This window comes from Lepisosteus platostomus, chromosome 6 (assembly GCF_059453375.1).
Source record: "Lepisosteus platostomus isolate fLepPlt1 chromosome 6, fLepPlt1.hap1, whole genome shotgun sequence".
Classification (NCBI taxonomy): domain Eukaryota; kingdom Metazoa; phylum Chordata; class Actinopteri; order Semionotiformes; family Lepisosteidae; genus Lepisosteus; species Lepisosteus platostomus.
Window position 1 is genome coordinate 27936390 of NC_142616.1, and position 60948 is coordinate 27997337.

General features: G+C 38.7%; 4 protein-coding genes across 6 annotated transcripts; 1 reads left to right on the plus strand and 3 right to left on the minus strand.

The window, feature by feature from the left end:
* Positions 1-17836: 17836 nt before the first annotated feature.
* Positions 17837-27901, minus strand: acadsb (acyl-CoA dehydrogenase short/branched chain). The gene is made up of 11 exons (XM_088635165.1): positions 27793-27901; positions 27048-27207; positions 26520-26620; positions 25515-25721; positions 24980-25150; positions 24204-24329; positions 23519-23611; positions 23315-23404; positions 22813-22950; positions 21917-22016; positions 17837-19695 (listed from the first exon to the last, which is right to left on the minus strand). Exons 1-11 carry the CDS (start codon positions 27844-27846, stop codon positions 19619-19621), a joined length of 1317 nt encoding a protein of 438 aa, XP_088491291.1. The 5' UTR covers positions 27847-27901; the 3' UTR covers positions 17837-19618.
* A 2790-nt stretch (positions 27902-30691) lies between these two features.
* Positions 30692-38852, plus strand: ikzf5 (IKAROS family zinc finger 5). Of its 3 annotated transcripts, none has more exons than XM_088635166.1 (4): positions 30692-30966; positions 31987-32165; positions 33459-33641; positions 33970-38852. In XM_088635166.1, the coding sequence occupies exons 2-4, from the start codon at positions 32033-32035 to the stop codon at positions 34908-34910; spliced, it is 1257 nt and encodes a 418-aa protein (XP_088491292.1). In that variant the 5' UTR covers positions 30692-30966; positions 31987-32032; the 3' UTR covers positions 34911-38852. The 3 variants fall into 3 exon arrangements, with proteins under 3 accessions (XP_088491292.1, XP_088491293.1, XP_088491295.1); XM_088635167.1 differs by having other exon boundaries at positions 33462-33641; XM_088635169.1 differs by lacking the exon at positions 31987-32165.
* Positions 38853-38896: 44 nt separating this feature from the next.
* On the minus strand, positions 38897-43140 carry pstk (phosphoseryl-tRNA kinase). The gene is made up of 6 exons (XM_088635170.1): positions 42470-43140; positions 41783-42080; positions 41244-41445; positions 40886-40961; positions 40059-40152; positions 38897-39460 (listed from the first exon to the last, which is right to left on the minus strand). Exons 1-6 carry the CDS (start codon positions 42686-42688, stop codon positions 39237-39239), a joined length of 1113 nt encoding a protein of 370 aa, XP_088491296.1. The 5' UTR covers positions 42689-43140; the 3' UTR covers positions 38897-39236.
* A 2552-nt stretch (positions 43141-45692) lies between these two features.
* Positions 45693-60610, minus strand: adam9b (ADAM metallopeptidase domain 9b; the record flags this gene model as incomplete). Its single annotated transcript, XM_088638177.1, has 22 exons — positions 45693-46201; positions 46327-46370; positions 46799-46877; positions 47284-47422; positions 48069-48174; positions 48777-48857; positions 49881-50061; positions 50356-50461; positions 51222-51417; positions 51540-51629; positions 52237-52408; positions 53363-53496; positions 53800-53890; positions 54905-55074; positions 55726-55797; positions 55897-55959; positions 56198-56417; positions 56768-56844; positions 57468-57546; positions 57666-57742; positions 57885-57994; positions 60577-60610. Coding segments are annotated over 22 exons (2442 nt in total), but the record flags the coding sequence as incomplete, so codon positions are not given.
* Positions 60611-60948: the final 338 nt, after the last annotated feature.

Below are 60948 nucleotides of genomic sequence, written 5' to 3' on the forward strand. Positions count from 1 at the left end.
ATTATTATTATTATTATTATTATTATTATTATTATTATTATTGCCCTTTATTTGTTAATCTATTAATGTCAGATTATTATCATAGTTCAATCAATTCTTATTTACTTTTGAATATCACAAAATGTTAGAATTTTTATGAGCATTCTTTGAGACGAAACGATCTCAGAATAAAAGCAATGTATAGTAACTTGAAAGAAAACTGTTTTGTGATTTGATGTATTTATCCACACATCTACAGTGACATTCGGAACTTTGAAAATGCAATGGAAGCATCTCGAGCTCTGTAGAGACCTCCAGAGGTTTCCTCTTTTCTTGGAGTATAAGAGGAGGTAATACATTGAAAAGTAGTAGCAGCACCAACATTGTCAAGTACTGACAGCTCTCAAAGACTGTAGGTAGTCACTGACCTACACAAGTTGAGGTAAGCCTATAAAAGAATCCACAAAAAACTGACTACCACTTTTCACTGTAGAGTGTAGCATTAAGACATTTAAGGAGAGGATACACAATAATGTTGCCACCATGGCAACCGCAAATCCAAAGACAACAGTAGGAGTTCTCCTATACACGCAGGCATCTTTGGGATACAAAGTGTCAAAAACTACCATTTGAAATCCCTTGCACAATTGTGGCATTCATAGCTGCGTTGCAAGGAAGAGCCCTTTTCTGTGAGCAAACCACAAAAAGAGGCAACTCAACCTTGCCAGATATCATTTGAATGACAAATTAAATAATGTCTTATGGTTAAAATTGAGCTTTTTGGACATGCTCATAGGCATTGATTGGCAGAAGAAAGCTCATGTTAAGAAAACACTCATGACCACTGTTAAATATTGCCAGGGGTCTATTATGTTTCTAGAGGTTCTGGAGTCCTTGTCAAGACATCAGTTCACTACAGTTCACTAATGGAAGCCAAATGGTCAGCAGGATTTAGAGCAACTCTACATGGAGGAATGTTCATATATTTCCCCTCTGAAGTGCCAGAACCTCATAAGTCAGTACGGGTGTCTAGTCAGTGTAATCCCTGCCAGAGGAGGATTTACAAAATACTGTCACGCCCGACATCCCTCCCTAGAGGGCGCTCCACTGCTCCCATTATTGTCCTTGTGATTAAGCTCCCCAGGTGTACCCTTTTAGTGTTATTATTTAAAGACCAGCTCCTCCAGTCCTCGGGGCTCATCATTAGGGTAGGATGTCGCGAGGTCCGCCTAGTACCAGGAAACCCTACGTCCATCTCCTGAGGGCATAGGCCTCATCCCTGACACCTCCCGCTTCCTGAGCCCGGGGTCTGGAGGATCTCGCCCCGTCACCCTTGGACCTCCATGTTTCGTTTGTCCGTGTGCTCCCCCTCCCGGGGATTTTAACTTTGTCGCGTCCCAGGATGGATTTCTAGTTGATGGACTCTTGGACTGTGCTTTGACCTCCCCTTGGACCCGTTTGGATTTGGATGCCGTTTTGTCTTCCCCTGTACACTGTCTCACAGATTGTCACTATTATTTTGTGCACTATTAAACCCCTGTGTGTTTCCTTTTACCACGCCTCCTGTTTTCTCCAGCTCTTACCGCATCGCATAGGGTCTTCTATAAGATCTGACATGGATTCCAGTCCGTGTCCTTGACAATACTATCTGTGGTGATAAAAATAAATGTTACCATTCTCTGTTTTCTGGACTTAATTAATTAGGACAAATGTGACTTTGCTTTTCAATGTTATTACATTTACTGTATGAGAGTTCTAGATTTTCTGCATCCAGTCTGTAAATCCTTTATTTGATATTTATTGTTCCTATTTCATCAGGAGAATGAATGTATTTTGAGGGTACGATAGACCCTTACTGCTGTAAAAAACTTAGGGTAATCACAGTTTTACCAAACAAACATATTATTATCAAACCTTCAATTTTATAGTACACAGACTTAATATAAGTAATTAATATTTATTAATTAATTATCAGATGTAAAAGACAACAAATAGTCAATTTTATAAAGCACTAAGAGAGTGCCATTGTAACAGCTTTGGTAGTTGTATCTGAAACTTTTATCTGACCATCAGGAAATCTCCTCTTCTCTTAATGGGTTCTTTAGTTTGCATGCTGTAAAGAGAACCATTAAAACCTCAAAGGTTACCAATTCCCCCCTTAAAATTTAAAACTTTAATGATAGCATTTCACTTGTAAAAGGCATCCAAATAACCTTTCCTTAACCTAAGTGCTCTAATTGTAATGGTCTAGGTATTGATTAAAAAAAGACAGGGGAGTCTGAAACACAATGTGATTATAAACATGGATGTTTCTCATCTGCATTCATAAGGTATGGGTAGAGTGAGAAAGCTTGGTGACATTGGGGGGACTACAGAATGTAATTAAAACTGCAAATATCCTACTAACTGAAGGGTGAGGTCAGTGGTACTAACATCACTATTGTATTGCATACAATAGGTAACACTTTTACTACTTTACATGGAGCAAAGGGTGACATCACAGAGTATATTGCAATGAACAGCTCCAAATTAGACACGTTTCTTCATACTTGTGTTCCTGTGTACTTGTTTACAAAGTTAAAAGTAAAAGATCTACAAATAAAAAATCTAGGTGTATTTGACCATTTGTCCCACCTAACACATTCAGCTGCTAGTAGCTAAGTAATCAGAGAATTTAATACAGCCGTCCCTGAAAAGAAGCCAGGGTACTACCTTTGTGTAAAAAACTGCATTCTGTTTTGTTTTGAATGCACTTCCTTTCAGTTTCTTTTTGTGTTCTCTGGTTCATGTTTCAGTGTTGATTCCAAAGATGCCTGTTAGGTTAACATTATCAATGCCTTTGAGGTTTCTGAACACTTGAATCAGATCATGTCTTCTATGTTAAAGACCACAAAAGATTCAGTTTTTTAACCTGTTACGGTAGGGCATTCCTTTAAGCCAGGACTGTATCTGGTCCCTCTTTGCTGGACTAATTCCAGAGCAACCTTTTAATGACTTTAAAATAATTTTTAATGACTTTAAAGTAACCAAAAGTACAGATACATTAAATTAGGTAATGCAAGTGTATCATGCAATTCTAACATAACATGTTTTCATTTTAATTCTATAGTTTAAATTGCAAATGATAACATTCTGCCTGCTATTTCTTTGTCCATTTTGTCAAAAGATGAAAATGATATGTCAGGTATTTTTCATTAGGAGCTTTTTCAAGCTTACATTTGTAGGGTATATTTCTGATACCTGCTTTTAACACTCTGGCTTTGTCTATAGTGGATGCCATCTTCCAAGTGTGTGCTCTTACTTGGATTTTATAGAACTCCTTTTGAATTTCCTTTGCAGATTCTAAGGTGTTTTTAACCCTTCTATTTTACTGCCATCTGCTATGTATCTACAGGTAGTAGTTTACACATCATATAGAACATACGTTAAGAAGGGAAACTCTCCTAATACAGAATACATTATTCATATTTTAAAATGGAATTTATTAAAAGACTTCTAAAGATATAAATACACCATATTGTATGCTTTGAGTGTGACCATCACTAGTGTTAGGTGTTCAAGGGGGAACTGGTTCAACAAGAATCCCACTTCCATACAGATCTTCTAGTTTACTTCTAATTATTGTTTTCATGACCTTACACATAACAAAAATATGACATCTTGGTACAGAATTGCTTCACTCAGATGTGTCACACTTCTTTAACAGTAGTTGTTAACAGATATATAAGTGGTAGAACACTATCGGTTCCTGAGGATTTGTTTATATTAAATGATTCTAATACCACTCTATGTATTCTACTTCTGCCCTTTCTGTGCCAATACTATTTAATTCAGAACTTTGCTCATTCTGAGTGTTGTCATTTTTTCATTGGTAAATATGCAAATCAAATATTAATTTAACATACTAACCATTCCTTATCCTCATCTATTATTGTTTTCAGGGCACTTCATCTTTTAACGTTCTTTTGTTGCTACATTACTGAAAATAATGTTTATTTCTCTTTCTAATATTCCATTTGACCTTAGTTTGTATTTCTTGTACTCAAATTCTTTAACTGGATGCTGTTAGTTTTTAATTATTTTATTAAGTGCTTTTTTTGTCCTTTATTTTTTCTTAACTGATTTAATAAACCATTAAGGTCTGTGTTTTCTAAATTTAGATGAACCTTCTTTTGGGATTATTGTGTTGTATGCTTTAGTCATAACATCCTTGAACTGTTGACATGCATTCTCTGCTAATTCCATATCTTTCCGAGACAATTTTCTCTGCTAATTCTATATCTGTCCTAGACAATTTCACTTCTCATTAAATCCCTTACACACTCTCATTCCTTCATAGTCTGCTATCTGGAAAGTGTGAACTTTTTGGACTCTTCTTGTACTATCTCATAATATACTTCAAAACACACCATATCAGGATCACAGTTCCCTAATTGTTCTTTCACATGTTTTCCTTACTATATCCTGATTGCTTTAAAATTACACCAGGTGCTGTGACAAACTGAGTAAGGAAGTAATCATTATCCATGTCTCATTTCACTTCCTGCTTCTGACATCCCTTATGGTTTTTCCCAATCCATTTGGTGAAAATTAAAATCTCCCATGATAACTGCTTCTGTCTTGACTCAGATATGCCTGATTTTATTATATCAGACTGACGCACGTTCTTTAACATTCCAACTGCAAAACCGTCTGTATTTTACTGTTGCAGTTTTTACACAATTTGTTAATTGACTGAATTACAAGAAGATTATTACCGTACATTTACCTTTTTTGACCAAACAGACTGGAACAAAGTGAGTAAGTAGAGGAAGTTTGGCAATTGAAAAAAAAACATTTGCTCATACTGACTTTTTTAGAGGCAATGAGTCACATTCAAATAGCAGAGTCTCAAAATGGGCACTTTCTTATAATGCATTCTTGAATATGGTGGCAATTGATGGTTTCAGCACATTTATTGCAAGTTTCATGTTACAGCATCTGAGGCTGCAGCAGGCACATGTCATAATGAGGCCACCACAATAGTTAGTGTGTTCCACCGCTTCCCACTGCGGCTGCTACCGGTAGTTAAGTTTTAAAATAAAATGCCAAGGGGAATATTTATTTATTGAAGTTCTGCAGGAGCAACCAGAACATACATTGATTGCTCTCAGTTCTCAAAAGCTGGTCAGAGCTTGTTGTTTTCCTGGGAGTATGATTTCAAAAGTAGAGAATTAAGAAGAAATGTTACACTGTACTTTCAAGTTTTCAACGTTTGATGTCGGTCAATCACCAACCCCTTTATCTTGGGAGGGTTCACAAAAGCAAGTGACATTCTGTTCAGAATATATCAATTAAGTATGTGTTGCTTTCTGATATAAAATTAATCCTAGATAATTAATTTGTATTAATAATTAAACTAGACATTAGACTATTGCTTCTGCAAATGCATTTTGAAATATAATTTATTTTCACAACTACATTATCCAGTTAAATCAGGAGACTGACAGCACAGAAATACCCTCACTGCTGATTATCAAAATGTGTGGTTATATACTCTTCACTGGTGTGTATATTAAGCTTTCAGAAATGCATTCCAGAAAAGAAGGTTCATTATTCCTGGTCTACAGGGAACAGGAGTAAGTAATGCAAAGCCCCTGAATGTTACACAGAGAAACGTCAAGAGACACCCAACACAGAATGCTGGTGCTAAGTCCTGAAATAATTATTGCCTCCTCCAGTGATTATCAGTTCCACACTGGCAAAGGCTCAGACTGCCCACGGAGAGCCCTTTAATTAGAACGAGTTAAAACCCTGGCCTCTGCATGCATCTGCTGGCCCCCAGGCTGCTGGCACTCCGCGAGCTCTCTCACTCTGCTTCTGAGCAGGTTTATATTGATACTGAGCTGGGCACAATCTGAATCATACCTGCCTCCCTGTGTCATTACAAAGTGTAATCTGGTCCAGGAAACAGAAAGGTTCTTATCAGTGTCAGCCTGAAATATAGATATGGGCTAGGTTACAAATGGCCGAATGTGCAGGCAAGAGAACAGGCTATCAATAAAGCAATTTCTAGTGTCATAACAGCTACGCTTTTTGCAAAGCCACCTTTCAAAAACTTTTCCCTCTGCAAAGCGCTGCAGCCCAACCATTAGGGCCTGCCTTGTGAATTTAATGGATTCCGTACAAATAATATTCCACTATAATGGAAAAGGTTGAAGTCAGTGAAGACAGATGAAGTCATAAACACGTATAATTGAGAATCAAAGACCGATAAATTTTAAACTGCTATTCATTTTCTCTTTTTAGATGATGATCTATGTCGCTGGGGCGCCTGGAAAATGGAAGAGATTACAGGGGGAAAATTATAACAATAAATTTTCTAAACATACACCTTGATTATGCTTCGATTTTTTGGGAAGGCTAGGATTGCTGAAAGCTTGCAGGCTAAATGGCACCATAAAATAGGCTCCTTGCTCTTTTGCCTCTGGAGCACGGCATGCCTGGAGGTGTGATTTTCTCTCTCTAAATGGAGGAAATGAATTGTGTAATTTATTGCAAACTCGAGCACAGTGAGATTAGATCAGCATATCCCATCAAAGGAACAACAATCAATCAGCTTCTAGTTAACAGCTTGAAACGCATAAACCAGGGCTCCTAATGGCTTTCCAATTTAATAGATTGATAGACTTATCCATTCCTAAGGGATGAATTAAGAAAATTGGCTACTTTCACACATGCAGTGGCACTTTTGACAGGGGTTTTTTTATTTTATTTTTTTTTAATACAGAGACATGGGTAAAGTTCTGACGATCCTTTAAAAGCTTGCCACTTAGAGATTTGTTATTCAGATGGGCAAGTAAGTGTGTCAAATGTGTGGAATGGGTTCATTTAAATGACCTTATTATTCAGGGGCTTTTAGAACCAGGAAATCAGGGATATTTAAACCCAGTGGAATAACAATATATAAATGTGAACTAGCTGACTTATTCAACTGACTGTTATGGAAAGACCCTGGGCTGTCTACTGTACTGTCTTTACTCAAAGGGTGCAAAATAGCTTCATTAACATGTTTTACATGTATTGTTATTAATTAAATTATTTAAATGGGAAGTAGCTTTCCCTGAAAGAAAACAAATCCTTTTAATTTGACAAAAAATAATCATAATATTATTATAATATCTATATATGTCTCTCTTGAACAGCTGCATGATAATCTTCTCTTTAAGAGCTACTACTGTACATATTGGGTGTGTAGCCTCTCAACATTCAGAACCCTCATATCAGGTCACAGATGATAAAAATTGTGCAAGTGAGACAACCAGAGTACTGCCTTATTAAAGTTGGGTTATATCTAGGCTGATGCTGTCCTAGGGTTGAGATGAAGGTGAGTGTTAGTGCCAGAATTAGCTTAACGTACTAGGTGTCTCTGAAGCAATTTCTGCTTATACTGTATATGCTGGGATCTACTCGGAGTGAATTTCTTTGCATTCCAGAAAGTATACACCCAAACTAATATGGACAGGAGCTGAATCAGGCCAGCTCAGAGGATCAAGTGCTGAGGGCTAAGTGTGTTCTGCCTTCACCTGAAATGTAGCAGTGCATGGTGCAGAGCTGACAGAACATGCTCATTGAAGAAACAGAACACTTGTTCTTGCTTTCCTCCGTTCCACTTCAAATACACACCAAAAGCATAACATTTTAGTTATTTAATGACAAACACTTACAAGTGCACACACTCATACAGTATGTGCATTTGTAGTGATGACCTTCAGACTTCAGATTCAAGACCAGCTGATTCAAACCCATTGTAAGTAGTCATGTGTATAGAATTCTATTCAAACTGAATAATACTGAATGTTTAAAAAATGTATTTGCAGCAAATATCAATAATTTCCTTATTAGTAGTAACACATCGCCAGGACTAGTAAGATATTTCTGGGCCCTGTTGTAACAATAGACTCTGGTATGCAAACTGGAGAGGGAGGGTTTGACTTTGTTTGTTGGCAGCTCCTCCAACCCACTGAATAACACACTGAAATGTTTTTGCAGCTCTTTGTGTGACAAATGCTATTTGTTTGGTCCTTCTTCCACTGCCTGGAAACATACGTTACAGCTCTTCTACAGTATTCGTGGTTTCAACCACACACTCGCTGTTGGAGACAGGTGTCAGTTGCAGGGCATTCTTCCAGAAACTGTCAAAACTGCTTAAGGATGAGACTATCTGGAAAACGAAACACATTCTAGCAGCTGTGTCTGCTGCGCAGTCAAGATCTTTCCTGAAGCTTGATTTTATAGGTTTAAGGTAACCAATTTCCAAATCATTAAGGTATAAAACAATTACAATACCACAGTTCTGTAGTGATTCTTTTTTATTATGAGCAGCAAACAACAACAACACAACTTTCACATCACTAATAATCTTTACGCTTTGCTTTATTTATGATCCCCTCTTCCCCACAACAGGGCTGCTCTACTGAATTTAAAATCTTATTTGCAAGGAAGTCCTAAGGGCAGCAAGCAAATTAACTATCAGCCATTTTATGGTCATAAATTACAGTTACACTCAGTAGGCCTACAAATCAAACTGTTACAAAACATGGGCTACTCTCCCAGTATTGTCAATAGCGAACAAGATTAGGAATTTCATGAAACTCATATCTTTTACAATTTGTACACAGCCATAGCATGATTTTGAAATCGTGTGGTTTGGAAATTTAATAAATCCAGAATTTATTTTATTTATGCAAAAGGATATTTTCCCCAGAGAGATTCCAAATGCTTCTTTTGCAGTATGTAATAGAGACCTGCACAGTCTTTGAGTCATTTCCATTTTTCTTCTGCAAATGTGATTGAACACAGCCATACTTTCTTCAGTTTCCAGTACAGCATCAATTTTATCTTGATTCATTAATTAGGATGGATAAAGGTCTGGGAAAAATAAACCTGAATGACTAAAAGAACAGACCAAAAGGTGTCCACTGCATCCTATGAGATATTACCCCAATCATAAAATATCCTTAGGTTTTGAAAGCAAAGTGAAACCCTGGCATCCGTTTTGTCCTTTGATGCCTTTCACCCCACCCGCCATGAAAAAAAAATTATCCAACCTGTCCTATTAACGAGTCAAAATGAAGCATTGATTATTTGTAAAAAGACAAGTGCTTAACAAATCAAGGGCCCAGGAAACTGATGAGGAAACGCTCACCTGCACAAACACGAAAATGCAAACGATTATTAACCAATTGATTTTGTGGTCTAAATTTCAAAAAGACCTTGACTTGACTGCCTGCATCCAAACTGCTCCCTCCATCTCTGAGCTCATGCATTGTATTTATTTCCATGCCTGGAATGAAACTTTTCCTACAGCCTGTTATATATTTTGCTTTCTATTTCACTTTAATAGCGAAAAAATCGGTTACATATTTTTTTACAGCTCCCAATCCTATTACTATGCTGTTGTCCTTTGATTATTTATGGAAAACTATTTCATGCTTACTTACATTTGCCACTTATTTTCCCTGTGCGACCCATAGCAGGTTCAGTCTATTTCAAAAAGCCTTAAAGCCAATTCTTTATACGTCTGCAGGTCGCCCTTTGCAATTGAGCCTGGATTGAAATACAGGTTGGGGATGCTTGCAGAGGAAGGTGTGTGCAGGGGGGCATGGGGGGAGTGTCAGTGAGCGACTCTACTTTGGAATAGGGATGAAAACTCTTCAGATTTATTATCAGATGTCAAAATAGACTGCGCCTGGTGTTAACTAATGACAAATGCATGGCTAGAAAGCATCAATAAAATAACATTAGTGTCTGCCAACACGCTGTGTGACGTGTGATGGAAAAGACCTGCGCCATGTGTTTTTTTCATAATTCGCTTTTCTTTTCAGGAGGTATTTGTGCATTTATAAAAAAAGGCTGCTCTGTGTCAAAATATTTTTAAAATTATCGAACGGATAAAAGATAAAAAAGGCTTCCATTAAAAGCCTCGCACCCTGAGATTTCCAAGGTTTTGAAATGGAATTCCACGCATAAAGGATGTTTTCTCATTAGCTGGTCTTTTAAACCATTGGTAGTGTGATACTGTAGTATACCCACACACATCCTGCAACAAATATCTGTACTGGCCAACACAGCTATAGAGCTATATTTTCAAAGAAAAGTACTCTCTTTTCTGCAACAGGAGGATTTCCATTGTCCAGCATAGAGTAGCAAAGGAAAGACTTGCATGTATTTGTAAACATCATTTGTGACACCAGAAGGCTCCACGGCTGAAACGTTGTGTTTTCTTTCTTCTCTTTTCAGCAGGGAATAAACCCCTTACATGTATTTGTAAATATGTGTATTGCTGTGTCTATATTGTATGTGGGCCTTGCTGTTCTAATTTAGACTACTTGGATTTCTGAGAGCCTGTGCTGTAAAGAAAAGCATATTTTTACTTAAATGGCTGACTTAGAAATGTATTGCAGTTGGCCATCCAGCACCAGGCTGAGGAAAAGGAACCTTGAGGGAATCTGTGACAGGTACAGAGCTTTGGTAGCTTAAACGATACATTCTTCAGCAAGTGAGCGTTCACTGCAAGCAACACAAGATCTATCACAGCTTTAAATCACAGTTTATTTAATCTCAGCTCAATAGGAAATAAAATGTTAGGTTGTGGGTAATTACCATTCAATGACAGTAAAGTATGTCTGAATAACCACCAGGAGCTGTATCTATTCAGAAGAATCCATTTTAAGGTAATATTCAGAATTTTTCATTTGAAAACTTTCCTAAGCAGTTTGACGCAGTCCTTCTGTGGCCTTTAATATGACGCATGTATTAAAACCAGATATTTAAGTCAGAACAAAAATGTTTCAAAATAATCCCATATAAAAAGGGCAAGTGAACACCAGTTAAAAGCACAGAAATATAAAACATTATGATTAGATAATATCATTATAGGACTCTCGACATCATAACCCATGCTTAGACTACATGTAACTATCTACCTGTATACCCATGTGCCCTGACGTATCTGTCTTTCCACTTGTCGAAAAAAGATTTTTTTTCAAAATGAGATTAAGATTACTCTTTCATGAAATTTCTCCCAGTATTTTATATAGTGACCCTAATAAAGTCCAGGCCAGTCCAACATGTTTGTCACTGTCACAGGTGAAAATGTAATTAATGACACAGGGAGCTGGACAGCACAGTACATTTGCCTTTAAATACCTCTCCAGCTGGCTGAGTTTGTAAGAACCCAGCTGGACAAAGCTAGCACCGATCAATAGGGTCAGAGTTCAGTCATCCTTCCCATCATCGCTACTGCTCCCATCATCTCCCGGCTAACGATGCCTGCAGGAGGAGTGTACCCACTCCACGGCGATGGACTGCTTCACCTCACTAAAAGGAATCATCAGCCATGTGTCTAGTGTGACGCCCTATAAACTACTACCAGCAGTCAACTTTATAGAAGAAGCAAAAATATATAAAAAGAACTACTCTTCTCTCCAGCAGCCTTACACTGGCATTCAGCAAAGAGGTTGGGGAACTGGGGTATAAGGTTTGTGTTGAAGCTTCAACAGCAAGAACTGAAATGTTAACATTTCTCGTGCATGCATACTCAAGCTTGGACGGAAATAATATTTCTATTATTCTATTATTATTATTTATATAAAATGTTATACTATCATTCCATATACACATGCAGACTGTACACATGGGTTTTGTAGGACTCAAAACGGGATCCCATACATGGGATAAAACATTTTTAAGACTAGACATTGCTGTGAATTATGGGGTATGCTAATATAATTTATTTCTGACCGTTTTACAATGCTAGAAAGTCAAACTGTCTAAAGAAACTTTTAATTCTGTTTTGTAGGTCAAAGTACAGTAATACAATGCTGACATGTCCAAGTAAAGGCTGAACAACTGTCTGTGGTTGCTTACATGTTTTTAAATAATTGTGACAGTTTGAAGCAGTGAGGGGTATGGCATATTCATATATCCAAGTATGAATAAAATTCATTATATATCAATATAATTCATACTTTATATAGATTGTATATTTTCCTAGTCAATAAGTGTTATGGAATCTTTTCTGTTCACAAACTAAGAATTTAGGTAGAAATGAATGCATATCAAGATGTGGTGAATATTAATGTATAAATATGTTTCACGAAAAAAGTAGATTTGCTCAGCAATACAAAAATGCAACAAAAAAGGTATTCACCAAAAGAAACAGAGCTGAGATACAGTAGACACTCTCCCCAGGGGGTTGCCAGGCTACGGCTGTAGTACAATTTACCGCTCCAGATTCACAGTTGTGACCAAAACTGCTTTAATAGAGGCTTTAATCAATAAGACCTAGAGAAAGAATGATGCTTGATGCAGCAAAGCACAAAGCACTGTACAAGTTGCAAATACTATAAGAATAAACTGTACTGCATTCATAAACATGCGACCAATCAACACAAAAATAAAGCAAGCAATCTTTATAGCTGATCATTACCTGCAAAATCTGCTTATACTAGACTATACTTCTCATACTAGACTACGCTGTAATTTAAAAGAAATTGTAAGTCAGTTTTTAAAGTTCTGTTCTTCTATTCTTAGAATACAGTATAAGCCCTTTGGGTTCCACATTATCCATTATAGGTGGATGTGAGAAACAAAGCTCTGTTATACACATTTGCCAAAACAGGGAGCTACATGGCAGGCATTGTTGGCTTCAGTAGGTGATAATTCACTGGCAAAGACAGAACAGAGGCAATTCTCATACACTTGACAAAACTACTTCCTCTGAATCTTATGTGCCCAGTAATTATTATTTTAGTCACAAAAAATACAAAAATCAATTAGAAAATTCAACATGTAGCCACAATTACAGTAGAAAATTGAATACTGGGAATGTTCAATACGGCTATCACATCACACCCTGGTACTTAGTGGTCAGAATTGGAAATCCCCCCCCCAAAAAAAAGTATGAGGAAGAAGCAACAATATGATGTTCGAGACTGACTGTGCTCTCAGTGTTCACACAGTGTGATCACAAATGGACACCCTGCCCAGCGCAGCTAAGAATGTTCAAGAATGTGGCTGAGCTTTCTCTAAATTATCCTCCCAGGGACAGACCAATCCATTAAAACATTCTGGACTGTGAGTGAAAAGCTCGTAATAGGGCAACTGTGCGTTCAGAGATATCATTCAAGAGAATGAACTATAGCTACTGGGTGACAAGCTAGAAAAATGCTCCCACTTTTCAACCTGTACAAATGGCGTTTGGTCACAATAACTCACAACCGGACACTTCATTCCAAGCTGAGTGCAACTGGTCCAGTCAAAAGCTATTATCCCATCTTCTTTATTTGTAGCCCATGGTTTTGGGATTCAGAGTCTCAGATAAATACTGGTAAAATGCCACTTCAATCAAAAATATTGCCCGATCCTTCTAATATCTGACTGAGACCGGATGGTAGCCTGTTTCAGATGAAATAAACCTTTTAAAGGCATGTGACCACACTGTTGTACATTATTTTACTGTACGAGCACCTGGGAGACATCCATAGGCATCATGACTTTGAAAACAAAAGCAATGATTCATTATTTCTCTACAGTCAATAACTATTTTGCACTGAGCCCCACTACTAATCCACTTTCACCAAAATGACACCAATTATTTTTAAAATATAAAATAATCAAAGGCATGCACTAAGAAAGTAAGTGGAGAGAGTATAAATATGTCTTAAATGTTCCACAAGTTATTTCTTATTGCATAAAGATGACATGACAAGTAACAGACATTTAATGCACATATATTACAAAGATGATCATGTAGATTTACACAACCAAGCCTGTGCTTATATAACAAATTAAAAACACAAGTTAAATGCAACCTTATTTTACTTCAAATACAAGAATTTACCAGTGCTTACTTATACTGGTAACCGAACAGAGATGTTAAGACAATTTGGCAAAAAAAATCGGACCTCACAAGTGTTGGCACGTAATCTTTATCATTTCTGAAAAAGAAATCACACCTCTCCTGATGCATGTGTTGACTTTATTTGAAAAAAAAACAAACATTTTAAGTACTGTATATTTTGGGGGGTAAATGGGGTCTCAATCTCTGCTAATACATCCACAGCTGCACAGTTCATTAACATCACGCCGGGCAATCTGTTAACAACTGTACCTTAGAAAGTTGAGCAAGGACAGAGATGGTACACTACCAAAGATGGGTTGGGGGTGAGATATTTATTTTTCTAAAAAAAGATCACATTGTAGATAGCTTTTCAAGACCTGTGTCCAGAGATCCTTAATCCTTCTTTGTCGATATATGTCTGGCAGGTCAGTCCATTGAGTAAGCACATCATTCATGAGATGGAAGTTTGTCTTTTAAAGCTAGATAGTGGGTGAAAAAATTGCTTTGGTTTACGCAGGAAATTAATCAAGGGAATGGGTTTTGTGGAGCATATAGCAAATCTAATTTGTCTTTTGTGCAAATGTAGCTTGCTCCAATTCTTAGTAATTGTGGACAACATGCTCTTTTGTGAAAAGCCACTTGTTCCGTGCATAATTAGAGATCTCATGGCTGTGTTAAAAAGAAGGGGGAGGAGAGAGGGGGACTGCTTGTCAATGTAAAGTGTGATCTAGATAATAGTATTTTCATCAAAGGTAGCAATTACATTCATTAGGCTGAGCCTGGCATGGTAGCAAGGAAATTAAGTGGTAAGGGAATGAAAAGCTTAGTATGTTCTTTCTCTTTTTAATCTCCCCCCATTTTCTTTTTCAAATGCCTCATGTGGAGATAGAAACTTGAAGAATAAATAGTCTCAGAGAAAGAAAAAAATGCTGCCAAAGTCCTCCTTAACCTTTCTTGAGTAATGATCTAGCTGCGGTGGTTCTGAAGACAGTTACTATAGCTGCACTTTTCAAAAATTAAAAGCCTTTCTTTAGGGCTAATTTCCTATGCAGCTTTTAAATGAGCCCAACATATGACTCAAGTCTTGAAAGAGCTTCGGGGCTTCTCAGAATTAATTCCTAGTTCTTTTCAGATGTAAATTAATTGTTTTGTATTCTATAAAACTGCAAACAGCACATAAATCAACCAGTTTAGAGGAGACACAAGCCTTTTAATTCACACCCTTTAAATTTGAATTAGTCTAAGTGGATAACTCTGTGACTTCCTGGTAAGCAGGTGTAAACTGGGGGGCTGCATATTCAGGGCATCATGAGATAATAAAAATGAAAAGCTACACCAAGCACAGCAGGGCTACTGCCCATGTGAAATGGGTTAGAACCTGCTGGAAAAATCATTTACCTTAATTAAATGATCTTAATCCAAAACAATACCTGTATTCAATCTAAACACCAAAGTGCATGCAGCAATTAACAAAAGTACCACTCCGCAGGTACATAAATATACATGCATGTATGTCTAGCACCAGACAGCTATATTCTCCCTGTCTAACATAGCACCTTACGTTTTGTTTCACAAAACAGGTGGAAAACCTTTACAGAGAAGCACATTTAGAAATCTTTTTGAACGTGGTATTGTTTGCGAAACTGAAGTGCACATTTACTGTCCCATTTCTCTTTATTCTGTACAGTGCTCGACACTCAGGATGCTATATTAAAATTCATTTGTGTAGTAATGGATGTGGATGGTATTGTTCACAAAAATTGCCCATTGGAATAAATGGACTTCTTTGAGCGCTTCTTAGTAATAACCAGACATGGCAGTAATAATGGTGGTAGTGATGGTAATAATAATAATAATAATAATAATAATAATAATAATAATAATAATAATAGTACACGTTCTTTCTGCATTTTGCACTAGGTTGTCAAGCAGTATCAGGAACAAAGGGAAGAGAGAGTTCATTACAAAACAATATTTAAATTTGAGCAGATTAAGTCATTACAATTTAATTTTCCAATATTTCGAAGTGCTGTGCCCCATGTATTACTGGTGGTTAATGTCAAACAGGCTATCATTGTAACCTGTTTCGATACCCATTAATATCAGTTGCCCTTTTACGCCTGCATATTATGGAGATGTGTGCGACTAATTATGTTAACATACGTGAGATCCTGTCTAATCACCCTCTCTGTGAGTTATTTGAACATTTCTGTGATCCTAAACGTGTAATTAAATGGGTCAAAAGGTAGACATTCCTGTCACTTCTTCTCAGAAAGCTCTGGTAATTAATCATAGATGTTATTTTCACTCCATTTTTAAAATATAGTAATGTAAAGTGTACACCTAAGACAGCTTTTAAATGCAACTTACTGAGGCTGTACGGCTTAAGAAGTTATCATTTAATAACAGATAAAATAATGAACAGATCCCTAATTAATCCCTTTTGAATGATAAATTATTGTCACTGCAAGTAAATTATTTAAACTGAGTTCCCTCAATCTGAAACCTGAGCATAATTAAATTGCAATAAAATAACATTAGTGGTGACAGGCCATTAGAAGGTGTTGTAATTGACTGTCCTCTTGGTAGCAGTGGGCCTGTGAGAGGGAAGCCGGCTGTTAGGTCTATTCTCAGTCTGAACCTCAGGGATTTTCATTAAAAATAAACAGGTTTAGGCTTCCTTCAGTGGTTAGAAAGCATCCACCCCATCATGTCCTCAACCTCTTTTCCCATAACTCTTTGAAATTTACAGCATTGATACTTCTTCATGTCCAAAAACACTATGTATATCTTCAAAGACAAAATAAATTTTCAGGGAATGTCTTTCACAAAAAGCATTTAGACAATGCAAAACAATGTAATATTATTTACATACATAACAGCGTTATTAACATACAGTATTTATTAGAGTAATGCATAACAATAAGGGGGAACAGTGGTTACCATTGCTGGCTTGTAGCACTGGGGCCCTGAGTTAAATTCCTGGGGTGCTGCGTGGAGTTTGTATGATCTCCCCATGTTCTTGTGGGATTCCTCCAGGTGCTCCAGTTTCCAAAACCGTTACCATAGTCCAAAAACATACTGGTAGTTTAATTAATTAACCCTTGTGTGAGGAAAAGTGTTTATGAATGACATGTACTGGACTGAAGTCCTGCTCAAGTTGTATCTGCCCTTGCATACATTGCTTGGCTGGATAGGCTCTGGGTGCCCTGCGATCCTAAATTGGATAAAGTAATTAGAAAAGGGACAGATTGAAGTATAACAACCACTTTAAACAGAAAATGGAATTAACGGTTATTGTAAGAACCTATGATCACACACTCAGACGCCTATGCATCTGTTTAAATCCTTGGATGTAAAGGCCCTCTTACGGGGTTTCTAAACTGCTGGAATTTATTCTTCAGAAAATCGCTTTGCCTGCATGGTTAATTTTCAATTAAATGATATGCAACAAAATCACATTGATTCAGATTTTCGACTCAGATCGCCGCGTGAAAGACTACAGTATTTTGCTTTGTGAGGGTCACAGTCCGACAATTGCTCCTTTCACAGGCAAGTGAGCAACACCAGTGGAAACAAAGAGCAGGTTTTAACTGGCCGTCGCTGCCATCTAGTGGCTGAAGATGAAATAGCATTTTGGTGAAATACAAGTGTGGAACAAGGAGCGTAATCAGCTGTAGAAAAGAATGTGTAAATACAGCCTTTATGAAAAGGTATAGCTACAAAACGTGTAATATTAGAATATTATAAACTTGTTATATTATTCATCTAGTATTTTAACGTTTACAGTTGTGTAATGTACAAAAAGAAGTTTTTTCAATAATTTGACCTCTATGTCAACTCTTCCTTCAGAATTTTCCCGTCACCCTCTATCCCCATCATAGAGGTCCTCTGAAAATCCATGGGTTATAAAAAAATATGAAACCTATAAACATTAAAAGCTAATTCAGAGAAAAACCGTGCACAGGTGAGTTGTTCTTTTAGCTTTTATTAAACCATACATCCAATGGTTTGTTTAACAAACTGAAATCATGATGTATATCTTCTTGTTACATTCATTTACTGAAAATAAGAACAAAACAAAGAATTGTTCCCAATTTCTATTTTCAGTTATGCAACTCTATATTACAGGAGAATTATACATTATTTCATTCTAACGCTCTTCAAGTGATATTTAATATGATTCAGTGTTGAAAAGACTGCTATCACAATTGTGCTTACAATCATATGACAGGTGTTCAAAATCTGACTGCATCTGAACTCCTGATTCCCGTGTAGAGCTGACCTATATGTATTACAGAGCGCTGGTCCTATTAAAGGTATTAAAAAGTTTTTAGATCATACTCCATTGACAAAATGTCATTTCTGCCACATCTCGTTATATCTAGTCTAAATGTATTTTCTGTTGTTTTTAACGGATCCTTGCAGCCAGAGGAAGCCTACTGCAGGAATGGACCTGCCTTCAAGAGGGCCTTTGGGATTGTGGCAACAGTGAGTGCACACATCTTGGACAGGATGAGGATTCTTCATCTAGATACAGACTGGGTGAGGACTACTCAAGCGTCGGAGCAAAGAGAACCACCAGGCTGGCTCCAAGCATCCGGAAACGAGCGTACAACAGCCCCCGAGACCAGCCGTTTAAATCTCGAATCGTTACGATATCTGCTCTCCCTCACTTTCAGCATACAAATGCCACAAAATAAACCTTGCAGTGGCCTTGACACTTGAGTGATAGAGCTTAACATAACCTGGAGAAAAAAAAAATGTATCTACGCATTGCTACTTCAGCAGACAATGTACATGATTACTTAAGTCCAATTACATCTTTTGAAATTTTTGAAGACTTCAAAATAGTTTGCTTGAGCTTTAGGTGCAGTTAGGCACAATTAAGGAAGTGATTTCATAGACAAGCAATGCGTAAGAAGTGTGAAATATTTTGAAAATCAAGAACATAATCTTTACTGTCCACCGAGTCTATAGTTCTTCAGTGATCAGTTTAGCATGTGCTCTGTTAGAGTACTGTTCCACAAAACTGACCTGGAGGCACCATTAGCAGCACAAGAAGATATCTACACTCACAAAGGAAATGTTACACTTGGGACTGGTACTGGCACTGAGTGAACATAAGTTATATTTAACCTAAACAAAAGACAGAGTATAAGGGGTTCGGGACAATGCAGTTCAATTATTACCTCACTTTGCTCTTCTGTAACTTCAGTACTGTTCTGAGCAGTCTCTATGGTTGTGTAACAGATAGATATAAAGTATTATGCGAGAAACATTTTAGCAACTCCTATCACAAAGACAGACTTATTTTTGTTACCTTCTTAAAAAATGATTGGCAGATAACTTTTTTTGGTTAGATTTAGGGCATTTTTTCCCCCACTAAAAAGCAACAAGCCATACAGAAGGCATGTAAAGAGTGACAGCTCACAAAGAGGAAATGGATATAGGCATAGACACCTGCACCTACAGAACACACATTCATTACCATGAAATAATAATCAGTTACAATGAAACAGTTTATTTTACTTACATAATGCAAGCGGCCCATGGATTCTATGTAGTGATCTCTTGTGGACAACCAGAATAACTGTATGTCCCGACAAAAAAGTTACTACTTCTTCTATGAAAGTAATAAAATCAGCTACAGCTTATCTTCCTCACTCAAACCTCAGTTTGCCTATTTGCCCTGGATCAGTGTGTGAAATCTAGTTTTGAGCAGTGGTTGCTAAAGCCGGGCCCCGTCAGCGTTCAGGCGTCGAACTCTTTATCAATGAACTTGGCCATGGTCGTCAGCTGTATGTTTGTGGTCCCTTCATATATGGAACCTAGGAGTAAACATATAGAAATAAATATGTGCAGTCCTGATGCTGGGTACAACAAAGCTAAAAGTCACCATATTACCACCTGTGGTGTATTTATCCTGCTTTTTTGGTTTCTATGATACAGAAAGAAACTTACAACTGAACAATGCTGACGTATATTCAGAATGTCTTTTTTTCTAATATTATACCTAAAACCTAATAGTTATATTCGGTATACTAGAAAACGTTGCAGCTCAATTGTGGGCAAAGTAAAAGTCTGGAAAAGTAGCTATGCTTTAATTTGTAAAAAATTCAGCTATTACCTTAAACTGAAATTTGTATGTAAAAACCAATTAGCGCAATTCATAAAAACACTGTAGCTTCTTTACTGTAAATATACATCTAAACAACAATCACTGCACTTAACCAAAAAAGCTGCATTTCTTAACTTTTTTGCTGGAAATTTAACAATCAACTGATACTTCACTTTTTGCTATCAGATAAATCTGTGCCTCCACCTGGCACTTTCATGTCAATTGGTTCTGATTTACACATGTAGTCTAAATGCAAGAAACAGGAAATGGGGTGTAACTTAATTTTCCTAGCTAATGTTTTTTCCCCGATTTTATTTTTCAGATGAGTGATCTTATTATCTTATATATCATCATCATCTCTAGATGAGTCAGGCAGATTAATTAGCTACAAATAAGTACCAAATGGGATGGATGAGCTTAAAGGCCTCCTCTCATTTATAAATGTTCTTATGTTCTTTCAATGAGTTGTTATAAATTAGTAGAACAACAACAACATGTTGTATCTCAGTGATCTGATAAAAAAGCAACTCCTGAATAAATCCTTAGCAGTGACATACAGATATACAGGAAGATGTCAGGCGAGCAGGCCACAGATCCTTTACAGCTGACAGAGCTGCATTTTGCAGTACTGCACTTTAGGGAATTGTGGAAGAAGCTGAACACTACGCAATATCACAAATTAAGCAGGACACTAAGTATACTCCTTAATTTTTCCAGAATGCAGCACACTTCAGAGACACCATCTCTGTACTATGTTGTGATCTTTCAAAGTGAAAATGAGTGTTCTAAAGGTCCAATACAGATGATTGTTGAAAATACTAAATATTGCACCCAGTGGCAATATATCCCCTGTGAAGCAAGACAAAGATGCTTGTTTAGGCTGTGTTGCACGTTTGCCAATATAGAATATGCAGAACAACCTCTAGACAGCACTGAATTGCTGCCTTCAAACAGACACACAACACTTATAAGGCAGAAGGAAATGGTAGCTTCTTTCACTTGTGATTAAACAAATATATATGATCAGTTTTGCGCTAGAGCTACTGAGCTACTGGAGCTGCCTCAACAGGCAAGTTATAACAGAACTAGTCGAGGTCAACTCTAGTGAGAATGTAGACAAAGAAGAAAAACATCCTGGCTCTACCTCTGAAATGTTCTTTTTGTCTGTGACGTGGCACGGAATTAACTTTTACTTGTCCAAGTATATGCCTTTTGAAGTATTTTCAAAATTTCTGTTAGAATTTTTACAAAGTTGACGTCTTATCTGAGAAACACATGTATGGCACTTCACCATACTCGAGAGGAGAAAACTAAGACATGCCCAGAGTGCAACTCAATCCCCAGGGGCTGCGAGGCATACAGAGCCACCCTGGAGCTGTCGAAAGGGAAAGCGCCATTCTATCCTGACAGCCCCTGAGAGAGATGGACAGGCTTTTACTGCAGCTGATTTGACGGTATTCAATGAGTCTTGAGAACATCCAGCAGCACAAAGAGCTGACAGATCGAGTTACAGGCTTCCTTTGGAACTACAGGCCACCTCTTTTTGTTAATTCATACTGACAAGAGCTGGCCACAATGCCTTTTTTAATGCCCCCGGAGTGTTCGCTATTAAGATATTCTCCAAGCCTGACTCAAAAATGTATCTCGTAGCACAGATCAGTGTTTGGAGTAGTTAACACAATACAAGCTTGCATCCTTCACCTAAGAAACAGGCCATTTCTGATAACAGCTTTTTCACCCGTCTTGCTTAAGAACTTCTTTTTGCCTAAAACCATGGGTAGGATGTTCTTTTTGAGACTGCAGTAGACCGCAGTTCATTTATCCGAGAAAAACTGTAAGCAGTAAAAGATATTGTGAAAGGCAGATAAAAGAGTTCAAACAATGGAGTGAGCACATGACATTGCACACGGAATGAGAAGAAACAAACTCACCTATTTTGCAGTCTCTGTAGTATTTCTCTATTGGGTAATCCTTAGTGAACCCAACCCCTCCCATCCATTCAATACATTTTGATGTTGTTAGGGCCGCAACCTTACAGCAATCACGTGTCGGTGAAATAAAAATAAGCAGATGCAAGTCAGAATTGTGTATAGCAGGAGTTCCCAGTACTAGTGCTGGGAACCCATGCACCCACTGGTATCTGTTCCACCTGAGCACTCAATTAAATAACTGAACCCTTAATAGACCTAATTATGGGTTCAATTTGCACCATTTTCAGTAACTAAACATGTTGGATGTTTCCTTTCAACCACTGATTTTTTAAGTAATTTAAAATGTCCAACTTCCACAATTATTTTTTTAGATCAATTCATAAATTAAGAACTTAGATGGAATGAAAACCAACTACTGTGCCGGTCCCCAGGACCAAGACTGGGAACCCAGTTAATTACCAGTAAGCAACGTGGTTTGAATTCCCTCTTGTTCTTTCACAGCATACATTGTGCAAAGAACTTCAGTGTTCTTAATACTTTATGTTTTCTTAGAAAGTCCATGCAAGGATTTATTTTACAAAATTATATTCTGTTTCCAATATGTAATTGTTAGCCAAAATTGCAGTCATACCGTCTGGTTTAAAACAGTTCATAAAATATATCTGACCACTTAGAAGCCTCTTGCTTGACAAATAACAGAAATTTAACCTAAAAGGCCCAGAATGAACTACAGACAGCTTATTCCTTAATGTGATACACCAGTATTTTGATTTCTAAGAATGACACTAGATAATTCCTGTTTTATGACATTTACAGACTGATTATTTGGCTGGTGCCAAATGTAATGGTTATTATTAGGTTGTACTTTGTCAATGATTACCAGCTGAAATCCTTACCTCTGCACAGTAGTATTTGGCCATGCAGGCCTCTTTGATGAAGGGCCTCCCTGCCTCTTTCAATCGAGTTGCATTGTAGGTGAGCAGCCTGGAAGCCTCTATCTGAGTTGCCACATGTGCTATTTGATGTTGCATGCCCTGTAAATGAAAAAACAGCAGTTCGCAATAAGCCCTACAAAACCACTGTAGAGCACTGCTGAACATGCAGACTACCCACTAACAACTACTAACTAGCATGAGCTCAAGAAAAGTTACTCTGTATTTTCCAAATTCTTACAACAGTTCCAGTTTTCTGAGACAAATTAATATAATTGATATTCATTTTGTGAACATTACAAGAAGGCTGAATGCTGAATTAGGTCAAACTGGAAAATTCAAAAGCTATACACTGAAACTATATTGTACAATTTTCCAAAAAAATACAACACGCTCAGTGGCTGAATTAATACTAACACCACTACTCTGTTAACCTCCCTAGACTCTTTCAAGTAGCGATCTTTACCTGAAAGTCAAAAATCCGCTTCCCAAACTGAACCCTCTGCCTTGTATAGGGAATAGTGTTGTCAAAACAGCCCTGAGCCAATCCCAGCATCTGTGGAGCACAAACATATAATGTATGCTTACACACCTACATATATAAGTTCTTACTGTAAAGTGGAACAACCCAGCATTAAAATATAAAACATTCTGCGTCCCACCATCGGACCTGTGCTGCGATTCCAATTCTGCCCTCGTTCAGCATTCCAATGGCGTATTTGTATCCATGGCCAAACTTTCCCAAAATATTCTTCTCCGGAACCTAAGATATTACAAAAAAAACAAGAGAAGATTAAAATGTCTGGCAGGACATGTTTTCTCCACTTCCAAGTTTCTGATTTCACAAGGTATGATAGATGTTTATGTTCCACTGTATACAGAAACAAGTTAGGAATTACTATCTTATAGAGGTTTACAGGTTTGAAACAAAAATAACAGAAAACTTTTAAAACATTCAAGATTGAATGGTATTATAGATATTGAAATTGTCCAAAAAGACTAAATAAGTATTCTGCTTTAAACAGTTTACTGGAGTGTTGCTTGTTTTCCTTAAGAGTTTCCATCCATTCAAAGATGACCTTGAAATGGAAGCAAAGCAAGTAATACAGTATAAACTGATTACAAGAGTTACAAATCATTGACTATAAAATATTTAACAAGCTACTTAAAAAATAAGAGGTGGTATCTTAAAGAATATGATACATCTAAACACTAGAAAAGAAATCTGGGGAAAAAACATGAATTTATTCAGGTCTCCTATGTTTGAGGTACACTACATCAAGGGGGCAAAATGAAAATCTCCCAGATAAAGCTCTCTCTATTACAAATGGTTGGTCTGTGAAGGGTTGGTCTACCTTGACGTTGTCAAAGGTCAGAGGACAGGTGCTGGAGGCACGCAGGCCCAGCTTGTTCTCCTTCTTCCCGATGTGCAGTCCCTCTGTGTCTCTGTCCACAATGAAGCAGGTAATGCCCTTGTAGGCCTTCACAGGTGGGGACCAGGGGAAACGAAAGAAAAACAATTACAATGAACAACCACCAGCAGAATGGACACTAAGTCAGGACACCAATACATATGGAAATGCTGGAACTCATCAGTTAATACATAAAACTGGAACTTATGACATCTATGTAGGTTTTTGGATAATATTGGACAATGTGGATTGTGCCCTAAACGTGAACGTGTTCTAAAAAAAAAAGAAAATGCCAGTCAGCCTATCAGGTGCATTTGCTATTTAGTAGCTTACTGATCCCAAGATCTCATCCAGGTATTTCTTGAAGGAAGCCAAGGTATTGGCTCCAAACTCATATGGAAGGCTTATTTCATGTTCCCACAACCCTTTGAGTTTAGCAGTACATCTTATTCTTCATTTTAAATGCACTTCCACAAACTGAATCCACTAGATTCAATGAAAAGACTTATATTATACTAACAGAATGCAAAGTACATTACAATCTGTTACAACAGATTGATAGATCAGACTACAAATGTCCAAACTGTCCTCTACAAGCGGTGCTGCAAGGGTGCATAATATTGTCAAGTAATTAGTTAAGCAATTAAAAAATAGAGATTGAAAGCTGATGGGGGGGTGGGGGGGTGGAGAGATGGTCCTTCTCTCATCATATCACTCACAGCTGAAGGCTCTGCATTGGCCATCACCAGGAACACCCCAGCCTGCTCCGCATTGCTGATCCACATCTTAGAACCGTTGATGACGTAATAATCCTTGTGCTTCTCAGCCCGTGTTTTCAATGAGAAAGCATCACTGCCAGCCTCTGCCTCTGACAGGCAGAAACTACCAATCTCCAGGAGCAAACACAGAAGAAAAACAATATTTTGATAAGATGAATAAAAAATAATCAAAAGACAGAGGCCCAATTATTCTGATGATGATTATTTTGTAGCGGTTTTCATTAGAACATACTAAGAGAAACCTAAAGAAAACAGCAGCCTTTTCGGCAAGCTGAACTTTGTCTACAGGTACTTAATGTTCAAGTGTCACAGATACCTCTGTGAGGATATGGCTCAATTGAATTATAAAATAATTTTAGTATTTACAGCAATACAAACTATAAGCTAAGAAGAGAACTTTGCTTGTTCCAGTGTGATTGACATTGCTGTGGGTGGGTCTTTGTGCTCTTGTGGTAGCAGGGGAGCAAGCTCTCACCATGTTGTTGGCTAGTCGGGTGAGGTACACCTCCTTCTGCTCCTCCGTGCCCAGTTTGATCAACAGTGTGTTGATCAGAGTGTTTTGTATGTCGCACAGCACTGCCACCGATGGGTCCACCTTTGCCAGCTCCTCAATCACCAAGATGGAGGAAAAGAAAGATGAGCCGGTTCCTCCATACTGGGAGTCAATCTCGATGCCCATCAGCTGAAATGGGGGGGAGAACGTACAGGAGAAGTTAGCACCACTTTACAGAACCTGAAAGCCGTAGCTGCTACCGGTTCTGCAGGTATTTCTGAATCAATTACTTCATTTAATATTTATTATATTAAACCAGCCTTTTTTATAATCACTTTAGTATGCTCTAGTATGGATATGGTTATAGTGTTTCCAACTAATATTCTTTGAGGTACTCAAGAATGCATCACATAAGCTTTAGTGCTAAGCAGGAGTGAATCCAGCCTCCTTTGCTTGTAATCAGCATCAATGCAGCTATGCCAGGACCATGTATTTCTGTTATGTGGAGCTCAAGACACTTGGCCACTTCCACTTCATGTGACAATTAGGTAGGCACATTATATGAGAACAAAAATTAAAAGAATTGTTGAGTCTTTACACTTTGTTACTGCCTGTAACTGACATTATCTCTTGACATATCTGGCCTTGATAAGGGAATGTAAACGGCAGTGTTTATGTATTTTACCGTTTTGCTTATCAAATTCAACCTTCAAGTAGCCAAGGTGAGTCTGACTGAAACCTGCTTCAGAAAAAGTTTAACTTACTGGTAATGAAGCCTTCCTTCATTCCTTCCTTCTTTCATTTATAGAAATGGGAGTGTATATTATAGTTTATATTTATTTAGATTTGACCTGAAAATTGTACCTGGTGTTACCCCTGATCAGTCATGTAGCTTGTTGTTTCACTTGTTGAGTTTGGGCTGGCCCTGTTATTTCAGTATGAAGCTCTTGTGAGTTGTAGGTGCTTAAGGATTAAAAGAATGCAAACCCCTTGCTCAAACAGGCCGTTTATTACAGTCGCATCCATGGTGGAATTCTCATCCATCTTCGATACTAATGGGGCAATGCGTTCTTGGGCAAACTTCTTGACTGTTCAGAAAAAAAACAAATGAAGACAAAAATAAAGAGGAAACATGAATCTTAAAAGTAATAATGTGATACCAAGAGCAAGATTTGGTTATGGTAAAGGTGCAAAGTAACCAAAGAAATCTTTTCAAGCAATGTTTTGGGTTGTATCTGTTTAATTAGCTTATTGGATTTGCAGAGAACACAAAAGAATATTGCATGGTACCACATACAATAACAAACAAATGTGAACAATCATCATGTTATGTCACACTTAGTACATAAACAAGCTATAAATCCAGCATTGTTTCGTTTGTTTCTTTTATTTTTATGTGGTAACTAGGTATGGAATCTAAAGATCTGCACACAGTGTGAACACCTCCCAGGGAAACACAAATGATCACATTTTCATTTGATGTTCTGTACAAGTCATCACCCAAACCAACCTAACCTGCTTCCTTCATCATGTTCTCCTCTTCGGTGAAGGTCTGGAGAGGAAGGTGCAGTACCCCGCTCACCCCTGCTCTCTCGGCCGCTGCCTCTGACATAATGCATCGTGCTGCTCCGTACCGCGGACCCCACTTGGAAAGGTGAGCAATGCTTCTTCCAAGCTGCCGGTGACAACATCACAACAGGAGAGTGGCATTCGGTTCACATGGAGTGCGCCGGTCGGTGCGCTGAAAGACTGATGGCTTTTTAGAGCGTATTAAAAGCAACAACCTTACGCTTCATTATGAGATATTAATGTAGTGCCACCAGGAGATAAAGTACAGTCTTCAATCAGAAATGTCTCGACAATATGCACTGTAACTACACAGTTTTATCTTCAAGGGTTCAATAGATTACTATAAGTAATCACACGCAAAATTAACGAATCATGAATACGTACAGTACTCCAACCACCGAGTTTAGTCAGCACGGAATATGAATCAAGAGTACGGTGAGACACACTATTATTAACTAAGTGTAAGAGTAAAATTCACGTATTTACATAATCAGTAGCTACACGCTTTATAGTACGAAACCAGAGTCATGTTTACAACAATTAACATTCCGATACCAATACCGTACAGGAATAAACGTCTAATTGGGACACGTCTACCTACTCAATGTTTTAAAGCATGCAATCAAAAATGACTTGCGTCGGTTATAAAACTACATTAAATGCTCAGGTGTCCCAGCTCAATTACACTCACCTTCCCCACACTCCTCAAGCAGGTGGCAGCCATTTTGAATCCGTTTGTATACATGCTGGAAAAATCGCGAGAACAGACGAATACTGCCTGCGCTCGCGTGAAGAATCCGCTGTTAGCGATGATTAGCAAAACTTCAGTGAACTTGGAGGTCGGTTTGAATTGATCCACGAAGGACATCAAAGTTTCAGCACAAGAGATCTTATCAATGTCAAACCACAAAATTGCAGACAGACGGACGCCCTTACAGAAAGCAATTTATAATAATATAATAAAGACTTAGAATGAAGTATGTTTCTTGTATAAGACATAAGCACAGTACAAATATTTTTTCCTTGAGTAAGATGGATAAAATACCATCAGTTCCTGGGGATTTATTAATCCTGAGTGCTTCTAGGACCCAAACACCTCTCCCTCCTCCATGCTTATACTATGCAGATTTTTTTTTTTGCTGCTTTAGTCCTGTTGTTAAACTTCTTAGTTAACACCTGAGTAAATACTCTTAGTACATCATCCATTTTCTTTCATTGTCCAGAAGCATTTATTTCCCAGAGTTTTTTTAATTCATCCTAGATGGTTCTTTTAGTGTTGTAGTTGTGAAATATTTTTTTTATTATTATTTTAAAGCTTATATTGCAATATTTCTTTCAATTTTTGTCTTGGCCTTTCTAATCTCACTTTTTACCTATCCTGTTACCTTTACTCTTTTTCTTTGACCTAGAAATTGTTGTGTTTTTAATAATTTTACAAATTGCTCTCTTTTCCCTTATATTTTTCCTAAATGATTTGTTGAACCCTATGGAATAATGTTTAGATTTGATTTACACACTTCTGGGATACTTGTAGAAACTCTATAAACCATGGTCATCCATTTTCTCATTAGTTACATACAGTATCTATAATCTATTCTAAAAAAGCTTTTTTTTTGGGGGGGGGGGTATGAGTTCTTGTACAAGGATTCTATTCTACCTACCACAAACCGTGTCTAAGCCCTTGAAGGTTTGCTTTGTACTTGGCTTGAACGGTTTAAAATATTTCTCAGTTCCCCAATTTTTCTCTCACATCTGTTTGCCTCTTTCTGTCTTGCTTGAGACAAACAGGTGAGATATTCTATTTCTACATTCAAGCATGAAATTAACTTTCACTTGCACTTATGTATAATTATTCAGGTTGGTAGCTGTGTCAGCATGCGTAGGCTGCAAAGGAACAAGTAATAGGTTTATTCCATGTTGAAAAGAGAAGAAAGAAAACAACGTTTCGGCCGTGGGCCTTCTTCAGGCGTATTGACACACGTGAAGAGGGCTTCACAGCTGAAACGTTGTGTTTTCTTTCTTCTCTTTTCAGCATGGAATAAACCTATTATTTGTTCCTATGTATAATTATGTATAATGGTTTTACTTTGAGGCTTTTTAATGTATTTTTAACATATCCACTTATTAATTTGTTTTATACCACAAAAGTATAGCACTTTTATACCACCCTACTATAGCACTGAACAATTCTTGAAGATATCTGAAAAAAACATGTTTTAATTAAGGGTCTCAAAGGGAAACTGTCACAGTTCCTTTCATATTCCTTTCAAAAGGACATAGCAATGTCAACATTAATTAAATAATAATAATCCAAAATCTGCCTGTTAAAATATAATGTGAAAATGCACAGCATTTCATGGGCAGTAATAAATGCACTTTCATATTATAATAATAATAATAATAATTGCTTACACTTATATAGCGCTTTTCTGGACACTCCACTCAAAGCGCTTTACAGGTAATGGGGACTCCCCTCCACCACCACCAATGTGCAGCATCCACCTGGATGATGCAACAGCAGCCATAGTGCATCAGAACGCTCACCACACATCAGGTATCAGTGGGGAGGAGAGCAGAGTAATGTAGCCAATTCATAGAGGGGGATTATTAGGAGGCCATGATTAGTAAGGGCCAATTGGAAATTTGGCCAGGACACCGGGGTTACACCCCTACTCTTTTCGAGAAGCGCCCTGGGATTTTTAATGACCACAGAGAGTCAGGACCTCGGTTTTACGTCTCATCCGAAGGACGGCGCCTGTTTACAGTATAGTGTCCCCGTCACTATACTGGGGCATTAGGACCCACATGGACCGCAGGGTGAGCGCCCCCCGCTGGCCCCACTAACACCTCTTCCAGCAGCAACCTTAGTTGTATATATATATTATATATTTTATTATATATTATCTATATAACAGTGATTATTTGTAATATACATTTTTAGGTTAAAAAAAAGCCCGTAGAAGCGTACTTCTGTTGCAAACACTTGTTCCGTAGTTGTAATGTCTATGGACCCCGTGTCCATACTCGCTTAGTCTGCTCTGCAGCCTCTCCACCGAATCTGTCCAAGCTCAGCCCGCAAAGACCATGACGTCAGGGGCAGACTCCCCGGACTCAAGGCGGCCATCCAAAATGAATGCTGTGAGCACAGCCCCTACTGTATTTATTGCAACTGGAATTTTTAAATTATATTTCCACCGCAGCTATACGAGTTAAATTAGTTACAAAGCTGAGAAAAGGCAATGAAAATATTAGTGAAAAACAGCTTGTATTTTAACGTGGTACATTAACGATTTGTAACAACGTGGATTTGCTAAGAATAATATTTTTACATTATTAAACTGCGAGTCTTTAATGAGCTGGAGAGCATTTAACAAAGAAACACAGAACCGAAAATAAACACGTTATTGTTTTGTCCAGGAGTAAACTGTATTTTTTTTTTCAAATTGTGACTATCTTCAGTTGTTTGATTCAATGTGTCATTTAAATTATCATTATTTATCGAATTAAACACATTCCTCGCAGTCACCGTGTAAGACAGGAACTCCCCTGCCCAGCGCCAGTTTTTCAAGAGGGGGGAACTATTTTGTCGTTGCACTGAACTTTCACCCCAGAAGACCTAGGCTTTTTCCTTTTGTTTCGGGGTTGCCGTTTAGATCGCAAAATCGTCTCCATGGGAATTCCGACCTTAATTATGAGCTCATAGGGATCAGAAACATCAAATGCTATCGTTCGAATATTTTTAAATTAAAAATAATCGGATAGTAATTCATGGAGAAAAACTGGACTTGCGGCTTATGTCCCAGTTTTGTACTCGAGGCTGGTGAAATAGTGAGCTGGAGGAGAGTGTAAACAACTCATCGAGCAGGTAAATAGCTGCTTTCTTATCATCTAACGAGAGAACAACACCAACGGTTTGCTTCACAAGACTGAAACGTTGCTGGCGCCTTGCGATACATGGATATTTTTCCCTACTGTTTATCTTGTGTTTTTTAGTTTATATCGTGGGGGTAGTTAACTTAACCGAGTCTTTATGTGGCACAAGGAACTATTTTGAATTTTAAAATTAATAATAAAGGCTGAATGGCAGATTTAAAGTACCGATAATTATATATTATTTTGTCAGTGTTTATTCTTGTTCGCGCTGGTCTTCAGCAATGTCATTTGTACTCAACTACCTCGCTATTATTTTATGAAAATAGTCACATAGCTTTGGGACTTTTCACGTATCCTTGCTACAAGTCTTCTCGTTTTTCTCAGAAATGTTCCATCATTGGTAACGGTAAAATGTGATCTGAGTACGTTTATATAACAGCCCGCTAAATTATTCCTTTTATTTCGCCAGTAATTAATGTTCCGTTATTTGCCGAGAGAAACATAATGGTATGAAAACTAAACGACAGATAACTTACTTGTGACCAGCAAGTTTTACACGTTTCTCTGTCGCGAACTGCAGAAAGTAACGGTACGCAGGTTCATGGCGACCCTGCGATATATTTTGTATGCATCTTTATACTTAAATGTAGATGCATTGTGTCTTGGAAATTTGTAAAATATCTCACCTCTGCTAGTACAAGCACAGTAGTAGGCGGGCTATTTCCAGCAACATCCTGTGAGAAAACCACCCAGTCACATAGTTAATGTGAAATTGTCAGACACACACAGGCGCCTTAACAAACGAGTTTAATTTGGGAGAGGTATGTGTCAGATTAAAATATAAAAGTAGGCCTGTTAACCAACGAATTTCTGTACTTCGAGGTGGAATCTGAAGAAAACAATTAAATGTGTTGTTAGAATGTAAAACTGTTTATTTTGAATGACTGTGCATAGTGTGTTAGCTTGCTTAAAAATTGAAGGTGTTCCAGAGAGCTGTATGTTTGTGTGTTAGGTGTGAGAACTTGGTGAAGATCAACAGAACGCAGTAAAGAGGGAAAATGGGAGAGAAGAAGCCAGAGCCGTTGGATTTTGTGAAGGACTTTCAGGAGTATCTCACTCAGCAAACACAGCATGTGAACATGATCTCAGGGTCTGTGAGTGGGGAGAAGGAGACTGAGGCTCTTCAAGGGGGTGAGACCAGCACATTCATTCTGCTACAGAGTGCACATCATGGAAGATTCCTCATTTCAGTTTCTTTTGTCACACTATGCTACAGATTTCTTTACTAAAAATAATGCAGAATTTGTAATAGGACAAGGGAGGAATTCCGATTTCAATCCACAGTACTGTGTAATATCTGTGTGGTATATTTGTAATGAAAGTTAAAAATGAAGTGACAAAAGGAAAGCTAGAAAATGGTAAAAAGCCTTAAGATAATCACAGCCATATAGAATATATACACACTTTATAAATGATCACTTACACCCCATGTTCCTTTTTTTTTACATAAATTGAAAGTCTTTAATGAGCTATAGAGGATTCCAAAAAGAAACATAGAATTGAAAATAAATGTTCTTGTTTCACCCATTAATAAACTATATGATTTTTTCACATGGCTAAAGATCTTCAGTTGTTTAAATAAGGATGTTATTTAAGTCGTCATTGTTTAATGAATTGAACACATTCGTTATGTAAGATTAGAACTTCCCTGCCTTGCGCCGGTGTTTCACAAGGAGGGAAATATTTTGTTGTTGTACTGAATGTTCACCCCAGAAGACCTAGGCTTTTTCCTTTTGTTTTGGGGTTTCCACTAAGGTTGCAAAATTATCTCTATGGGAACTATAAAATAGTAAAAAGCCTTATGATAATCCCAAACAAATATACACCTACTTTATAAATGATCACTTACAAGCCAGTTTCCAGTGTTATTATTCATCCCATTCAGTTTGTGGACTATTTTCCTGTTGAGGTATTTTTTTATATGCTTAGCAGTAAAAGAAACTCCTTAAAGTACTATGTCTTTCTTGTATGTTTTTTAAATATTTATTTTATTTAAAGATTAGATTAAATGTATTGTTTAAATGTTGTAGTGTCATTCTGATTGATTCATTTGACTCAATGAATCAATCACGATCACGATCAAGTGTCACAAGTGTCACACGATCAAGCAAGTTTGACTATTGCAAAACAACAAATCATCTCCTTAGGGCCTAGGGGATGAGGCTATAAAAATATGTTCTTTCCTGGTTTTAACTTTGTGAATTTGTTGTCATTATAAATGATGTTTTTTTTAATGCTCAACTTATAGGGTGTAGGTATTACATTTCTTTTCCAAAAGTTACAATGTGCTGTGACAGTAAGCAGTTTCCTTTGATTCCCTCAGGGAAGACTGTGTGTTGTTGAAAGGCAAAAGTGATATCTTTCAACACGGCTGGTGTTTGAGTGTCTACATAGAATAATGACCTCTGCACTGTGTGCTGACAGCAGGTACAGAGAATGACCAGAATGGGCTGGACCATCCTTCTGTGGAGGTGTCTCTGGAAGACAGTTCTGGGATGCTAGTGGATGGCTTTGAGAGGACATATGATGGCAAGCTGAAGTGTCGCTACTGTAATTATGCCAGCAAGGGAACAGCCCGCCTCATTGAGCACATCAGGATACACACAGGTATGCACAGGGACACGTTAGCTCACCTCTGTAGAAACTTAAGGGATAATTTACACCAGCCTTTTCTAAGGTAAGAATCAAAATTCTAGCTATGTTTATTTTTAAAAAAATAGACCAAACAATCAAAATGCAAGGGCTACTGACACAGATGGAAGATCTTGGAACTTAATCAATGAATGTTCTTGAACTTCTATATGTTGCCTTACTAATGCCAAGCATTAACAGTGCGTTTTTCCTTTCAGCTCTCATGTAATATTTTGAACTGTTGATGCAACGTGAGGTGTCTTCAACAACTGACTTCAATGCCTTCTTTGCTTTTTGGCTGCAGGAGAGAAGCCTCACCGCTGCCACCTGTGCCCCTTTGCCTCGGCGTATGAGCGCCACCTGGAGGCTCACATGCGCTCGCACACCGGCGAGAAGCCCTACAAATGTGAGCTGTGCTCCTTCCGCTGTAGCGACCGCAGCAACCTCTCGCACCACCGCCGCCGCCGGCACAAGATGCTTCCCATGAAGGGGGCGCGCTCCAGCCTGGCCAACAAGAAGATGCTCAGCGTCCTGCAGAAAAAGTCCAGCGCCCTGGGCTACAGCCGCCGTCTGCTTATCAACTTCAGCCCCCCCTCCATGGTGGTGCAGAAGCCGGACTATCTGAATGACTTCTCCCACGAGCTCCCGCACCTGCACTCGGAGGCCTACGAGAGCATGGCGAAGGCCCAGGCAGGCGGGAGTGGCGGCTCGAGGGACGCCCAGGACATGATGGTGGACAACCCTCTGAACCAGCTGTCCACGCTGGCAGGCCAGCTGGCCAGCCTCCCCCCCGAGACCCACACCCCCGTGTCCCCGGACGTGGTGTCCTGTCGCGAGGAGAAGCCGTTCCTCATCCAGCAGCCGGCCGCCGCACCTGCCGCGGTGTCCGCCGCCGTGGCCCACGCCTCGTCCCCCGCGAGCCCGGAGCCGCGGCCCCCGCCCCACAGGAATTACAGCCCTGTGGCGGGCCCCAGTAGCGAACACAGCGCGCACACCAGCACCCCCCCCAGCATCAGCAACAGCCAGCCCAGCACCCCGGCTCCCGCCCTGCCCGTGCAAGATCCCCAGCTCCTGCACCACTGCCAGCACTGTGACACCTACTTCGCAGACAACATCCTCTACACCATCCACATGGGCTGCCACGGGTACGAGAACCCCTTCCAGTGCAACATCTGCGGTTGCAAGTGCAGGAACAAGTATGATTTCGCCTGCCACTTTGCCCGGGGGCAGCATAAACAGCAGTGACTCTGATGGCAAGGCAAAGTGGAATGCGGACTGGAATACGGAGTAAGTTAATTGCCCCCACCCACGTAACTTTAATGGAGGGCTTTAGTTTTAACATTCAGTCTAGGCACTGAAATGATCCTTCTGTTATTTGGGAGAGGAAAAAAAAAGTCATTGTGAGCTGTCTGCAGTTATTTATATGTTTATGGAATAAACTGGCAGATTGTTCATGTTTAAAAAAATCTTATAACAAGGAGGCACAGAGAAGCGCATGTTTTTGGTCACTGCAGTTATTCAGGACATGGTTTGTGACAATGACTGTTTTGGAGGGGATAGGGGCTTTCAACACTGTATTAAAAACGCAACACTTCAAGGAACAGAAACCATTGCAAATATACAGGAGTGTTCATATCACGTTAGGAAAATATTAACAGCTAATCATCTTGTCGTTGAACTGGGTCCCAACACTTAAGACTTGGCTCATTGAATGCTGGTGTTGTCGTAGGTTGCCGGGCTACACCAGGATGGTCCCAGACTTTTAAATTACCCATTGTCTGACTCAGAGCAACTGCTATGTGATAACAGGCTGCAGTTTGTCATCTCTGTCTGCAGTGCAGTTGGAGGAAGGAGTGAGATCTACAATGCAGTTCAGTACTCAAAAAAATCCTTCTGAACAGCTGTTACTGTATGTAGGGGATCTGATAGGAATCCACAGTAGTTAGAAGATGCTCTGTTGGTTACTGCAAATCAGCTGTGACTCATTTTTTTGCTATCCTTTTTATCTACTGGGAATTCAAAGGACATCATGGTAAAGTCAATTGTCATGGGAAAGAGTCACTTCCTCAATGTTCTTGTGAATAAGAATGGAAGTATGATCACAAAAAGAGTAAGGTGTATTTATAGTTGGCTGTCAAGTTAAGACTGTCATTGCCTTTTTATTTTGGATCCTTTCAGAAGAAATATTCTACTTTTTTTTTTTGGTCACATCAGCTTTACAGAGTGAACAAACCTCATTGCTGAAAGACCTTTTCTTTTGTCAGGATTATGCTGAGTGAAAATGAAAGATATTCCCCCTGTAAACCTCCTGTAAAAGTATCTTAGGCTTAGACGAAACAAGGCTGTGGGCAAAACTCAAAACTCATTTCCTTTGTCTGCAGGATTTATGCCTACAAGAACACATCTTAATACTTCCATTTATTGGACAGTATGTGGGAAACACTGGTGCCATTGAAACTGCCTTTCAAAATATGATGAAAAGCACTTTTTTTTTGTGTCATTTTAGATTTGGTTTTAATATTAATAAGTGTCCCATGTAAATAATGATCAACAAATGTGTACGTTTGCGCAAGTCAAATACTTCAGCAGTTTCAAACTAGCCTTTTAAAATTAACTGCTTATTGGTATTTATTATGAGATGAAACTCAGCCTTTGAGAACTTGAATTACAACTGCTTATTATTTCAAGGCCAAAGTATTCTTCAGTAATATTTTAAAATATTTTTTTAAATAGCATATTTTTTACAGCATTGTAGCAACTCATCAGATGCATAGTGTTTTCTTAATCAGCAACTTAATATTGTTTACCTATTGTAGTATTTTAATGATTTGCACATGATATTGACTGTGTGTGAGAGTGAAGTGTGTGTGTGTGTGTTAAAGGTCACTTCTCATCATGCTCCCTAATAAAAGCTTAATGTTGCTTTAAATGCTTGTATAAAGGCTTGAAATTGTATTTCCCTCAACAGAAGGAAGAGAAATATCTTATGCAGCTAATTATAAAGCAGTGGTGCATTGAAATACCCCGTACTTGTAATGAGACTGAAGCAGTATTTCTGCTAGAAATTGATAACCTGCTGTAAACAAACTTGAAATCTATAACTGGCCTTTTTTAGGAGGCATTAGTTAATATTATGGGCTTGGAGACCTACAGTACTCTCTCACAATCCATAGAAAAGATGATGCATCTGGGATTAGATTAATAAAGAAATAGTTGGGCTACATTTATGGAGTATTACACGTTGTGATGATGTTTCTGAAGTTGTTCTGAAGTTGAGGGACTCGTAACCTGACACGGGTCGGAGCATTGCTGACGTATACTGACTGGGCAGCTTGGAGAACGGTGAAACTCTGGACTAGTTCGAGCTGTTTATGAACTTCTTGACCTAAGAAGTGAAAAGGATGTGGTTGAAATGACTAGGCCTACAGAGGGTTGGTGTAAGTTACACCTCTGTGTAGTATGCAAACATTTGTATTAAGCGTGACGTGATGCTGGTCTTTTTTAAGTTTATTATTTTTTAAATCCAGCACATTTAGCATGTTGTGTTAAATGCTACCAGTTAAGATTGGCCAGGATTTTAGTTTATCTGCAATAATTTCCCCACAGGTGCTGGTGGCATCACTTCTCTGTGTCCTTGTACCTTCATTACTGCATACAGATATAGTACTTGTGGTTAGGCCAAACACAGTAACATGATTTGCTATAAAATGTGATGCAGATAAACTAAAAAAACTTGTATGGCAGTGTAATAGCTGAAATTAGACATCTACATATCTTTTGATGCCGTTTTATTATTTTTTCTTGCAAGGCTGTTTTGTAGCCTTATTGAGGTGAGTAGCAGGTACAGGTAGAGTTTGCAGCTTCCTGGGTAACAGTATCATAACTTCAGAATTCCAAATTTACACACTTCCTTTCAGTATTTTGTACCTTATTTCAGTACCTTTCAAGCATTGGTTACACCTATTCTTGAAAATATAAACTAGCCTTTCATAATGACATGCGATAAGCCAGTGGGTTTCCAGTGCTCTCAAATCTGGAAAATACAGCAAAAAGCAGCCTTTTCTCTTCCTGGGTGATGTGTGTGCCATGCTCCTGCTTTGCTTTGTATAACTGATTTGTGTGTATCTTGGTATGTCTGCAAAGCTCAGTGCTTCATATCTGCCATGTAGATCTGTTATTTTTCAGTCTGGTGCAGAAATAAAAGAGCTTGTGTTATTGTACGTGTGAGATCGAGGTCATTTTCTGTTTAGACAGTATTGACTTTTAACCAAAAATTACTGATTTAGACTGCTTTAAAGCAGAAGCAATACTAAAGTTTGATTAAAAAAGTGAAGAAAACCAGTCTAGTCACTAGTTATTATAAAAACTTTTTGAATCAAAGGAACATTCAACCTTTCTGATCTGACTGCATTTGAACTGAAATTTTGAATGCTGATGTATGTTTGAGAAAACTATTATAAAGACACCATCAAGGACACAGTGTTGTGAATGACTGATATGTGTTGTAAGCTTTATTTTGCAGACATTAATCTGTCAGAGGTGCGTCTCAGTGGTATGGATGTGTAGGGCCATATATATATATAGAATGGGACTTTGGGCCTTATTTAACCATGGATTTGATTATAGCCTTCTTGTTACACAAACTAGTGCTTTAATTTATTACCATTAGTAATATTGAGATTATCCTTATTCCTACTTTATTTCTAGAGATAGAAAAATGTTTTCCAAGTGTGATAAGTTACGCAAGAGTTGATACCAACTTTTAGAATTTTCCTAATTGTTCTGATTTTCAGAATGTCATCTAACCAGGTGAAACTGATTTACTATTAAGTAGAAAATCACAGTGGCTATTAAAAAATGTAAATATTCTAATAATTGCTTAACATGCAGTGGTACATTAAGCTGTGCAGTACCTCCAAGAAAGCTTATGAATTCCTTTATTTGTAATGTGGAAATTTGTATTTTCATCTAAAGCATTTTTTATTTCTTTTGTCCGGAAGTATGCATCATAAACCTGTGACTGTAATGTCATAAGTAAATGTTTGATAGTGTTAATACAGATCATTGTCAGCATCAGTGCATTGTGTGTGTAGGAACAACTTGTGAAAGAGTAACCTGAACTAATATCCATTTAAAATTTCAACGCTCTGCTTTTTGTACTTCATAAGTAAAACTAAGTTTTTATAATTCATCTGTCCTGTGTGTATTTACTTTTAAAAAGGTAAAGTCGATTTTCAAAATAGTGCAATATCAGTTTATTTTTAACAAGGGTTTTTAAATAAAATTAATTAATATATTTACTCCAAAAAACTGTGCAATTTTTTTTCACATTCAATCTGTAAACCTGAAAAAAACATGAATAAAAAAACATATTGTCCATATCTGTTTTATATACCAGATTTATGCATTATGAAAAATTTACATTTTGAGCAATCTGAATTTGATTTGGCTGTGATATTTTAACTTCAAAACAATCCAGCTCTACAAAAAAAAATTAAACAATTATGTAACATTCTGCTAGAAAACCAAAAAAAAAACTTTAGCAGAAAGTAGCAGAATGTTTTCCAAGTATTACTCTGGTAAGGATGTGCAATCTGTGCAGAACTTCCTCAGAACGTCAGTTTTCTTCTGATCAAAGATGGCAGCTACTTTGCTCACCACCACCTCCACACTGTCCCCAGGGCTGATGGGACACCCATGCGGCACTTGTCTGCGAAGGTCCTCCAGGAAACTTCCTTTCAACTGATTGAGCTCTGCTGCCAGTATTCTCATGTCACTCTGAGGAACTTTATTATCTTGGTAAGGAAATCACAAAACAATGTTTTATTAACATTAAATGTTAGCCACATAACTCTCTCAGTGTAGAAATAAACATTTATAATACACATTCCTGGCTGTATGTGGGTTTTTATACTTCACCCATTCACAGAGGTATCTTAAGTGAACTAGGGAACTAGCCAGTAGCGAGGTAGTTATTTCTAAGATAATCAAAACCCATCTCCAAAATTACAGCCAGTTGGTCAGATTTTACCTAATAATAGCAATTTAATCTACACTTTATCTACAAACGTAGTCAACTATCATTGATGGATGTAAGAATTCCCTTGCTTGGAGTTATGAGTGATACAAGACGCAGTTATAACTATCTATTTCACTCTTGTCATCATGTGAAAATAAATCTTACAAGGCATACACAGAGATGAAACCATATACAAGAACACTCTACACTAATCTGGTGCGCTATCTGTACAATTTGAACAGTAGCACGCAGTAAAAAAGACTGAAATGAATCACAAGGGTATGCAATGCTGGCGTTATTTCAAGTAACTGGTTCACTTCGTATTCTTGTGAGGGGGTATAGCACAGTAACCCGCACGTGAGGCTGGGACTGACCTCTAGAGACCTGCATGGCCTGAGACACGAGGCGGCGACAGGCTCGGTCCACCTGATGGACCACACTGGAGGCACAACAGAGGCGGGCAGCCTCCTGGGCACAGAAGAGAAACAGATTAATACCCTTCAAAGAGTGAAATTAAAGCTGGCCTGCCGCTAAAATGAAGAACAAGTTTATGTTGGGATCATTAAGACCCTGGGCCTCAGTGACTAGAAATGCCGTTTTCTGCAATGCTTTATTTTTTTACAAGTATTTTTATTGCATTTTACTCCAATAAAAATACATGTGCATAACATTTAAATAATGTTACAAATCATGTAAATTGTTGGTATAGTGTTTCAACTGAGAATTTGTGAAAGGGAAAATACAAAATTTCCAATCCACTTTCCACATTCCTCCCAAATGTTCCCTCACTAAAAAGAATAAAATGAAAGAAAAGCAATTAAATGCACTATTTTAAATTAATTCCTTTATTGAGCTCTGGTATCTTGATTCTAGAAAACAGATACGGTACAGCAACAGTGTTACTATCTGTGGCAACAATGTTGGAACAGTTTTTCTAAAAGTAGAAAATACCAAAACATAACCTGTTTAAATGTTTCAATTCTGTTTTTCACCTGCACTGTTTACAGTACTAGAGACTCAGCTATTGTTTGCCCCTACAAAGCTCACTCACATCCAAGTGTAGCTGCAATGGATTAGTAAATCAAAATCCAAAGGGAGAACAAGACAAAATGACACCTGCTAAAGAGTCCATTTAATCCACAGTTAATGGCAGAGAGGTGTGCCTGTGCTTTCTAGACATGTCTGTTAGAGTATGTCTTACCCTTTCTTCAGTATTATCTTGTATAGGCTTCAGTGGGTTGTCCAGAGCTGTACCAAACAACCCAATTATGTTCTTTCTGAGGGAAAGAAATTAAACACTAACAGGAAAACAGAAATAATTGAAGAACAGTAATAACAGTATAGTAAAATATAAATGTATTCATACTTTTAGAATAATCAATGCGTGATGTAGCACACTGTAAAGTTCTGCATTAAAATATTTTTGTGTAAACCATGCCAACCTACTTACCTACATAGAATAGAGAGATTTTAAAAAATGTGTGAACCCCATCTGAAGTACTTCTGCCTGGCTTCCCCACCTAAACCTGGAGAAACGAATGGTCTGTGTATTTACCTACATGCACTCTTGAGTGGTGCAGTCTGTGCTGAACAGCACAAGACTGTTCTGCTCCCAGGGGTTTCTGTTAAGGTCTGGGGGCTCCATTCGCTGTGCCATCTCCACAATGACTTTATCAGGCAGTGGGCACTGCCTCTGCTGGTTTCTGCTCAGACAGGAACTGACCTCACAGTACAGGTAAAGCTGGCAGAACCCCAGGGAATCTGTATTCCAGAACACCGAGAATGGAAAGTTGTTGTTGTTTTTTGCTGACTGAATAAAGGCAGCAATACAATATGAGCAAATTATACTACATAATTTATTTAATATATTTATGACCGACATTATACTTTTAATATAATTCCAGGATACAGCAGAATGTACCACAACATTTTTTTAAAAAGCTCAGAAGACCAGAAAGTGAAGACTTTATAGAGCAAAAAAACTCTTATGCATTTATTTTATGTTTAAACAAGATTCATGTGGATTTGGTAGCTGGTTAGTTGTGCCGTAAAGCATTTTCACGGTCTCGTACAAAGTTACTTCTTCATGATTACTTACGTTTTCTAGCTAGCTGATACACCTCGTATCTCATGCTTTGGTAGAAGAAATTGTCATCGAGGAGTATAAGAAGCGGTGTGGTACACGGCTGACATGCGGTGGAGCGGAGAGGGTCGCTGTGATTCTGAAGGCGCTGGAGCTGCCGCTGCTGCTGTACACAGTGAACAAACCGCCTCCATGTCTCCCCCTCCCTGTTGCTCTGCAAACCAGAGACACCGAGAGCATCTCTGGGACTTCGCTGCAGGAAATCGTCAAGGTACCGCAGCACCTTCTGTCTGTGCAGTTTCCAGCTAGAATGCTAATACCAGGAAACAGACGAATAAAAGTGTTCACATTTATTAAATTTAATATCATGAGTACCTATATATTATCTTCATAATTCTTATGCATATTGCTAATCTAGCAATATTAAGACCAGGCAAGATACAGAATACAACACGTCTTCAGCACACAACGGCACAACATACAGTATCGTGCAGGTTCAGACCATCAGGAGGCATCACTCAAAATGACCTTCCACAGGTCCCATCCACAGGTCCCATCCACCCCGACCTTTCAATTAACCCCATCACAAACAACCCCCTTTCACAGTCAGATAACGAAATTACCACTAATACAGTAACAACGTTTCTCAGGTAAACACATTTGATATCCTTGCATTACTTAAAAAGAGAAAGGACACAGTACCGTGTTTATTGGAATGTCACCCTCCCCAGGTCTTAACTCAAATGCTTCCTCCGGTATAAGCTCGTCGTAAGAAAGTACGAGGCAGTCCCAACCCGTCTGCCTCAGCGCCCCGGCAAGTGCCCGGGCTAGAGTGGACTTTCCTGCGGCAGGGAGACCGCAGAGCAGGCACAGGCACACCCGCTCCCTACCGCCAGGCGCTGCAGCTGCAGTCCAATTCATGTGAGCGTCCAGGGCAGTGGCAGATTAGGTTTCAGACGTGTTATAGCGTCATGTATAAAAACACGCTACAGTGCTTCAGACCTGCTCCGCGGAAATTCTGCATTTTTCTTTTCCTGCAGGATTACACAGACACGCATTAAGAAGATCCCCCGAACACAACGTCATGTCTCCAAGTTTTATTGCTTTTCAGCTGAGGCACGACACGGGAAGCGTGCAGCTCAGGTCCAGCTTTTTAAAGAGTAGCTTTACAAACAGCTCTAACGTCCTACTGGTTATAAGTCTTTAAAAAAATCAAGACCGATTTACGCAGAGCTCTCTAAGTCAGCGAGAGACTTCTTTCGGTATTGTAATAATATGGTAGCAAGTCAGATCTCAACCTTCGAGTAAAAAACAACTTCGCGGTAGCACTCTCCTCCTCCAGACTGCTGTTTTCACAGTCACAGGAAGCAGGAAGTATCTTGATAGACAGAGCCCACAACCAATCCGCTTTGACAACGGCGAAAGGAGGCGAGGAGAGGTGGGAAAGAAGGACCTCTAGGAATCGAGTTTAAGGCTCCTGAATCCAGTGAATCCACACTGAACAGAGATTTTGTCCTCACTCTTCTGATTGACTTACCTGGAAGGATAACAGGAGCGCTTCTGTCAGAGTGCATCAAGAGCTCTTACTTTCGATTTGCAAATACGCGTTGCTGCGTTGTTGAAACAAATTGGTGCATCATGTATGTTTGGACCATCTCTCTCTGCCTAGTCATATTATTTATGCATAGGGAAATAATTTATACAGCTCATTTAATAAAAACAATACTGCATCGTGTAATTTAAAGCCACGAGAAACGGACTGATTTTATGTAAACAAATTTCAGGTTTTATAGATGCTATTTTATTGAAGAATTACAAAACATTCCTTAGTCATTTACAGATGTAAATTAAATTGCTATACATCCCTACAGTATGGGCATGAATCTGAAGTTGGGGTAAGGCAAAACTGCTTGTGGTCTGTGGTCAGGTTTTCCACCCATTGCAATGAAAAAACAGGTTTTGTTTCAGTGATTCTTGGATTTTTATTTTTATGGGTGGAAAAAAAAAACTAATCACACGTGTCGAGTTTCCTTCTAGAAATATACTTGAGTTTGTGTTTCATTCCAAGCTGAAAGCTCAGGTAAAGAAACAAAGTTCAGGCTGTAGAGCCTTTTTCAGGTATCATTAGCATTTGTCATTAGCTTAATGCCGGCGTCACACACACGACTTTTCCTAGGATTTTCAGTCGTAACCTTTATTTACATAATCGTAAAGAAATCAGTTGTAGAGAGTTGCAGCGCGCCCGTTACCGTCAATTGTGTAGTGTGACACCCCAGCGACTCAGTCATAGCACTCTTTATTTTTTTATTTATGCATAAAAAATAACAAAAATTACAATACAAACAAGAGTACATATAACATTTAAAGACAAAAACATAGTCAGGGGTATATATTACAAAATAAATTCAAATAATGAAAAGTGTTTAAACAAATTAAATAAAAATAACGTCCGCACCGCTTTCAGATTTTTGCATTTTGAAACAGTCAGCAGATACTCCTTTATATCCATTTTAAAATGCTCGAACAAAAAAATCTTCCCAGACCACTTCATTTTATGTATATTATTATTATTATATCACTTTATTAACCCCTTTACAATTTCTTGCATTAGGAATTATGTTTTCACATACCCCAGCTTGCTCTCCATGAGACACACAGACAGGGAGAGAAACTTGGGGTCAGAGCACAGGGTCAGCTATTGTACAGCCCCCCTGGAGCAGTTGGGGTTAAGGGCCTTGCTCAGGAGCCCAAAGGAGTAGGATTCCTCAACCAGCTGCGGGATTTGAACCAGCAACCTTTTAGCCACAGGCGCAGATTCCTAGCCACAGAGCCATCACTCCGCCCCAAATAATATAATAACGTGCCATTATAATAATTAAATTTATTACAAACGATATTTTAATTTTGTTTTCAATGGGGCTGAAAGTTTCAGTGAAACTTAACATAACGTCTTTTATAGCGCTCTTTATAGCCTCTACAACTCCGCGACCCGCTGCGGAAAAACCAAACTATTTTGATTTTCTCGTAGCGAGTCGCAAGTCGTAGGGGTGGGCTCTCGTGTCTGCGGACTACAGTCAACAGCCAATGAGCGCTCAACCGGAAGTACAATGCATACAATGCCCACAAACAGCGGTCAAACCATATTGTCCACGACCAAACAAATGTGGTTAACTATACGTTTTTCTGTGTATCCTATTCTTTTTTTTTCTTGTCACAAAGGAGAGCACAGGCTTCAGTGAAAGCGTCAACTACCTGGTTGTTCTCCATGTTGTTGGTTACTTTCATGTGGTGCTCCACGTTGATTAATTGCCAAAATGAGGAGACCTCGCGGTACTTTCGTGGTGCAAGACGAGATATGGAACCGTGATGGAAAGTCGTGAGGGACTCATGTAATTACTCACCCCCTGCGATTCCTAGTCGTATAATTTGAGACCCTCTAGGACAGAAAAGGCAGCGAGATTCAGCAACTGCAGTCGTTAAATTTGACAAGCGCACCGACTAGAAATCGTGTTGAGTCATGTACAGTAGTGTGATGGCGGCATAAATGTTGTGTTTCTTTTCCTTCCTTTCAGCATGTAATGAACTTTTACCTCTTCCTTTGCAGCTTAGCCATGCTGACGCAGGTACCTACTTGTACGTGAGTTAATGTCCGAAAGTATAATCTTCTCGCAGGACTCAAGTATCTGAAGTAGAAAAAGGCATCCATACGGTACATTCTAAATATTAATATTGGGTGTTGAATTACACACTAATTACATGTGTCAGTGGTTACCACTGTTAAAAATGTATTTACATACTTTATCCATAAAACAATTCAAAAACAGTTCTTAAAACAAATGGGAAATCATGTTTTGAAACTGATTCACATTGCTCTTCAAAACTACTAAATGCATCCTTTATATCCATTTTGACCATTTCACCACTGTTTAAACAATGGACAACATTTTATTCACACAGTTAAAGATGTCAAGATAATATTTTCACATAAAATACAGTATATACAATTTGAAGAAATAAAGATTTACATCCTGCTTTGTTGTGATTGAGAACATGTTTAGGCACTAAAATGAAAGTAAAAAAAAAATTGTCAGAGGAACACTTTGTTTCACACTGCAAAAATCATCTCAAGTTTTCTGTTAGGTAAACTGGTGTGCCAGGAATTCCTTTAACTAGCCCTTCTAGTGACTTACACTAGGACTTTATTAAATCCTCATCAAGCAATTATCTCACTTGTGTAAAAATCCTGGTATCAATGAGCAGTGTCAACGTGAATAAATAACATGCAGAGGAATGAGCTGGGTCTCCGTGGGGGCTCAGGACTGCTGGGGCTGTGCTGGGGGAATGGGTTGAGGCACACCAGGTCCCTGCTGGTGGACGGGCAGAGGGGTCTCAGAGGGCTGGTACTGTGGAAGGCTGAAACTCACATCTTTGCGGCTAACGGGCAAAGAAAAATGACAAATTAACTGCTAATAACTTCTAAAAATGGGATTTTGCACAGTATAACTAAGTTCAGGAAATGCTGATAACTTTTGAATGGGGGTGGGGGCTGAGATACATACCTGGGTGGGAGGTCAGAAGAACGTGGTGGATAAATGGTGGCAGGCTGTAATCAATTAGGCAGAGAACACTCTTAACACAGGCAGAGAATTAGTGTTCTTTGCATATAGAGGAAGGTTATTATAGCATTGTCTTCACCATCTTAAGAAGTTACTGAACACTCTCTTGTGTTAATTATGGACATTACTCACTGCTGCTGTCCACTGTGCCATAGTGGTCCAAAACATAGCATGAAGCTACCCCAGCAGTTTAATAGGATCAAAATTCCTACTTTGATATTGTAGAAAGATTTATGTTTCATCATCTTAATTTGAGGAATTTTAATTTTTTTTTTAATTTAAGGAACAAAACAGTAGAAAATTGTAGATGTAGAATAGGAAAATAAAATAAGTCTTTTTCATTTTTTTCCTAGTTGCTTAAGAATTATACTTCTTACCCATGTGAATGTGCAGCGTAAAGGAATAAAATAGGTACCTGAGGTGGCCCTGGGTGGCTCTGTGGCTGACTTTGGGGTGCTGCCCTCTGAGCATTTGTGGGTGCTGAGTTACGAGACCTGTGTTATAGAATTCAGTTTGGGACAGATATAAGGGCAGGCTGTTCTGTTCACTTCAAACGTATTTGTCTCTAACAAAACCCAGAGATTTGTTATATATTGCATTTATTCCACAAGGCTAGCAGTGATGTATCTCTTGGCCATTTTGCTTAATTCATTTTATTTAGTTTTTAGCACTTCTTGTAATGAGCAAAAATTGACAATAGCGCTAAAAGTCTGTTGTGAGTTTCTGCGAACAATATTCATACACTATGGAATAAGGGATATTTCATGTTTGCTGTTGATTCAATTAGAAATGTATTCATGTCTTGCGATTCCATTCCAAGTGTGATCATTTAAAGTTAAGATTGTAAATAACTGCTGCTTTGGTATTCTGCCTTGGAATTACTGTGTGCTGTAACTCTACCTGTACTGACGGGAGCGCTTCTCCCTCAGGCACTGAGGCTTCCAGCCCCGCTTGAAAAGGAAGAGGAGAACGAGAACAATGATGATGATGGGCACCACCAGGAGGAAGAAGATGAGCAGGCCATCTCTGACAGAGGTGTCTGTGGAGACATGCAAAACTACATTAGTGCTGGACTTCATTAACAGTGCCCAGGTGGAAAATGCACTCTAATTGTGGTTTATGTGAGAGAATAGGTGAAGCAGAGGTAGCACAACAGTCACGAAAAGCATAGGACATGAGTGTTCCCTATTCCCAGCAACACCACCACTCACACTTCACTTGCCCCCACCTGAATTGTTCTTGTTATTTCCATGTAAATCTGTGTTTGAGCTCTTTCTTGCATCAGCATATGATAATTAATGATTGCAATTTCTCATTAAAAACTGAGCCTGACTTTATGGACCAACCCCATCCATTCCTATACCCATTCTGGGTTTGCCGTGTGGGAAAAGAAACTTCATGAAAGATATGTTTGTGATGTATAATATTCAGCTGTAAAGAATATTAGGTGATCACACTTTGCGTGCAATATCTTTTTGCAGTTGCTAGGTAGATATGCATTGGAAATCTATGTTTTTTGGTTAGTTATATGTCATTTCAAGCTACTTTACTTACAGTATAAGAACAAAAAGTGCATCATTTCACATATGTACTTCTTACTAGAAAGGAGTACTAGTATTGCAATAGAGAAAGCATTTTATTTAATTGAGACAGTCTGTTTAAAAGCTTAGAAGAGCTTATAGTACCTATAGTTGTGGGTCCGCTGTCTATACTGCCTCCTGAGCCCTTTCTGCTACAGTCTGGGGGGGCCCAGCCAGCATTACAGTGACAGTTTCCTTGATTATTACAAACCTGTAAAAGTCATGATAAATTATCAAGCTGGTTTTCTAATAGACCTTGGTAACCATTACATTGACCTGACTCTGGAACAAGATATTGTCTTTTAGGCAAATGAAGAGTTAATTTTATGTTCCAGTTTTTAACTTCACATGGAAAAATAGGCAGAAAACAATACAACTTTAACATCCAGGATTTCTTACACTAAAACACCAAACCTCCAATAGGGTGGAAGCCCCTTGTTTCAAATTAACATTACTTTATCATTGATAAAAACGATCCAGGAAAACCTAGAAAGAAAAAATGTAGCTATGAAATAGGGAAACAGAATAAATGTTCCTCTAGTTTTTAATACAAATTCTTACAGATTTGTAGATATATTTTATCTAGAAAGAGAAATAGCTTCTAAACTAGAGTATAGTGCTCTAAATAGTTTGTCTCATGTAAAACTATTTGCAGATATATTAATAAACTGCATTATGTGCTATGGCAGCAAACACCTGACTAATTAAGTAGTACTTTTTCATGAATGTGACTCAAATTCTTTACATCTCACTGCCAGGCTTAGTGTGTCATACCTACGCAATGAAACTTCCATCTCAGAAAGTTTTACTCACCCCATTGCCACTGCATTTCTTCTGTATATCACAATTAAAGTTAAGCTCAGAGCTGTTGGTGCACTTAAAGTCAACACAGGCCTGAAAGGAATGCAAGATTGTCATTGTCTTTGTCTTTATCTAACAGAACACCTACTCAGACGTTTTGACTGACATTTGAGGAATTTATCAGTCCATGCCAAATTTAAAATATAAGGCTTTGTACATGATCTTATAAAACAAAACAAATTAAATACTAGTTAACATTTTGAAACACATACTGTATATCTATAGCTATTGCTCAGTCGGAGAGAGCATTTTTCTGTATATTATATTGCACAGAAATCTTTCTGTGGACCAGAGCAGTCACCTTGACATCTTTGACAGAATAAACATACAGGCTTTATTAGCAACACTTTGAGGACTAGTGAACAATAGACTTCTGTATTGTAGGGACCATTCTGTGCCCACATGGAGACCTTTGTTGGTCAAAGATGTCAGAATCCCCAAGATAAAATTGTGCATGCCAAACACAAAAGGGAAGAGAACATTTGATACCAACTGTTTTGGTTTTTGGTGTTGGTGTTGACTGCAGGAAACATTATGGTGCAGCGGTTAATATTGTTGCCTCGCAGAGCTGGTGCCCTGGGTTCCAATCCAGACCTGGAATGTTATCTATGTGGTGTCTGTATGTTTCCCCATGTTTGCATGGGTTTCCTCTGGGTGCTCTGGTTTCCTCCCACAGTCCAAAGAGATACTGGTAGATTAATTGGCTTCTGGGTAAATTGGCCATGATGTTAGTGTGTGCATGTCTGTGCCTGTGTCTTTGTCTTGGGAGGGACTGGCATCCTATCCATGGTGTACCCTGTCTTGTGCCCATTGCTTGGATAGGCTTTGACTCCCCTATAATTCCAAAACCAAAATGGATGGATATTGTTGACTGTTTTCTATAGTGTCAAAGCACCCAGATGGACTGGGACAGTTTTCAGAAAATACCCCTACATGGATGTCCATTTGCAATCCTAAAGGGTTGCATGCTTTTTCATGTCCCGTTAATCATGACCTTGTTTTTGATGAACTGTGATCCTTCGGGAGCAGTGTGTCTCCTATTAACCCGGATCTCACCTTTCCTTGGGAACAGCCTGAGCCTCTGCTGACATATCCTGGGTCCAGGACATCCGAGCCTAGGTCAAAGTCCACATTCACACACTGGGTATTTCCGATATTCTTCACAGTAATAGTAGAACCAAAGGGTGGATTGGTTACATCAACACCACTGCACTGTATCTTCCCACACAGAGCATTCCTGCAGAAGCAAGAAGAAACAAGTCCTATCCATTCAATTACACTATTTGTGGGAGCCAAATATCTTATGTGTGGCTCTGTGTTGGTTTATGTATGTATGCACTTTCTTTCTTAAGACAAAACGTTTACATATGAGAAGAGGAAATTCTAAACCAGTATTTTTAATTGATCAGAGGGTCATAACCAGCTATTCCTTGGGTACTGGCTTTGAGTAGCTTGTTCCAGAATCCTATCATAACTCACTACTGTATCTACCTCTAATTCTAATTCATGTATAAACAACAGAAGTACTTACTCCACTGTACATCTATTAAAAATTGTCCCTGTCATTCCACAGTTCCCAAACCTATCTCCTCTGGTATTGGCATCTTCAAAGCAGATGTTGGGAGCTTTTTTAGCATCTGTGAATTAGACACAGAGAACCTTAAGGTGACAGCGTCCACATAATAACAAAATCAGAAATGAAGAAGAATGCAGTAGGTTAAATAATTAGAATATTCAGATTCAAATAAGAATAAAGGATCTGAGTGAAACAGATATATCCAAATGGTTTCACTTCCGCTGGTCACGGTTTCAGTCTTGCTAAGCTGTGTTTGGGCAAGCTTGGCCTTGACTGAACACCTTGGGCTCCTTCTATCAGGGATCAACTATTTGACCCCAGTTTACTTCATGAAGTGAAAACAGGATGTGGCTCTAGATTCAGATCAGCAGATATGCTTAAATCAGACATTCATATCAACGACATATGGTTTAGAATCAGAACTGAGCTCGGAACCAGGAGTCCCCCCGATATGTAGTAAAGCACGACGGGTCAAGCATTGGCAGTGTTGTATGAGTAACGGTGTTACAGTGTGCTAGGGCATCTCCATTTTGCCACGTAACAGCAAACACTGGGTAACTGGACGTGTAATACCGTAAGTGAGAGATGCTCTGCTGTTCCAATCAGGATGCTCTCCTGCAAGGCACTAAGGAGCTCACAGTTTTTTTATGTATACTGCAGGAGTGTGTATCTACACTGCAGGGACAATAGAAATTAGGAAGAAAATCAATCTGAGCATGGCACCGAACAACACAAAAACAGTCAATACATAGATGGTGCAATGTAAATGATACACAAAACTTAAGCAATAAGTAACAAGTAAACAGAAGTCCAGACAATACCTTTGGTGAACAGCTTTTGGCATTGATAGTCATAGGTCTGGCACCGTCCCTCATAACAGTATGCTGTGTTGTTTTCACAGGGGTATCCATCCATTATGTAGTAGTCATTGGGACAGAAGGGCGAGGTGCCAATGCAGTATTCTGGCAGGTCACAGATATTAACTGACTCTCTGCAAGGTGTTCCCGCAACTTTGAGCTAGAAAACAGCAGAAAATTCCATCTCAGCCCATCAGCAGAGACTGTAATCAGGAGAGACTATATTTACACCCTGTACATATCATAATGAAGCACAGTTATCAATCGGAGCTACACACTCACCTGGCAATTGTCACAACAGCTGCCTTGAGAGCAGTAGGATCCTCTTGTGAATGTGCATGTAGCTGCATCACAGCACTTATCTTGGCAATCCTGCAATCACAGCCATGACTGGTCAGGATAAATCCCATTTATTTTTTGTATGGTAAAGTACAAGTCTTCACACTTTGTGAAAAAGCATCCAAGATACAGTAGCACTAGAGGTGGTTCACACTTTCAAACCAGGTTACATTTGGTGAGAAGCATCAGCTTGTGAGTACAGGCTCAATCCTCAACGTTTTGACTTTGGAACTTTCTTCTGGCATGTGAAACACTGCTTTGTTTTTTTTTTCTTTTTCCTTTCCACCATGGAATTAACCTCGTATTGTTCATTAATGCTTTCAAATATCTGATGGTGTACTGCAGACAAGAATGAATTTGTGTGAATATCCATCTCTGAAACACAAAAATGCCCCGTTCTACTGCTCACTTTGCGTGAGATGCACTGATGAAGTCTTAACTACTCAACAGTTACACCTTTTCTTTTTTCCATGATAAATTCACATAAAGTTTTCTTTCTGAAGCAGGTTTTCCAGTATTATTGTGAAATAACTTTAGCATATGCTCACTCGTATTTAAAATGAAACCCACGCTCTGCTTGTTCAGCCTGATGACCAAGCCCCAGGCAGCCAGCCTCCCAGTACTGTGCATCTTGTCATACCTCAGGCTTGCCACAGTCACACTGCTCCCCTTGATCCAGCACCCCATTCCCACAACCAGCCACCGAGAAGATGTCCAAGGAGGAAGGCTGGTTCTTCAGACAGATGCCTCTTCCTTGCAGGATCAGATTTTCAAAGTCAGTCCCACTGCAGGAGCTGAAGGTGGTCGACCCACTGTGAGGAAGGAAAACACACACATCTTGCATACAATCTATTTATCACTGCGGCACCACAGGTCTGTACATCAAAAGCCAGCTAAGGATTTCAAACTCTCTCCTGTCACAGGCTCCCCAGGTCACAGATGAAGTGGGGTACATTCTCCTGTTTGTAAACCTCTCTGGCACTCTTTGGAATTAAAAGTGCTGCACAAATGCAGTAAATTATAATTATTACTAATTACATTATTCTAATAATAAAAACATGCCATTGGTTTGATACAACATTTTAACAAAAGAGAGTATTATAATGCTATACATTGTATTACACAAGATGAAGAAGCATTTCTTGACTGCGTATGAAGACTTGATAACAAATACTTCAGAATCAATTTCCATGTTAAAACACACAATCACAAACGGTAACAAACTGAGGGACAGACTGATTAACTAAATGACAAGACCTGCATGTGAGGAAACAGAAATGTCTGTTTTCCTCCCAGCAGTAGCTGATGGGAAGTTCTGCCTGCACAGACTGAGATGGAAATATGACTGGAGTTAAAGTACCACTGCGAAGCCAGGGAAGACCTCAGAGGTTTAGATGTTTCCTGCCAATGTCACTCAGTATCTTAGTTTTGCAAGTAAGGGTTTCACTTCAATTAATGTTTGAAAGAAATCCTATAGGCATGTGCCTGTTACAACAATAAGATGTAACTAAAATTAAGGGGACTGGAAATTAATATTAAATCTAAATTGGCTGCAGGAAGAACAAGAAAAAAATCACACAAAAAGAATGAGTGAATCAAAAAAGTCGCAATGGCCTAATTTGAAGAAAACAAATGATTACATTTTTTCCACAGATGTCATTATTGTGCCAAAAATGCTGTCCATTCATTGCTTTTCTACACCTGTATGAAAAATAAAGCAATAATAAATGAGAGAGGCAGCAGAAAGGATCAAAGGGAATAGTCACCTTGCTCCACTGTTCATTATGCAGGATTTCACAGCGCAATTACAATTGCGTTTGTCATCATGGTTCATTCCCAAATTATGCCCCATTTCATGGGCTATCACCGTGGAGACGAACTGCAGAGTGCTGCCCCCGAACTGGGTGGAAAAATCACAGGGATCTGGCAGGACAGCATAATCCAATAACACCCCCTAATTACCCAACATGGATTGCTGTCCATAGACCTCTGAACGGGTCCCCAAATATTCAGGTCGATTGCATGGCCAGAATTAATAATTGCACTCCTAGAGGAATCATCATTTAAGATATTTCTGAGGTGTGGTTAATTTTGGTGAAGAGCAGTGTGCATACCTTAGGACAATTCCAACATGAAACAACGAGAGAAATAAATAGACTAAGTGAGAAAAATAGACCAAAGGTGTGTTAAACAGTGTGCCTACCACATTGATTCCTCCAGCACTGCTTACAGAACACACTGTGCCAACAAAAGCCATTCCCAGCACTCCCTGTGGGTAAGAGGTTTTTCGTCCACTGAAACAAAATGAAAGTGTCAGCTGGAAACAACCTATTCCAGCCAGGGCTGGAATCCTGTGAAAAGACAATCAAGTGTTCATACAGTAGGTGTTGCCTGACTACTCTCTAAAGACCTTGATCAGTAATTGATCAGAAAAGCTGCCTGTGAAGGAGCCTTTTATAGTATAGTATATAGTATATATGTTACTGACTCTAACACATCATCGAGTCCTGTCTAATGAAGAACACAAAGGTACATTTCCAGAAGGGGGCAAAATGCCCTTTCATATAAACAGGAAAGCATTACTACTTTGTATGCCTCCTTTTCACTATAAGAACCATAGTACTTGTTGAAGAAAAGTCTTCACTCGGGTTAGGTGTGGTCAAGCAGAGTAATTTATCCATGCACATGGGGAGGATATAATCATGGAGATCTGAGAGCAGCCTCTCATACAGATCTGTGAGTAACCTCTCCACAGAGATGATAAATGCAATTAGTTTTATACAGCAAATTCACACAGGAAGGTTCCATATTATTTGTTTTTCTCTCTACAAACATTTCTTTGTAATTGACCACATTCTTCTTCAGTTTTACCTTCTATACAGACAAAAGGAAGTATATAAATAAAAGGTGTGAAATGAGCTAGACATTCTGCTGTTGTTGCATTAATATCAAAAAGTCAAATAATATGCTTGCAATTGTTCTTTCATACTGCTGCTGGGTAAAAGGCATTTTTCAAAGACAACTAGTCACTATCTTATACACATAAAAAAAGGTAAATGCTAAAATTCTTTCTCATACTCTTCCTAAAAAATCAAGTCTGAGTGGAATGTGGCAGTAAAATCGCGGGGATCATGATCACCGCTTAAGAGCAGCACATCATTTGTTAGGAGCAGACTCTCCCACGTGCATCATAGCATCCTCTCCTCCCGTCCATCTCCTTTTAGGATGGACAAAACACACAGGGAGAGGGAAGGCTTTCCAGAGGCAGAGGGGACTTGATTCTGGCAGCCAGTGGTCATCACACTCACACTATGAGCTGTCCCACGTCATGTTTCTTCCTGGGGATCAGCACATTCTTCCGCCACTGGACAAAGCGGCCCAGGACCTCCCCCGCTGAACCGTCCACATCAATGGGGTTCTGGTTATTCCAGATCTCCACCCCCACCAGGATCACACGGACATTCAGCTGCTTATAGTACTAAGGGGAAGGGAAAGTGTTTCCATGTGTATTTCTATCAATAAAGTTGACTGGGTTCTTAATTACATTGACACACTTATTTATTCTACATATTATTTATTAATGGCTGGGAAGATGCCCCAAAGACCCTATAGTTGGATTATGTATTTATCAGTAAGGACACACATGAGAGCTTGTTAAGTGTACATTGTTTGCTGGGATAGGCTCCGGCTCCCCCACTATCCTCTTCTGGATAAAGCAGTTACAAAACAGATGGATAGTTTTGTTGTATAGCCAACATGCCATATTGCATGTTCGGCACACACACGTGTGACAGAAGAGGTGGGAATTGCATCTGATGAGAAAATATAACATTTTTCAAGTTTGATGGACACAGAAGATCAAAAACGGAGATGTCTGAGAGCAGCCGTACAACAGCTCCATGTTTCAGTGTCATCTGTTTCTACCAGGATTAGGACACTGTGCCTTTCGGGGTGAATTTCGATTGAGCACTGAAATCAGTTTGGTTTACAATATTTACAATAGTGTGCTCAGACTGATGATGTGTGTGTGGGGAAAGGGAGGTGTGCTTTGGATTTTAAATATTTCTGTAAGTATGCTGTGCGATGGAAAAGGTTGTGAAACGCTGTTGTAAGTTGCACATTTGCTTACCCCATCGAGGAGGTTGGCCATCTGAACCATGTCCTTCTGCAGTGCTGTCTCATTGGCATTCCTGTCATCGTACTGTGAACATAGAAGACTTCATTTAGCTCACTCTGTGTACACAAAGGGGCAGTTTAAACTTACTGCATATGCACAATCAAAAATCAGTATTTCTCTCACCATTTGTTTGTCTGCAACCAAAATCAATTCCACATATCTGGTCTGGGGCAGGTTTCGCTTTTTCTGTTGGTTATAAAATATTTACATTAAAGTTCTCAGACACCTTAAATGATTACTATGTTAAGAGTGTACTTTATTCAGTGGGAGTGTTCTGGAAAAAAGACATGGTACCCTTTACAGAAATATGCAGGAAACAGAGTGGAGTAAATAATTCTTGCAGTACCTTCAATCACTTGGTCTCATTTAGTGTTCCAAAGAAAATGACAATAAATTAGTAATACAGCATAAAAAATCTCTTCACCCTGAACATCCTGGTCATGGATTCTACTGTGTCTGTGTGGCCCTGGTAGTGCTGGCTGTGGGACTCAGTATTGATTTCAAATGGAGGCATCTCATTGGTCACTCCACACACAAATGGGTCTTTCTGGCTGTGCTCCAATAGGAACAGGAGGTGCTCATTGGCTGATGAACGGATGACTGGCTCAAGTCCATAGGTTTTCTGTCCCATTAAAATGATACCACTAAAGAGAGGAACAGGGACAGAGAGCATAAGTTAATAGAGATAAATACAGCTGTCCAATCAAACACTCTTAAGATTGAGCTTACTGGAAATCAGGACATGCACCTTAATGACATCCTACTACTGATACCCTTCTTATAAATAATATAATTGTCGACAGCTTTTGCATTTGGCTCCTAATATTCCTAAATGCTTATTTGAAAATATTACTGACATGATCATTAATGAAGTTTCAAGTAAAAACTGAAGGTTGAACAGAATGTCATGACTGTAGTCAAGACCAGACAAAGATAGTGGCAGTTTTTTTCAGCCACGATGTACACAAAATGAAGAAAAAAAGCAGGAGCACACCTGAGACCAGAGCAGGTGCTGAGAGCAACCAGTGAGTCATCCTGTCCTTCCACATATCCGTGATAATAGCAGTGGTCCTGTGATGACAAAAAAAATGCATTACTGATATAACCTCACAGTTCACTGCAATGCATACAGTACCATCCCCACTCATACCATCAGGCACAATAATTGGTATGACTGAAAACTCCAGACAGCATTGGTGATTCTAACATTGGTATTGAGTCTCATATGTTATTACTGTATATTGACACCTTAGCAGAAAGGCACACAGATATATGCTGTATGACATAGGCATCATACAGCAATAAAGGGTCCTGCAGCAAACTTAAACACTTTTGTCTTACAGCATTCTCTTTAAAAAAACACTATGCTAGTGAAACTAACAGCCAAGCTGTTTAATGATTAAATTCAAAAGAAAACAAAACACTTTCTTAGGTTTTGCTAATTTTAGGTTAGATCCCTGCTGGTTGCTTGTGTTGTTTCTAAATCTAGTTCTTTTAAAAAAAAATTGTGCTGAACAGACGACAATCTTTTTCTTAAAAAAAACAGAATGCTTTTAATATCAAACAAAAAAACAAAGGTGTTTTTAATTAATGAAAGGCGTCCTTTATGAAATTTCACACCTGGCATACTGAAAGTCATCAGATGTCATACACAAATTGGTCTTTGTTCTGTGTAATGCTTCCCAGTTTCTCACCTCCTCTTTAGGATGTGAAGTCGCCATCTTACCACTGTCATCATAAGAGTAGTGCACAAAGGTTTTAGCAAGAAAGTCTCTAAGGAGAAAGGGACAGCATGAACATATTTTTATGGGATTACAGGCAGGTGACAAGCATGAGCCAAGCAGTATGCTTGAAAAAATGACCCAGGAAACTGAAAAAGAAAAAAAACATACTTGTTCTTTTCCAGATGAAGAACGTGATCTTTGTCCTCAATATTAATCGAGTACATCAGCCTGTCTGCGTCAGGAGCCTGGAATATTCCATTGATACAGTTAACCCATTTTTCTCAGCATTTCACCAACCTCAGGTTCCAGTTTGGCGATATTTACTGCCTCGAGACTTTGCATGTCTTCTGTGAAACAGACTGAGTCATAAAAACACTGTAAGGTTACCTGTTCAGAGCCCTGAGGCTGGAGGGTGTCTCTTTTTTCCCGGTCATGAACCACCCTAGGAATGACAACTCTGTAGCTGGACAGTTTAGATGTCTGCTCTGCAAACAGATCTGAAAAAAAGCAAAGATTCTTACACAGAAACCTCTGAAATGCCAATCCACTAGGATACATTCCATAATAATGGCTCTTTTGTTCAAAGTGTCCTCTTGCAATAATCTAGCAGCCTAACTGAACTCTATTATACCACTCAAGGTTAAATCAAGAGATCCATTCACCTGATGTTCTGCTAATGTTTTAAATTTACACAGCTTTGTAGTGCTGATGTAGAGACAACCCTATAACAGGGAAGCCTCTATTGAATCTGAACAGTGTATATGTCACTGGTTACAGACTTCTTTATTCAAAGGTTTGTGGGAGAATGGAACAAGTTACACATCCATGTACAGTAGTTGAAGTCGATATGTTGGCTTCCTTCATGAAACGGCTGGAGGGTATCCTGGGATCAATCAGATACTGATCACTAAATGGGCTTAGAGGGGCTGAACAGAGTCAGCACAAAACACAAGAACATAAGAAAGGTGACACACAATGTGTTTTTCAGCTGGCTTCAAATGAAGAATGGAAGGTGGCTCTGTGGTTCTGTAAAGTCACGTTGTATGAAAGTCTAGATTGAGACAGAAAGGGTGTGTCTTGCTGCCTCTGCACCTCAGTGCAATCTACATATTCACCCTGAAGGCAGTCAATAGTGAGAGGGGGTTGTTTTCTCATGACCGAGAAAAATCAAAGGCTGAAACAGGTCACCAGTAAGGTAATATCATGATGTTGAGGTAGAGAGCTCTGTCAGCCTGTGGGCTACAAAGGAACAAGTAGAAGTTCATTCCAACACAATGTTCGGGTGTTGAGTCTCCCTCAGGTGTGTAGGGATATAAAGGGAAATAAAGAAGAACAAAAAAAGCATGTGAGAGCAGGTGAGAATGAGTGTCCAAGAAATGGAAATCCAGGGGAGAAATGTGAAAAGCAGGAATCTTCTAATACAGAACCTCTCCATCCATTTACAGATTGTAAACCATCTCTCACCTGTGCCGATTCTCATATGCTATTACTTTTTGATAGCTGAAACAGTGCCACGTCTTTCTACTTTTTAGGATGGGATTAGGTCAGTGTGGTGGCTCTGTGGCTCTGTGGCTAAGGATCTGTGCCTGTGGCTGGAAGGTTGCTGGTCCGTATCCTGTGGCAGAGGAATCCTACTCTGTTGGGCCCCTGAGCAAGGCCCTCAACCCCAGCTACTCCAGGGGCACCGTATAAATGGCTGACCCCAAGCTTCTCTCTCCCTGTCTGTGTGTCTCATGGAGAGCAAACTGGGGTATGCGAAAAGACAAATTCTTAATACAAGAAATTATATATGGTTAATAAAGTGATCTTATCTTATTAACCTCTACAGGTAATATAAAATGGTCTAACAGACCAAAACTGACCAAACAATTTAAATAAACAAAAATGTATACATTTTTCAGGTTTAGGCTATGCTGGAGTGTACCATTAAATTATGCCAGTAAACATTATAGCAGCTTTTTAAATTTAATTATTTCTGACAGCAATGGAGAGGCTATGTTTATGTGAATAAACAGCATTGACAACAACCTCAGTAAAAAATTAAAAAGTGAGAATAATTTTCACGTACAATTTTTCCATTTGATTTTATGGAAAGTCCATTTATAGCCACGTACGAGGTCTGGGATGGTTTTCGGTGCGACTCTTACTGTGTCCTCGAGTTCTTAACCACAGAACAAGTCGGTGCTGCCTGGTTGTTGTCTTTCGCGTTAATACATATTTGTGCTGAGGGAGTGTCTGGAAACCAAGCCCCTCCAGACCCCTGTCTTTGTTTAGGCACAGAGATTCTATCCCGTGGAGTGCCAGCCGGTCGGCTGTCCGACGAGGAGGCAGGTGCATGTATACTTATACGCACCAATTGAAAAGTAAAAAAAAAGGTTGACACGCCTTTACTTTTTCAGTTCGAGCTATAAAATAGTTATTTTTAACGGTATAATACACATTCATAAGAATGTCCAAATTTTAATTTGACGAGAAAAAATATGTATATAATGTACAGTATGTAGGAACTCTCCTAAAGATTCCTACAAACGAGAACTTCGCTTATTGTTTTTGCTAGGAGCCTGATATGACAGGAAGTCGTTCAAATGGTCAGCAGTCGCTTGACGAAGTGAAAACGAACCGAGAATTTCAATAGTCATTTTAAAAAATGAGAGTAAATGTCCTCATAAATTAATGTGCTCCGTCTTACGTGAAGGGAGTGTCAAGTTAAGATTTATTAAAAACAAAAAGTGGAAATTACAGAAACCTAATAAAACGGTGCTCAAAATTGTAATAAAATATATAAAAATATTTATATCTGTCATTGTCAGTTTAAAAACAATATTTCAGTATTTCAGAAAATAATCCCCAAGTCAATTTTGATTGACCAATCTTTGGTCACACCTGTTACACTTCTTTTAAATTTAGAGATCAAATTTCATGGCTGAAGTGAAACTACGCTTTTCCATAACTGTAAATAAAACATATAAAAAATTAATTAGTGAATAAACAATATTTGCCACGGTGATTAATACAAATTAAGTCATTATTAATCATGCCTAAAAATAAGAACATCTTAAAGTCTAAATGATAAGTTTACCTGTAGTTTTATGATAACTGTAATCTCGGACTGTTTAATTTGGACAAGATTTTCTTAATGAATATATTTGGAACGTTGTCCTACCTGTAGCTTGACTTCGATTTATAAAACAAATAAAAAAGGAGAATAAGAAAAGACTTCTTTCTAACATTATGAATAATCCAGCAGTGCTTCTATGCCATTAAGTTTAAAGGGCACAGAGTGAACAGAAGATTTCTAGGTGAGGTGCTGTCTTCCGGGTGGGAGTGTGCCGCTGTAATTGGAAAAGTACAGTGAGTGTGCTAGAGACAAGTCATACTGGATCAGGTGCTGACAATGGCCTTTGAACACAATTTGTAATTAGCAACAGGAACGTGGAACGGGTTACACCGG

Bases quoted from the DNA above. Each gene is read 5' to 3' on its own strand.
- pstk (XM_088635170.1), bottom strand. From the start codon at position 42,688: ATGAATTGGACTGCAGCTGCAGCGCCTGGCGGTAGGGAGCGGGTGTGC. The intron at 42,081-42,469 runs GTACTGTGTCCT...TCCTGGTATTAG, and splicing joins GTGACATTCCAATAAACACG to CATTCTAGCTGGAAACTGCA. The intron at 39,461-40,058 runs GTCAGTCCCAGC...TTCCTTACCAAG, and splicing joins GGCCATGCAGGTCTCTAGAG to ATAATAAAGTTCCTCAGAGT.
- ikzf5 (XM_088635166.1), top strand. From the start codon at position 32,033: ATGGGAGAGAAGAAGCCAGAGCCGTTGGATTTTGTGAAGGACTTTCAG. The intron at 32,166-33,458 runs GTGAGACCAGCA...GTGTGCTGACAG, and splicing joins GACTGAGGCTCTTCAAGGGG to CAGGTACAGAGAATGACCAG. The intron at 33,642-33,969 runs GTATGCACAGGG...TTTTGGCTGCAG, and splicing joins GCACATCAGGATACACACAG to GAGAGAAGCCTCACCGCTGC.
- acadsb (XM_088635165.1), bottom strand. From the start codon at position 27,846: ATGTATACAAACGGATTCAAAATGGCTGCCACCTGCTTGAGGAGTGTG. The intron at 25,151-25,514 runs GTGAGAGCTTGC...TTGCTCCTGGAG, and splicing joins CCCGACTAGCCAACAACATG to ATTGGTAGTTTCTGCCTGTC. The intron at 22,017-22,812 runs GTAAGGATTTCA...GATTGCTGTAAG, and splicing joins CCAAATACTACTGTGCAGAG to GTTGCGGCCCTAACAACATC.